This window comes from Nilaparvata lugens, chromosome 4, assembly GCF_014356525.2.
Source record: "Nilaparvata lugens isolate BPH chromosome 4, ASM1435652v1, whole genome shotgun sequence".
Lineage (NCBI taxonomy): Eukaryota > Metazoa > Arthropoda > Insecta > Hemiptera > Delphacidae > Nilaparvata > Nilaparvata lugens.
In genome coordinates, this window is record NC_052507.1 from 11,466,316 (window position 1) to 11,538,404 (window position 72,089).

The window sequence follows — 72,089 nt, forward strand, 5'->3', positions numbered from 1 at the left end:
GAAGATGTCTCAATTTCTTCGTTAGGTCTAGCATAATAAGGATCATGATGATGATAAGTCGAAATCACCTCGGAAACAAGATGGCTGCCAAAAATTTCAGGGTTTTGCTATATCGCTTCTATTTCAATAACCGTTCAAGATATTCAACAGTTTTTTTAGACGAAAATATTTTTAAAATCTTCCTCCCTAATTTTTGTACTATGAAATTCTCCATTGAAACGCATATTTTTTTAGTTATAACCTTCAAAAGCCCAAAAAAACGTTTCTTTAAATTTGTTGAAATTTCATTTCATTAAAACTTTTTTTCTGCAAGAGATACAGAGAAATTTTGAATCTATGAAATTTAGAGCGTTTTTCAACTTTAGAACGATATGTCTTCATGCACTGTTCGTCGAAAAATGAGTTCTCCAGCGCCCTCCAAAGAAACCCTGCATGATTTCTGGTGCGTTTTTCCATAAGCATGAGGTAGCAAGCTAAAACTATAAAATCGATTTTTCATGACTACTTTAAGATAGAGACTTGAAGTTGATCTCAATCTCTTCGTTACAACAAGACGAATAAGAATATTTATGATGGAAACAACGAAAATATTCGACATCATTGAAAAATACAAGATGGCGGTCATTATTGACAGAAGTTTCTATATCGCTTGTTACTCAGTTATTGTGAGAGATTACGGATTGGTTCTACCACCAAAGTGTTTAGAATTATTAGTTTGATCTGCTGCCAAACATTTTTTTCCATGTTGTTTAATGTAGTCATTGTTAGAATTTGTTATACTCAACTCATTTGTATGGTTATACTGTGTACAAATAAAATGATTTATTATTATTATTATCATTATAATTAACCAAACAATGATTTTCGAGGGAATCATCTCACTTCGACCACTCTTTCCATTATATATTCAACTTCAAGAACATGAAACATACATTTTTCGGAGTCAATATTTTACTTTCCACCCTGTAAATGTATTCGCAGTAGACAAACACTAGTATTATTGGCACAGTGTTATAGAATATTTCCAAAACTTCAAAATTACATCTGGTTAGAGGCTGTAAGTCCATATTTCATGACGCTGGAGCACCATCGGAAAAAGAGTAAAAAGTACTGTTTGCAGCGGAAAACACGCTTTTTCCACCAAATGCCAATCCCAAAAATTAGAAAACCGTGTAACTCATGACTCCTTGGAGGTATAGGCTTGGGAATGGTTTCAATCTGAGGAATCTGATTATAATGATGTGTAGAAAGAGAATATCCATGATGGAAATCTCAAAAATGTTTCATGTTCATGAAAAAACAAGATGGAGGCAAAAATATGTCGGTTCTCAAGAAATCGTCTGTAATTCTAATGATGTCGAGGATATCGGATCAATTCAGCCATCTGGAAGATCCAAAATAATCATTTTATGATATCCAAGAGATTTATCCAATTCCACCAACTTTTACTATGGTGAATATAACTTCAAACTCTTGAAATCAGATTTTTGGCTGCCATCTTGGATTTTTCTATGATGACAAACATTTTCGAGATTGTCATCATGGATAATCTATTTCCACGGATGATAGATAATAGATTATCCGTGGAAATAGATTATCCATGATGACAATCTCGAAAATGTTTGTCATTTGTAAAGTATCGAATTTGGGTAGATAAAGATCCCTAACCGAAATAGTAATAGGTCTGAAAATAAAGTAACTGGCTAATATCGCCAAATAGATAATAACTAAGATTAGATAGCATCAGCTTGTTCTGGCTAAACGGTACAAAAACCTAAAAAGGATTTGAAGGAATTTGTTGCTAATAAATAGATTATTATATAAAATATTTTGAAGATTGAGGTTAGGTACATGTATTCACGGATCGGTGACCTAGAGATCGATCAAATCGAGAAACGTAGAATCTGACCAAAATCCCTTGGCAGAGCTCTATTGCAATCAAACGGTATGCAATGTGAAAAAACACCTGATCACGTGGCTAATTATTAGGTAGCATGAAATTAATATTAATGTATAGAATATTAGCTAGCATGTAAAGAGCATAACAATAAACCAAATAAAAATAATTAAGTGTATTCAGGAAATAGGAGGTACCAGGCGCATGAATACCGAATAAAATTTGCATGCACCAATAGCAAAACGGCAGTTAATAGGCGGCAACTGTAGGCCAATTCAAAAATATTTCTATATATTTATATAAATGTACTGGATTTTGTGTTAAAACTTTGTATAGTCTATGTTATCGATATGGCTCGAAAGCAAAGAAATTATTAATTGTACAATCTAAGTAATATTTTGGTATTTTTTGTAAGATCTATTTGAACCTAAATGGCGGAGGACTAAGATATTCAAATTTTATGTTAATTTGAAAGTCGGAAATAAGATTGGTAAAATTGAGAAAGGAGAACCAGCACTCGCCAACCAAATGCCACCATGAGAGGACCCCAAATATTTTAGAGCGTAGTACCTTGCTAATAAATTTGTAAAAGTTAAAGTTAAATCACATTATTAAATTTCTTAAAGGACTTCGTGATGCTATTGTAAAGCAGAAGTCATTTTCATTTTTCAAATAAATTTATAACCCCTTGGAAGAGACGATTTCGGCTAACATATTCCCGGACCACATGGAGTTGGATCGACATCGGCGGCTTATAAGAAGATTTTCGACACGTGAGTGATAAATATTGAATTAGTGATGGGCGCCCTAGTGCTTCGAATTAATCTAATAATCAAAGCTAGCTCGCCGAAAGGGTTTTTATTATAAATTAAGAAATTAATAAGAGTAATACTTGCGCAAGTAAAATTAGTATTAAAGGTATTTTATTCAAAGAAAAAGATAGATCAATACATTTCAGAAAATTCTATTGAATCAAAGAAGTATAAAATCTAGGCTATTAAAACATATGCATATGATATTTAATTTTTGCAATATAATTTGCGATAGTTTGTTATAGCTCTAATTCACTAGATGAATGGCTCTACCTATTCCGTCAGGTGCCGAATCTTGCACCCTGAGATAAAAATATATATTCGATATAAAGAAATCTACTAAGTAATAGAGATTTTAATATATATATATATTTGGATTATTAGTGGCTAATTTATCAAGTTGATTTTAAAGAACATATTTTTAATTGAATTGTCCAAGTCGACAAGTATTAGCAAGCGCATATCGCAGCTACATGCAAAAGAATGCATATGATTTTAAGATAAAGGCACATGGTAATGATTCGTGCCATAAATCTAGAATATAAAGTTTAGCCTGTGATATTTTACTGATTTAAATTATTGTTCTATTTTTTTTATTATATTTTTTATCGCTCTTATATATTTTTTGCCTCGATCTATTTTTTTGCATTATTTGTTTAATATATGTATGAAATGTTTATGGTGTGCAATTTATTTTTATTCCTCAACACTATAGTATAAGTATCATATTTATATATATTTATTTTTATTGAATTACGAGAGTTATAGGAGAAGCCCATACCTAGGCCTATCAAGATTTTGAGACTGAATCCTATTGAAAACCACGACCTAAATATATGATTATATCAAATATCTCATGCTTTACCGACTGATGCCAAGCAGGAGGCTAATCGTTATTTAATTATAAAGAATAACGTGACATAAAACATGCCATACCAACGTGGGACTGATGATGAGAGCCGAGCTCATTGAATAATTATTTGAAATTAAGTCAATAACCATATTGAAAATTATAGATAACTTATACGAGTATTGAGGAAAACTGGCGAAGTAAAATTTGTATTACTTTTTGGGGAATCAATAGCTTTAAATAAAGAGAAATTATATGTTTTAAAGAAAATTTTATATTATTATTATTGTAAAAAAAAAAAAAAATATATATATTTTATAGAGAGAGCTATTATATTTTATGGGCCTAAACTGCTAGTCAGAAATCAATGAATAGTATTATTATATTATAAGAGCTTAAGTAATAAATAGGTTACCTGGCTTGTAATGTCCATAGGCCTATCCTCATTTGTGTCCTTATTAATGCCTTGTTTGCCAAAACTTTCACTTTTTTAACAAACACTTGACACTTAATCCATTTTTAAAATATGAGTCTCTTTTCGTCCACGCAAAGTAAGGTAGCAGACACACTGCAGACGGCGATAGTAGCGGAGATCGACGCTGAGGGGGGCGCGATGGAGTCCAATGCCCAGATCTCTTCAATCACCGCCAAGAATCCTGTGAACAGTAATAAACCGTTAAATGTCTCCCAAGAAGCAATAAGAAGGGTTATAGTAGAGGGGATGATCAAGTCATTTTCTAATAGTTTAGAAAAAACAATGACCATGGCAATGAAGGACTTGAAGGCGGAAATGAAGGAAATGCGGGAATCATTGAAGGATACATCGGTAAGAACGGGTAAGGAAACTGCGGACACAATATCAGCATCTACCGCTGAAAATCAAGAACTAATTACAACCGATTTAACAGCAAAAATAGATACTGTCACTTGTGAGTTAAACGAAAGAATAGATAACCTACCAGCACAAAACACTTCGCAAATTCATGAAATAGCTCACCCAAATTCTGATATAAATCAAAACATAGTACAACTTGAAAGTCAAATACATCAATTTCCGCACGAGAATATAGAGCCTATTCCCATAGCAACGTTTGATTCACTACACAGTTTCAATGAATTAGGCCGTTTTGACAATACAGACCGCTATCTCCAACCTAAAGAATTTATAGATCAGATAAAACTAGTTCAATCATTAACACCCACCTCTTGGAATTTTTGGCGTCTTCGTTTGACTAGTTTATTGATTGGCAAACCCCTGATGTTCTTTCGGAGTAGAGTCCATGAATTTACATCATTGGATGAGTTTGTAGCTGTCTTCCTGGAACAGTATTGGAGCAGAAGTAAACAGTTGGACGTGCTAGCGGACATTATATCATGCGATTTCAACCCTAACTTAGACGGTGCATGTACCACTTTCGTCACTGCCCTACAGTTTAAAAATTCTCAATTGAGCGAGCCCATTAATGAATCGGCATTAGCAAGTATTATTTTAAAGAAGCTACCGTATCAAGTTAGAATGGCACTCGCCACACAACCCATTACTGATTGCAAACAGCTGATAAATCATTTATATGGCATACAGTCTGTGATGGCAATATCAAACCACCGTTCAGACCAGAGATACGCACAAAATCAACATAACTCAAAAATCAATCAGTATAACAGCCAAAATTATGAACCGGTATCATATGATCGCTACCGATCTGCCCCTCAATTTAAACGCCGCTATGATCATAATCAAAATAATTGGAATAATAGAAGCTTTCAAAATCGTCAAACAAACCATTATCCACAGCAAACCTACAAAAGAAATTATTATGATGGCCGTGATCGATTAAACTCAAATAATAATTACACTCAGAATAATTATAATAGAAACTACAAACCGCCACCTCATCAAATAAGTACAAATTATACATTAGCGCATGCAACAGGATTAAATCAACAAAAAACACAAGATAACCCACCACCAGACACACAGGAGCCCATACAAGACAGCCTACCACAAAAAACCGCCGCCCACCATGCACCAAAAACCAGCCGCGAGCATCAATCCCTACTAAGCATCCTGTTCCCTACCGAAGATCCCTCACCGCCGGAGAACAGCAACAGCCACCAGGATCATGCTATAATCAAGGAGTTGGTGGATACAGAACAAATTAAAAATGTAACAGATCCGTGCACTGAACCTACAACCGCCTATCAATGGACACCACCGAAGCAGACAGAGGACCCCAAGATAGAGGATCAAGAGGACGACACCAGGGAGGACGGCATCCAGGACAAGAGGAGCGACCACCGTAAGGCCCCGAGACGGAAGCGCCCGAGGACACTCGACCGACATCAGTACCGAGAGGACAGACTACAGGACAGAAAGAGAAGCATGCACCGCAAGGCTCGGAGGCGGAAGAAGCGACGAAGGAGGAACCGCGCGCGCGCATACCGGCCGCATGCACGGTTCAAACGCCCGAAGAGGACACGGGACCGACACCGAGGAGGACAGGAGCGGACCGACGGCGTGCATCCGCGGCACATACGTTTCAAGAGGGCAAACCAGCTATGTGACCGGAAGAATAGGCCAAAGAAATATGACAAAAATGGAGTGATGAAATATGACTCATGCATGGGCAACAATAAAGTGGGCTACTTGTGGAGATTAATTAAGGATAAACGGTGTTTGAGAAGAATGGAAGCAATAAAAAGTAATATAAAGAAAGTGGAAGTACCTGGATATTATATGTTGAGAGATTATATTGTTAAAAAGTTGATAAATATTTTGATATGGTGTGTAATGTTTGTAATAATGGCTGTGATATGGATAAAATACTGTGTTGTGGATAAGATGAAAAATATTGTATTGTTGTTGTTAAATGAAACTACTATTGATGATTGGAAATTTAATATTATAAAAATGTTTATTGTCTCGAGCATAATGAGTTATAATGAACCGAAATCAAGAATATTAGATGAAAATAAGAGGAAGGATGAGTTAAGAGTACAGATTGATTGGAAAAAGAATGGATTAAAAGGAATTATCATAAATGAAGCTTGGAATTATTTAAAGGAATACACCAGATACAAGGGCTTTAAATTTGAGAAAGATAAATTAATAATAGGACAGCCTCAACAATTAACAACCGGACAGCAGATAACCCAACCGGCCTATAGTATAGCTACAAGCAGAAAGTCAAAAGATATGGGAAGACCACAACAATTCTACATGAAATATCATCGAATTTGAAATAAATACGATAAGCAATCAAGGAAAACACCACTATCAAGCCAATTACTGACCTTCCTTAATAAATTTAATCTTGGCATAGAACCGCATGGCAAAAATCCAGTGTTTTAATTCCTTCCAACCGTTAGAAGCCTGCAACAGGAAAAAGATTAATTTTTAATTATGTAATTAAATTAGTTACATCATATAAAAAAGGACACAAGCGGGGATAGTATGTTTAAAATTTGTTAATTACCTTTGAAAGGAAAAAAATGCAGCAGTTAGGTTAGTTAGGAAATTCGACAGCAAATTCTGATGTAACATGTAGCAGTATGAAATGTAGAACCAGTGACCAGCTGGGCAAAGCCAACTAAATCAAATATGTAACGTCTGTTAAACATATGTTTATGAAAAAGCATTGTAACCCGAAAAGTTATCTATTATTGTTATTTATTATATTTATTAATGTTAGTATATTTATTTATATGTTTTATATTTATTACCTTTAGTTATGCCACGTTTGTTACCTGAAAAAACCTAAAGTGAATGCAAGCTACCAAAAAACCAAAGAGCCATTAGCAAAAGAAAAGATTGTACCTGATGTATAGAAAATCATTTATATTAAGACCTAAGAAGTACTATAAGATATAAGCCCAGAAGTTTTGTAAATCGAAATTATTGTCTGAAAGGAATCAATTGTGAGAATCATGAAATGTGTGTAGTTAGGTTGGCGGCCCTGCGAGCGGCGAATTTAAAAATATTATGTTTTAAGTGTTGTCAGGAGGAGTGCGTTTAGAAGATTATATTTATGATATTTTATGTGTGTTGAGGAGGAGAATTTGTTATTGTATTTGATAGAGGTCTAAAGGAGATGCAGCAAATATGTCTGCGAACTGTGATAGAAGTATGAGAGTATAATTTATAAATAAAGTATAGTATATATCGATGTATTGAAGGGTGGGTTTTCATTAAAAACATTGTGATTCTCAAATATTTTGAATTCAAACCCAGGGGCGCGTGTAAAGTATCGAATTTGGGTAGATAAAGATCCCTAACCGAAATAGTAATAGGTCTGAAAATAAAGTAACTGGCTAATATCGCCAAATAGATAATAACTAAGATTAGATAGCATCAGCTTGTTCTGGCTAAACGGTACAAAAACCTAAAAAGGATTTGAAGGAATTTGTTGCTAATAAATAGATTATTATATAAAATATTTTGAAGATTGAGGTTAGGTACATGTATTCACGGATCGGTGACCTAGAGATCGATCAAATCGAGAAATGTAGAATCTGACCAAAACCCCTTGGCAGAGCTCTATTGCAATCAAACGGTATGCAATGTGAAAAAACACCTGATCACGTGGCTAATTATTAGGTAGCATGAAATTAATATTAATGTATAGAATATTAGCTAGCATGTAAAGAGCATAACCAATAAACCAAATAAAAATAATTAAGTGTATTCAGGAAATAGGAGGTACCAGGCGCATGAATACCGAATAAAATTTGCATGCACCAATAGCAAAACGGCAGTTAATAGGCGGCAACTGTAGGCCAATTCAAAAATATTTCTATATATTTATATAAATGTACTGGATTTTGTGTTAAAACTTTGTATAGTCTATGTTATCGATATGGCTCGAAAGCAAAGAAATTATTAATCGTACAATCTAAGTAATATTTTGGTATTTTTTGTAAGATCTATTTGAACCTAAATGGCGGAGGACTAAGATATTCAAATTTTATGTTAATTTGAAAGTCGGAAATAAGATTGGTAAAATTGAGAAAGGAGAACCAGCACTCGCCAACCAAATGCCACCATGAGAGGACCCCAATATTTTAGAGCGTAGTACCTTGCTAATAAATTTGTAAAAGTTAAAGTTAAATCACATTATTAAATTTCTTAAAGGACTTCGTGATGCTATTGTAAAGCAGAAGTCATTTTCATTTTTCAAATAAATTTATAACCCCTTGGAAGAGACGATTTCGGCTAACATATTCCCGGACCACATGGAGTTGGATCGACATCGGCGGCTTATAAGAAGATTTTCGACACGTGAGTGATAAATATTGAATTAGTGATGGGCGCCCTAGTGCTTCGAATTAATCTAATAATCAAAGCTAGCTCGCCGAAAGGGTTTTTATTATAAATTAAGAAATTAATAAGAGTAATACTTGCGCAAGTAAAATTAGTATTAAAGGTATTTTATTGAAAGAAAAAGATAGATCAATACATTTCAGAAAATTCTATTGAATCAAAGAAGTATAAAATCTAGGCTATTAAAACATATGCATATGATATTTAATTTTTGCAATATAATTTGCGATAGTTTGTTATAGCTCTAATTCACTAGATGAATGGCTCTACCTATTCCGTCAGGTGCCGAATCTTGCACCCTGAGATAAAAATATATATTCGATACAAAGAAATCTACTAAGTACTAGAGATTTTAATATATATATATATTTGGATTATTAGTGGCTAATTTATCAAGCTGATCTTAAAGCACATATTTTTTAATTGAATTGTCCAAGTCGACAAGTATTAGCAAGCGCATATCGCAGCTACATGCAAAAGAATGCATATGATTTTAAGATAAAGGCACATGGTAATGATTCGTGCCATAAATCTAGAATATAAAGTTTAGCCTGTGATATTTTACTGATTTAAATTATTGTTCTATTTTTTTTATTATATTTTTTATCGCTCTTTATATATTTTTTGCCTCGATCTATTTTTTTTGCATTATTTGTTTAATATATGTATGAAATGTTTATGGTGTGCAATTTATTTTTATTCCTCAACACTATAGTATAAGTATCATATTTATATATATATTTATTTTTATTGAATTACAAGAGTTATAGGAGAAGCCCATACCTAGGCCTATCAAGATTTTGAGACTGAATCCTATTAAAAAACCACGACCTAAATATATGATTATATCAAATATCTCATGCTTTACCGACTGATGCCAAGCAGGAGGCTAATCGTTATTTAATTATAAAGAATAACGTGACACATTATAGAAAAATCCAAGATGGCAGCCAAAAATCTGATTTCAAGAGTTTGAAGTTATATTCTGTAATCTATAGTCATAATCTGAATGATAATATACGACAGTAGGCTACATACTGACGGTTGTAGTATTTCAGAGCTCAGCTCAAAATACCCAGAGTTTTCCAGTCATTCCAAAAAACAACTCACAAAAAATGTTAAAATGCTTTGAGTTTCATTGAACAAGAATACCTGAATTGTTTTTCATGTAGCGTACATTGCATGCTCAATTGACCAACTAAAATGGTGCACAAGTGAGCTCTTTGCGAACCAGTGAGCTGACGCGACAGCCAGGGATGTGACACGTCAGTTCACTCCATCAGATTCACACATGAAAAAACCACATCACTCTGTGACAACGCGTTTTCTGACAGCTTTCCACAAAAATAGAAAACTTCAACTCTGGGTTTTCTACGATCAAAACTTGTTGGACGAGGAATGATCGAAGAGTTGCTTGAAGCAGAGATGACATAAATAATCTTTTCCTACAGTTACGTTGAAAAGTGGCCATTGCTGCACTGATTACAGAACGCAAAGAATCACTTTTCCGCTCTAGTGCGGGAAAAATTTTTCTGCACTCCAGATTTGCAACATGGCAACGCAAAATACTTAGTAGGTTATATGGAGCAACAGTGCAGCAAAATCAAAATGAAGTTGGTAACAGTGACTGGGCTGCTATAGTGAGCAGAGGTGCAACGAAGCACAACGCGCTAATTATTATTCATTATATATTATAACCAAGGACAACGAGGACTTTAGGATTTTAGGATTAAGGTTTTTATCAATAATAAAATTACACAGAAAAACATTTGATGGATTTCAGGCAATTTTACCCATAATTACCCACTTTTCATATTCAATGGTAACTGTAGGAAAAACTTAATGTGAAATACGTGCGCAAAGTTCCTCTGCTGCACTCAAGAAACCATTCCGCCCTCGTCTACGGCTCATGGGTGGACGTTTCTTTCGTTGCAGCAAACTGCCACTTTGCGCACTAGTTGCACAAATAACTATTGAACGAAATTCCAAATTGAATGCTGTAAATCACTCCTTAGACTTATGCAACTACAAATTAATATTGACAACAGGGTAAACAGCTAGATATCAATTTAATGAATGAGTGCTACTATTCATAAATTTGGATTTTGTTAATTAATTTATTTTTAGAATTGATTATGTTTCAATCCATTAGCTATTGAATAAATGCAATATCTCAGTAGTAGATATCTCTTCCATCTCTAGATTGAGGAACTAGTTGTATTCACTGTTCTTTAAACAATCCTCAGTAACCTAAGTAACTTGGTAACTGAATTGAGCAGCTACATATTTATAAAAGTGCGAATGGTGCCATGTGATTGGTAGACTAGTTGTTTGGATAAAGAATGTCTGTCATTGGTCAAGAAAAGACACGCCTGCAGTGGGAATTCTCAAGTCAATGAATGAAAATGGGTTACACTTCATTGCACAATGATCAGCAATGTGTTAAATTCACCTGAGAAAGGATCTTTCGGTTGTATTGTTTTTCCTTGATCATTTTTGTTCGGATTTTACCCATTATTCAAAACTGAATATTAAAAAATCCCTGGATAATGTAACAAAAATAAAAAATACTGAATAGTAATTATTTTACTGCAATAGAACTTTATTGATTGATTGATTCATACAATATGTACATTATTAAAATGATAGGGAGAGAAAAAAAAGGTAACCTTGTGTTATTCCTCTCCCAATTTTAGATAAGGTTACACACAATCCGAAATAGGTTGAGTCTTGTTGTTGTTAACTTCACAACATTTTTAGTCCTTTATTATTTCCACAAAGTAGATTTTTGAATTTAGATGCTTTAGATGAGTGTTGCTGAATGCGGTTGAGAACATAGTTTACAATCAAAATGATCAAGAACGATGAAAGTAATTTCTTGAAGTTGAAACTACCCAAACGGCAGTTTTTATATGTTGAGCAAACTTTCAGATTGATGACATACTAAAAGATATCAAGCAAGGGTGAAATGACATGGGACAGAAGCCCCTCTTAGAATTTCGGCCATCATCTAAATGCCCCCCCGAGAGCTTCACATAACTTTTTTATCACTTAACAGCCTTACTGTGCAAGTTTTCGGGGAGATTTTGTGGTCGTTTCTCATTTATATTGATCGCTGTTGTAATTTTTCAAAGCGCTAACGTCCCAATTTCTATTCTGGTGTCGTTCGACCAAAACGCTGCGTTTCTCTATAAATAGTAAGGAGGCTGTTATCAGAGACCTCTATGTCTGCAATATATTATATCGCGTAGATTCTTCATATCATGTTACCTCATATTTTGAATTTGTATAGAATATACTTATTCGGTTTGAATTGCTTTCTTTCAAGATTGGTTCTTACTTTTTTGCAGATTTGATGCCTAGTGATATCGTCTTCTTCTTTCAGCTTAATCGTTTGATTGGTTGGCAGCCTTCCATCTAAATCCTCCATTGCTACTCTCCTCCATTGTACATAGCTCATAACACTCTGATTTGAAATTCTAATTTGTCTCTAATTTGTCTTAAATACTGTAGCCGGGGCCTTTCACGACCCCTTTGTCCATCAACTGTACATTCCAGATGGGAGAACGAAGACAGCGAGCATGCAAAAGTTCTGTCAAGCTGTCAGAAGGGTAAATCAACGAGGTGCGAAGAGAGCGCGCTCTGAAATGACGCGCGCTCTTTTCGTACCTATACGATTCGAGTCTGATAAGTGTTGACAAGGGTTCAAAATTCAGGATGAGCATATATAGCTTGAAATTTAAGTCTCCACATTAGAACAAGCGTTAGTGAAGTTCTCACTTTTGAATTATTGAAGGCGTTTTCAGCCTGTTTTGTGATATATTAAGTGTTCAATTAATGTGATATATTAAGTGATATAAAATCAGAACAATTTTTTTTTCTTATGCACTTTCAATGTTATTTCTATATTCTGAAGGAATGAGACAATTTTGTAGTCTTCTAGGTTCGAGGAATTTGTATTTAAAATTTGAAGCCGACAAGAACTTTAGAGAGAATTGATCAATCAGCTTCAAATTTTAAACACAAATTCCTCGAACCTAGAAGACTACACAATTGACTCATTCCTTCAGAATATAGAAATAACATTGAAAGTGCATAAGAAAAAAATTGTTTTGATTTTATATCACACATACTTTCAGACAGACAGACTTTATGCGCCGACACATGATTTCAGCTGAATAATACACAACATTAATTTACTAATAGTTACTCGCGCTGTTTCAATTCACAGTCTTCTCTTATACTGTCCATCAGAGTAAATCCTGTCTGTAAGTCATGTCGCCGAGATATCGGTGTGAAAATGGCTAATGGCTGTTGGGATTGGTGTATTATGTGTATATTTATGTGTAAAAATATTCCACACATAGGCCTACCTAACAAATTTCATGAAAATCAATTGCCGCGTTTCGCCGTAAATGCGGAACATAAGATAAACATATAAACATACAGAAAAATGCAAAACCGTTGACTTGAATCTCATACCTCACTTCGCTCGGTCAAAATTTATATATTAACTCGATTCCGTTAACATCTGTCTGTTCACTAACACTTGATTATTCAATTTATTTAATAGTATCTTCAAATGTTGAGATCATTGAAATGGTTGAGATATCGATAAGGTTGATTTTTGTTGTAGGGGTTTATTGAAGAAAACTAGGAAATATATAGCAGCATGTATATTTATATATATATATATATTATCAGGGAGAACGAAGATCTGTCAAGCTGTTAGAAGGGTAAATCAGTGAGGTACGAAGAGAGCGCGCACTTAAATGGCGCGCGCTCTCTTCGTACTCTCACGAAAATGATTTATGACCAACCTTCAGCCAGGTAGGATGCGCGTCCTCTCCGTACTTTCTTCCAGGAATACTTGACGTGGATGCGTCGTGTCTTATCATGTGGCCAATCCAAGAATGTCGTCTGTCCCTGAGAAAATTCAGGAGAGATCTCTTTTCCACCGCCTTCTGGAATACCTCCTCATTGGTAACTCTGTCAGTCCATTCTATGTTGAACATTCGCCTCCAACACAACACTCCAAAAGAGTTTTGAAGATCATACAACATACTAAATACATATTTGTGTTGATAAACACATATCAAATAATTTACTGTAGTACTGGATAATCATCAGAAGTCTTGTTGATATGAGTCTAAAATTATCGTGTCAAACTTTTTCAACTTTTGAATGAGAGAAATTTGAACTGTCTCTTTTTGGGATTGTTGAATGGAACTGAGTGTTAATCAAGAATAAAACTTGACTTGATGTCCACATGAGTTTAATTTTAATGTGAAGACCAGAAATAGTTTTTTCAGAACTATTCTTGTACCGTATATAAAATGAGTGGTGGTGACAATGATATATTTTTTTAGAGTCGATTTTTTCCATATGGATATTTTTATCTATGAAAAGTTGTACTTACCATATTCTGGGATAAAATTCATCCGGGCCGGTTTCCGAGCACGCGATTAAGCTAAGGTGTAGACTTTGAACAGCTGGAGTCAGAAAATTGGATTTCCGAAACGGGGCGTAGTCGCAGTCCACGTTTAAATTAAATATCAAAAAATAGAAAATTGAACACAATAAAATAGTATAAGCTCCAGTCATTTTGAATTATTTTTGTTACTTATAATAATAATATAATAATAATAATAATAATAATAATAATAATAATAGTTGGCCTCCACATCACCCCTTACAGCCAACCCGTTCCACCACATGGCGCCAAGTGACTAGTGAGTATATGCTTAGGCAATTTGCGTGCAATAGAACGGCACAAGTGGCCTTTATTTATTGCAACTGTCATAAAAATGTGTTTTGGAACTCATAACTGCTGGATAGGTTCCTGGAAGGATCTTATTCTCCTTTTAAAAATTCTCGACACTTCAAAAAAATCGATTAGATTTGACAGTTTATTACCAATTGCAACGCATCTTTCTAATGGAGCAGTGCAGCTTCTAAGAATGGCATGAAATTGATGGTACTGTCTCAAGTTCCGCGCCGGTACAATGACACCAACTCCTCGGTCGCCAACTTCTATACGTCCATGTAGACAGTCATGCAAAAAAATCGCATCAAACTTCATTCTTCGCCATTCCAAAGATTCAATTTTTACCTCGTTGCAAAACTGTTTATAAGGAAGCTGCTCCAAATCCGGCATGAGCCTCTTCAACACCAGACGTACAAACCTTCTTTGCACAGATTCTATTTTCTTTGTTGTGCATATTCTGTCTCTATTCCAAACGATGGACGCGTACTCCAAGTGACATCGGACGATGGAACAAAAGAGTGTCTTCAATGTTTGAGGATTTTTGAAGTTTCTGCCAATCCACCTTATTACACCAAGCTGTCTTCTCGCTTTAGCTACTATATCATCAATATGTGCGTTAAAAAGTAGTTTACTGTCAAATATGACACCCAGATCCTTCACACAGGTCACACGTTGAATTTGTCTGTCAGCAATGTTATACTGAAATCTCAAGGTATTCGTTTTTCTTGAAAAGCTCATTACAAATGTTTTGCTTACGTTGATGGGCATGCCATTTTTCATGGACCAATTCAAAGCTTGATTAAGATTTCTCTGCAATGACATTGAGTCTTCTTTAGAGCTAATTTTCCTGAATATTTTCAGATCATCAGCATACATCAGCACATGACAATCAAGATTCTCTACAATGTCATTCATGAATATACTGAATAGTAACGGTCCAAGATTAGAGCCCTGAGGAACGCCAGATGTTGCTAGAAAGTTCTTAGAAGTAGCTCCTCTGAATCGGACTTGGAATGTTCTATTGGAGAGATATGATGTTATCCAGTTGACTAACAATTGATTGAAGCCGATGTTGGAGAGCTTCTTGAGTAGAATGGAGTGAGGCATCTTATCAAAAGCTTTTTCAAAATCCAAGTAGATTACATCAATCTGTTCCTGATTCTCTACACAAGGTCCAACTACAGAAAGAAAGTTTGACAGATTGGTTGCAGTGGATTTACCCGGCATGAATCCATGTTGACATTCTGAGATGGAGGTTTTTACATTCCTGAAGATCTGTCTGTGAACGACTCTTTCAATTATCTTTGCAAATGGGTTTAGAATGGAAATAGGTCTGAAATCTTGTATATTGTTGGATCTAGACTTCTTGGGGATTGGAACAACAATGGAGTGTTTCCAGACACTAGGGAATATTCCCATTAGAAAACTGTTCCTGATGATTGGTGTCAATACTGGAGCAATGACTCGGCTTATCCCTTTTATTATGAAGACAGGTATTCCATCTGGTCCTGAAGATGAATCATTCAAACAGTCAATCTCCCTAATAACAACTTCTTCATTGACATCAGGTATGCCAAATGATAGATTCCTATTGGTGTCATCATCCACATCTATTGGAGCAATGTTCATCTGATACAGTGAGGAGAAGTAATGACCGAAATGCTCACAAATTTCATCTGGTTGAGATATTATAGCATCATCAACGATAATGGAGGATGGACAATTGTTGGCTTCTGTTCGGTTCTGCCTCACATATCTCCAAAAGCTTCTTGGTTCAGCTTGCAAGTGAATTTCTGTGTTTTCTATCATAACTTGCCTGTCCCATTTCAGTTGACTCTTCACTTGAGAACGCAGGGTGGCGAATTTGACATAATCCCTGTTGAGGAGACTTCTCTTATATAACTTATGTGCTTTCTTCTTTGCCTTAATCAGCCTAATCAATCTGAAAGAGAACCACTTGGGATATGGTGACTCCTTAGGTGTTATTTTCGGGATGCAATTATCCATTGCTCTTTTGATCACACCAGACAGTATTTTAGCAGCCTCATCAGGGTTACTATAATTCATAACGGTACACCAACTGGTATCTTGGACTTCATTATACAGTCTATAGTAATCACCATTCTTGAAGTTGTAAACTGCACTGGTTGGAGCTGTAGGTACACTTGGAGAGACACCCCTTATCTTCACTGAAAAAGGGGGATGATAGACGTCAGGTGTTACAAATGGCATAGCTAAATGAGAAATATCAACATTCTTCAGGTTGCTCAACACTAGATCAAGGACTCTATCGTCATTACAACCTCTATTATATTGATCAAGACAGTTCTCATCAATAAATTGCAGTATGACTTCTGCTCTTCGCAGTGCCTGATAATGAGCATTAGGTACAAGGGAATAATCAATCCAATGAACAGCATCAGCGTTGAAATCACCCAAAATTACTAGATCCAAGGAGCTATTGATCAGCTTCTCACTCAGCTTCTCAAGGTATCTGCTGAAGGATTGTAAATCTGAAGAAGGAGAAATATAATGACAGGAAACTAAAAGATGGTGTCCTGGTAGTTTAATCTCAATCCATACAACCTCAGATAATAGTTCTAGGTCGAATCTTCTAAATGCAGGTAAAGACTTCTTCACAGCAAGCAAGTTTATTGAAGAGAACTAGAAAATATATAGTAGCATGTATATTCATATATATATATTATCAGGGAGAACGAAGATCTGTCAAGCTGTTAGAAGGGTAAATCAGTGAGGTACGAAGAGAGCGCGCACTTAAATGGCGCGCTCTCTTCGTACTCTCACGAAAATGATTTATGACCAACCTTCAGCTAGGTAGGATGCGCGTCCTCTCCGTACTTTCTTCCAGGAATACTTGACGTGGATGCGTCGTGTCTTATCATGTGGCCAATCCAAGAATGTCGTCTGTCCCTGAGAAAATTCAGGAGAGATCTCTTTTCCACCGCCTTCTGGAATACCTCCTCATTGGTAACTCTGTCAGTCCATTCTATGTTGAACATTCGCCTCCACACAACACTCCAAAAGAATTTTGAAGATCATACAACATACTAAATACATATTTGTGTTTATAAACACATATCAAATAATTTACTGTAGTACTAGATAATCATCAGAAGTCCTGTTGATATGAGTCTGAAATTATCGTGTCAAACTTTTTCAACTATTGAATGAGAGAAATTTGAACTGTCTCTTTTTGGGATTGTTGAATGGAACTGAGTGTGAATTAAGAATAAAACTGGACTTGTTGTCCACATGAGTTTAATTTTAATGTGAAGACCAGAAATGGTTTTTCAGAACTATTCTTGTATATATAAATTCTTGTATCTATTCTTGTATATATTTAAAATGAGTGGTGGTGAAATGATATATTTTTTTAGAGTCGATTTTTTCCATATGGATATTTTTATCTATGAAAAGTTGCACTTACCATATTCTGGGATACACAGTTTGAGGGCCGGTTTCCGAGCACGCGATTAAGCTAAGGTGTAGACTTTGAACAGCTGGAGTCAGAAAATTGGATTTCCGAAACGGGGCGTAGTCGCAGTCCACGTTTAAATTAAATATCAAAAAATAGAAAATTGAACACAATAAAATAGTATAAGTTCCAGTCATTTTGAATTATTTAGGAATATTTTATTTCGTCAGGGAAAAACGTTTCTAATTATAGAAATGAGAAAATAAAGATGCGACTACGCCCCGTTTCGGAAAGCCAATTTTCTGACTCCAGATGTTTAAAGTCTAGAACTTAGCTAAATCCCGAGCTCGGAAACCGGCCCTAGTGTTCTAGAGCTCGGCCTATTGTCCTCTCCCAATAATTGTGTATGATTTGTTTATTTATCAATGACAATGAATGAATGAATGAGAGTCAGGTTTTATTATATCTTCAAGGAGTGGATAAGAATCAGGTTTCATTCTACTTGCAAAGAGATAATAACAAATTTTATTATTCTGCCAATATAGTAATTGATCAATAATACTCGAATTATAATAACTAGTACTAATAATCGCTACCAGAGATCAATTTTAAGATTTTATCTGGAAGCTTAAAGTCTTTCAGATACATATTATCCAGAATCCACTTGAGGTGATAACGGACCTTGGCAGCCACATCCAACGCTTCTGCTTTGGCGACGATAGCGAATGCCGTTTCAAACGAGAAGACGCCGTATAAATAGTAGCGATGGTGCTTGGAACCTTTCCTCTTCAACATGAAACAGATTTCAGTATTTTACTGACATAGTGATCAATTGAGTACGGAATCAAATTATTTCAAATTGATTCAGTAATACAGAATTATTATGATTGTATAATAATTAATTATGTTAAATAATATCATGCATTGAATGAGGTTGTGTTGAGTCTCAATCAAGTTATCAAGTTGTGAGTTGTAATTCAGTAATAAGTCTGTAGTTGACCGAGCGAAGTGAGGTCTAACATTCAAGTCGACGATTTGGCATTTCTCTTAATGTTTGAATGTTTATATTTGCGCATTTACGGTGAAACGCGGTAATAGATTTTCATGAAATTTGAAAGGTATGTTCCTTTTTTAATTGCGCGTGGACGTATATACAAGGTTTTTGGAAATTTTGCATTTCAAGGATAATATAAAAGGAAAAATCTGGTGTGGCGCACTCACACAACTTTCCTTGCCGTTATGAAAATTGATCACCTGACACTAGTGTTCCCGCACATCCCAAGTCTACTATTCAAAGATTTGAGTCAGCTGGTGACAGGGTAATAACGCTGGAGACACACGAGGTCTGCTATCTCTTCATAGTGAATCATTCAATAGAATCAACAGTTGCCAACAGTTTGCAATTGGATAATCACACTTTCTCGAATTTCGAGCTTATTTTCAATTTTAGGTGAAAATATTACTGAACATTAATTGTAGAGATTCTCATGCTCAATCTATTTCATTCGAATTTTTTGTTTAAATTGTATCTGAAGCCTGATAATTGAGAATCCAAAATCAAATTTTGCATAGATGGGGCGGACCTCCTGAAATTTTTACAGATATGGGACTTGTGGTAGTTGATAGAGCTTATCAATGACTATTCTAGGTATAACTTTAATCAAAATCGTTGGAGCCGTTTTCGAGAAAATCGCGAAAAACCCTGTTTTTGACAACATTTTCGCCATTTCAGCCGCCATCTTGAATCGCATTTGATCGAAATTGTTCGTGTCTGATCCTTATATTGTAAGGACCTTACGTTCCAATTTCAAGTCATTCCGTTAATTGGGAGATGAGATATCGTGTACACAGACGCACATACACTCATACACACACACACACACACACACACACACACACACACACACACACACACACACACACACACACACACACACACACACACACACACATACAGAAGACCAATACCCAAACCCCACTTTTTTGGACTCAGGGGACCTTGAAACGTATAGAAATTTAGAAATTTGGGTACCTTAATTTTTTTCGGAAAACAATACTTTCCTTACCTATGGTAATAGGACAAGGAAAGTAAAAAGGAGCCTCCTTTACTCACACTCACTTTAGAACACATTCGCTAAAGATTTATTACTAATATTTTGTATTTATATTTCATATTCTTCACAACTTTACATTGTGACCAATCAAACAGTTTACCTAAAAGGTGAACGTCAGTAATTGACTTAGACAAGCCCCTCCTCCTCTGTGTTTGCTGTTTGGATCGCCATTTTGTAACGTTTGTATGATCCGCCAATTGGGGAGGGGCTTGTCTGAGCCAATAGCAGACGGTTACCTTGATAGATCACGGTTTTCACCGATAACAGTGCTGGGCCGTTAAAAAATATTGCTGCTTTTCTTCATCTTTAGTTACCTAATCAGAGATTAATATTGATAATGGAACCGAGATTATAATCCATCCAAACTTCTAATAAATCTGTAGTTTGACAATTATCCATTTGCAACACTATTATCAATCTCTGATAAACTGATAATCAAGTGATTTATTTAGCACTTAAATATCTAGTATCTTTCAGGAGAGAAAAAATAGAAGAAGAAGAAGAAGAAGAAGAAGAAGAAGAAGATGATGATGTTCTCATGATTAATAATCAATTTCTATAATAATTATTGAGATATAATATTTTGGTAGTTCATTGTGTTCCTTCATAGTCAACGATCGATTTAGCAACATTGTGGAGGTAGAAAGGATCTGCTTTGTCTAATAGCATTGGAAGATAGCGAACCAAAATGTCAATCAGGTGCTGACTCGTAACGTGAATATCACGAAAATATAATAATCAGATTGTAAGGTTGTGGTATTTCTCCATAATTAGGAAAAATTAAGTTCAGCTAAAAATGTGGAAGGTGTTACCAGGAAACCTGATTTTGTAATTTGAATTGATTTTGAACAAATATAGTGGTATCGACAACATCAACGTCTTATCATATAGGAAATATAACTGAAGGAGATATCCCATGGTATAGGGTGTTTATTTCCAAATGTTACTGTAACTCAAGCTGGTACCAAGTGTTTATTTTTGGTGATGGTATGTGACGCTGTTAGTCTCTCATACTGTGCCGTTCTTAAGGTGCGTACAGATATACGCGCCGCGAACATGAGCAATTCACTTTTAATCAGCTGATTGTATCTGTATTCTCACAGAAACGGTAAGATACAGATATAAAAAGCTTGACATCAGCTGATTAAAAGTGAATTGCTCATGTTCACGGCGCGTAAATCTGTACGAACCTTAACACTCTCACCCGGCTAAAACAGTAATAATAGACAGTAGTCGACAGTGATCGGCTTGAAAATCGGAACATAAACGATCTATACCATATCTTTTTATATTATATCTCCTTTATGGTCTTATTCTTGATTTAATTGTCATAACTATTGTTGTATAATAATTATAACATAGTAATTGTAAAACATAAAATTGTGAATGTAATATGATAATAATTTTTCCCTCAGCCCTGCATATCATATCTACCTTCTTTAACTCCCTTCACACTTTCCCCTTCAAGTTATACCTTACGTGCCTCTTACATAGGAAACCATAGTTAGCAAGGTATTCTCTCTCCATTTCTTCCAGCACACCACATCATTCTATCAATTTTGTATTTTTTAATGTGTTATTTTCATTATTACTGTAATTATTATTCAATTTTTCACGTTATGGCTTTTACTCATTGTTGTGTGTTGCGAATAAATTGAATTGAATTAGTATGAATTACCCTGAAGTTGACCATGACAGGACCGCCAGTGTCTGACTTATGACTGGTCTCGTTGAGAGTCTGAATGAGGAAGTAGGACTCGTCTGTCTCCTGTGATTTGAACGAGTCGGGCAGAAAGTCAGGCAGAGCTGACCAGGTGGAGGGAACTATGTCCAGATCACCGAACACCATCAGCTTATTGTTCTGTTGATAGTCTGCACACATCACAAGACATCAGTAACTTAAAAGTAACATCATAAACACCACCAGCAGATTGTTCTGTTGATCGTCTGCAGACATGAAAAACACATTAGTAACACCACCCGCAGATTGTTCTGTTGATAATCTGCACACATGACACAAACATTAGTAACTAACTCAAACTGTTTAAGGCAATATTATGTCAAGATCACCAACCGATTGCTCTGTTGATAATCTGCACACATCACAAACACATCAGTAAATGAATAAATAAATAAATAAATAAACCTTTTATTGCAACTTTTACAGTATTTACCTATTGGTACATAGTAAAAATAAAATAAAATTTTCATGGTTGCAAATCAGCTTCCGCTGAGGTTACTTCTTTGGTTGGCACCAAATGAAATATGAACATGATAGATAACATTCACTTTTGAAATTTAGTCTTTGTATAGCCAAACACCGCCGTACACCTTCTTCATCCTCTCCCATTCCGTCCTCTCCTGTGCTACCCTCTGCCATGTTGCTCCACCGCAGACTCTCCTAAATTCCTCGTCCCATCTGTTGGTTGGTCGTCCTCTGCTTCTCTTCAGTGTTCGTGGATACCAGTCTATTATCTTCTTTGTCCATCTGTTGTCTTTTGTTCTCGCTATATGTCCTGCCCAGTTCCATTTTCTTTCTACTATCAACCGTCCTATGTCCTCAACCATTGTCTCTTTGGATATCCATATTTTCGTCTTTTTATCTCTTTTAGTAACTCCCAACATGATCCTTAGCATTGCTCTCATACTAGTTCTCATTTTCCTGACAATTTTTCCTGTGAGAGTCCATGTTTCACAGCCATACAACATAACTGGGATTATACACATCTGAAGTAATTTTCGCTTATTTTCTATAATAACCGTGGAGCGGAAAAGGTGATTGAATCTTTTAAACATTGACCATCCCAACGCAATTCTTCTTGTGATTTCTCCCCATTGACCGTCTTTTCCAATTCTTTGCCCTAAATATATGAAGCTGTTGACATTTTCGATAATTCTTCCTTGGTTCAAATCAATTACTTCATCTGCTTGACAATTGAAACTCATAACCTTTGATTTTTCAAAATTTACTTTAAGGCCTATTTGTTTTGTTTCTTCCATCATCTCCTTTAACATATCCTTAACTTCACTTGCACTTCTTCCTATAAGAACAATATCATCGGCAAATTTCAAGCAGTTCAACCTCTCCCCATTGATATCTATGCCTCTATCTTGCCAGTCTAAATTTTTGAAGGTTGTTTCTAAAACGGCATTAAATATTTTTGCAGATGGAACATCACCTTGTCTTAATCCTCTTTTCACACGTATCTCTTTACTCTCTCCTCTTACTGAGCATTCTAATTTCATATTCTCATATATATATTTAAAAATTTGTAAATATTCATCTTCAACACCAAGTCCAGCTAACGTATTCATAATAGCATTGGTTGTTGCACTATCGAATGCTTTTTCAAAGTCGATGAATAGTAGGACCATTTGGAAATTGTATTCCCTCGCCTTTCGTATCAATTCCAGCAGTACTAAGATATTGTCTAGTGTAGAGAAATTTTTCTTGAATCCGGTCTGATCGTTCTGTGTTGCGGCATCTAAATTTCTTCCTATTCTGTATGTTATTATTGCAATGAAGACTTTGTAAATTGTACAGAGGAGACTTATTGGGCGATAGTTCTTTACTTCTTTTCTGTCTCCCTTTTTATACAGTAGTATTAGGTTAGCCTTCAACCATAAATCAGGAACTTTTCTATTTTTTAGACATATATTAAACAACTTAACTAGTATACTGGTTACAGCTCTTCCTCCCGCTTTTATTTCTTCATTTGTAACTCTGTCCGGTCCTCCCGCTTTTCCTTCTTTTAATTTGCTTATTACTCTCTCCACTTCACTTTCCAGGATTGGAAGGCTATTTTCTACTTGACCTGCATCCAGCTGTTACTCTCTCCTTCCACTGCACTCTGCTGATGTGTCTGTTTCAGGCCCCTGTATACTATATAATTTTTCATAGAAGTTACAGATTGTCCTGAGAATACCTTCCACTTGTCTCTCTTCCTCGCCAGTCTCATTTTTCATCGAGATCATTATATTGGTGCCTAGCTGTTGTCTTCTCAATGTTTGTTTAATACTTCCTCTTGATTTAATTGTGTCTTCTAATTCTTCAGTTTTCTTGAGCGCTGTCCATTCTTTCCATTTTCGCCTTATTAATTTAGAAATTTCAGTGAATTCAATTCTATCCCTATCAGACGTTTTCAGTCTTCTCCTTTTTGCCAAAAGTCTGATTATCTCTCTTGGAGTTGGACGTCTTCTGTTTCCTTCTCTGTCGTTCAAGGTATCACTTGTACTTTTAATAATAGCAGATAGTTTACTTGATATGTCTTCCATATCGGAGCATTCAGTATTCATTCCATGAGCTAGGTTTTCTTCCAATTTCTCTTCAAATGATTTCATTTTTAGTGCTTCTGAACTCAGTCTCGTGCGGACTTTTTTGTTGAATCTTCTTCTCTCTTCTATTTTTATAATCATCTTAATTGGTCTATGGTCACTTCCTATGTTAACATCATTCTCTACGTCCACATCTTCTACAATGAGTTTTTTGTCTGTTATGAAGAAGTCAATTGTGACAAGTAGTGGTAAGATCACAGCTGAGATACAAAATAGAATAATGGCAGGTAACAGGTCATTCTATGCAAGTATAAAGTTATTCAAGTCTCGACTACTATCAAGAGCTACAAAGGTGAAGTTGTATAAGGCATTAGTCAGGCCTGTAGTATGCTATGGCTCTGAGACTTGGGTACTTAATGCTGGTGACATGGAAAGGCTACGAATTTTTGAAAGAAAGGTGATAAGAAGGATCCTTGGCCCTGTGTGTGAAAATGGACACTGGAAACGGAGAAAAAATTGTGAAATTGAGCGTTTCTTGGGCAGTGAGGATATCGTCAGATTTATCAAGGCTGGCAGGATTAGATGGATAGGACATATGGTAAGGATGAATGATGAAAGAGTTGCAAAATGTATATGGAGGGAAAGGCTATACAATAGAAGAAGAAGAGGTAGGCCTAGGAGTAGATGGACGGATGATGTGGAGAATGATTTAAGGACGCTTGGAGTTCGTAACTGGAGAAGGCAGGCACAGGATCGGGAGAGATGGAGGGGCTATGTCTGGGAGGCCAAGGGTTGTAACGACCTGTAGCGCTGAGGAGTAAGTAAGTAAGTATGAAGAAGTCAATCTCATTTTTTGTTTCTCCATCCGGACTCATCCAAGTCCACTTTCTTGTTTCATTTTTCTGGAAGAAGGAGTTCATCAAATACACATCAGTAACTAGCTCAAACTGTTCAAGGCATTATCTCAAGATCATCGTCTACCAATCGATTGTTCTGTTGAAAGTCTGCACACATGAGAAAGACATCAGTAAGTATCACAAATTATTCAAGATATGTCAACATCACCAGCCGATTGTTCTGTTGATAGTCTGCACACTTGACAAACACATTAGTAACTAACAAGAAACATCAGTAACACAATCAGCTTATTGTTCTGCTGGTAGATCTTTACAAAATACTGGTTCGACAATAAAAATAACTAAAAATAATTATTATAGTCTATTATTATGACAACGAAAAGGAGTGACTCTGTTGAGCAATCTTTCTCACAGGTAGGCATATTAACAATACACTACAACAGTATACAGTAGTTTTATCACTTCTGGCGCAAGGTGGAAGGTCAAGGTCAAAGATATTGTCAAGGTCAAAGGTCAAGGCCAAGTTCAGGTCAAGGTCAAAGAACAAGGTCGAGGTCAAGGTAATGTCAAGGTCAAGGTCAAAGGTCAAGGTGGCCACTTTGAATATAAAAAAAATTTTTTTTCATTGTTGACCTTGATCTTGGACCTTTGACCTTGTACTTCACCTTTGACCTTGACGTTTCACCTTGCACCAGGAGTAACAAAAATATTATACTACTCATGGGCAACACATTTGTGATGTGATAATGTACATAAGAAAATCTACTGACTTTGAACAGAGAAGGAATCAATAACATGCATATAATACGCTATCAGGAAGAATTATTGTACAAGCATAATTTTGAATTATTTGAAAGGAAGACGATAGGAGAGTGATATTCCAATTTGCTTTCCAGTAATTTGAAATCCATTATTGATAAAAAACAATTTATAGCTATAATCTGAAGGAGTATCTAGTGGGATTGACTTTGTACTCCTTTCAGAAATTTGTTCATTGACCGTATTGAGTAGTTCGTTTGCATTGATTTTGTTTCTTCTGATGTGATCCGTTTATATTTATATAGACAATTATAATTAACAGAGAATTAATTGCTCCAGTTACCAGTATTACTCACTCCCCAGCCAGATACGCGAATACCGAATCTCCCATTGAATTCTCTCCTGAGTGTTTCACCATAGTCCACGCAAATAGGTCCAACATAACCTTGAACAATAGAAGAATAAAAGAAATATTTTTATGTCATGTACCATGATACTATTCCATTTAGTGAAACAGCAGACTCATCCGAATTTTGAAAGAAAACGTACAAGGTTTGCCTTGCAATTTTACATCCAATGCTATTTACATTCAGTGCCATTTGTGAAAAGGAATGAAGAATGGAGATAGAAAGACAAAAAACAAGGATAGTCGAAAGCATCTATTCTCTAGAACTAAAATCACTTTGTTTCTGATGAGAAGATAAACTTTACTTGAGTCTGTGCTTACATAGAATAAATGAAAGTCTATTAAAATTGAGAAAAAATAAAAATTCAAATGAATTAAAAGTTTTCAACTGGCGTATTATTTTTAATTATAGCATGAAACAATGTAAGAGTAGTACGACGTTGTTAAACATGTAAAACAATATGTGAAAAAATATGAAAGAGGATATGAGAGAGAGATATTAATTGTTACAAAGCTGTTTCCTATGATTTAAAATTAAATCAAACTTGAAAGATAAATAATTATTCAACAGTTCTGCATCAGTATTAATCAATTACAAAACAAAGAGAGAGAGAGACAGACAGATTCAGATTCAGATTCCTTTATTCATGTGTTTAACAAAACATAATTCAACTTACGTTCTAGCGTTAAAAATAAATACCAGTAGCGGTAAAATGACATGGTGAATCATATTAAACTAATGAGTTCTACAATAATATTGAGCAAGAAAAGTGATGAAAAATGCAAAAGTTAAGGTACTACTGTAATGTTTTCACATGAAACGGTGAAGTTTGGACCTTAAGAAGTCCATTCTCAGAGAGGGTATCAAGGATACCCTCCCCTTCAGCACTTAACCGTAAAAAAAGTTAAAAATTCAAACAAAATATTATGTCTAAGCGAAAGAAAAATTAAGACTAAAAATATCAATAAGTAAAAACCAAATCATAGAAACGATAAATTATTCAGAGTTAAATCAATTAACAGAGAAAAGTAAATAATAATAAGGATAAAAATAAAGAAAAAGTTAACTCCCAATAACTAGAAAATCGATATGATATAATAATTGGAATAAAGAGGGAGTGAAAGTTATTATTAGAAAAGAGTTTTGTTGATTTAAATCCAAAAATAATGTTAATAACAAAGGGAAATTATTGTACAAAAGAGATAAGTTTATGTAAATAACAAGATAATACGATTATGAAAGTTCATGAAGAAATAATAATAATTCTAATTAGGGAATTATGAAGGGGAAATTATAATACAAAAGAGAGGGTAAGGGATATAGAATGAGGTTGCTAAGATCTACTCGAGGAAGAGTTTGAATAAGAAACAATCTTATGCTAAATTTATGCACTAAGCTTATGCTAAACTTATGCAAATTTTTTTTCATGCTAAGTTTACATGAATGAAATAAAAAGAGAATACCCATCATTTTTACTTGGGAGTGGAGGAAAATAATTATAAAGGATAAGGATAGGGATTAAGGAAGGTTTAATTGAATGTCATGCTGCTTTAGGGATGGACAGTTTCAGCCAATTTTTCTAAAAGATAATGTCTCAATGTACGGGTGAAGCCCGCTCGTCTCTCTATGGACCTAATTTGATTTGGGAGTGCATTCCATGCACGAAAACCGCTAACAAGGAAGAATTTTGTATAAATAGTTGTTGTTCGATTATTTGGAATTCTTAAGAGTATTTTCACCTGTTCTAGTGTGGGAAGCATCAATTCTCCTACCTTCAGAGACAAATTTAAAATCGTTTTTGAAATAGATTGGTTCACCATATTTTGAAATGTCCCTAACAAGCTTGATTATACGAAGCATTCTCTGATCAGGTAACTTTAAAGTTGAACTGTCGATATGGGATTGAGTGATTCGTTCATGGCGTTGGAGAGAGTAAACAAACCTGAGGCAATAGTTTTGACATCGCTGAAGTGTATCGTTTAAGGTTACTTGCATATCATTGAGCACAGAATTACAATACATAAGATGTGGGAATATGAGCGATTTGACTAGTAAGAATCTAATTTTTCTAGGAAGAATATCTTGCATCTTCTTCAATGAATGCATGGCAGAGAATATAAATTTACAAGTCTTATTAATTTGATCAGACCAGTCAAGATTTTTGTTCATAATAATTCCAAGGTTTTTAACTGAATCACAGTAAGCTACTCCGACACCATCAACATTAATTTTGTTAAGTGAGTTTAAATCGATGTTGTTTACTAGTCTTGAATATCCAATTATTATGGGCTGAGTTTTTATAGGGTTGAGTTTTAGTCCGTTTTTATTTGTCCATTCTACTATTGAAATTATATCGTGATTCATTTTATTTACTGTTTCATTAATTTTGGTGATTGGGCAGCCTGCAAAAATTTGAAAGTATGGAAACTAGAAAATTTGATGACAGAGGGTAGGTCATTTGCATAAAGAGTGAAGAGTAGGGGGCCTAAGATAGAACCTTGAGGGACGCCATGGTTAAAATTTAACCAATTGTACCTATTATTTTTAACAGATACACATTGTTTTCTACCTGAGAGATAGGATTTGAACGGATTACAGAGAGAGAGAGAGACAGACAGAAAGAAGAAAAAGAAAGAGAAATGCTCTTCGCTGAGAACTCGAGGAAGAAGTTCAATTTGATTTGAAGTAACTCATCTACACTGATAACAGATAGGACTGTTTATTTGGTCAAACCAAAGCTTGATCAAACCTCATAACTGTAGTTACTGGTTTCGGATGTTACATTATTATCAATCCCTAATTAACTGAAGCTTGATTAGAGATTTACAGTATTATTTTTATTATTATTAATTTATTAAAAACACACAAAACAAGACAAAACTAAATTACAAAGAATTATGAAACAAATAAAACACAATAAAATGTTACAAATATAAAAAACCATGGACTTTGTGGTTGGGTGTGTTGGAGAAGAGAAAAAAAGAGAGGAAGATACCTAGCCAACTATGGTTTCCTATGTAATAGGCAGGCAAAGAAGAGAAGAGAAGTAATCAGGGAAAAAGGTAAAGAAGAAATGGGGGGAAGGAAGAAAACCTTTGTTAAACCTATTGAATTTATAGTAATGGGGGATCACAGTAATAATTATTGTATGCCGTAATCTATCAAGGTGAACGGTTGCCAACTGTATTTACTGTATTAATAGTAACGGCGGATCACAGTTATTATTGAATGCTGTAATCTAGCAAGCTGAACGCTGCCATTGACCTAGACAAGCCTACTCAAGAATATACACGTCTCCTAGTGGGAGGGGCTAGTCTCCTCCAATGCCAGACGTTCACCTTGAAAGGTCACGGCGTCCACTGATAACTGTGCTCGGCACTTACTATTTCTCTGCGTCGCATATTCCTCTAAGTCTGAAGTAATTTTGTATGGACTATAGTATTCTCATTTAGTATGAATGAATAGCTACTACGAAAATTGATTGATCCTAACTCATTAATCTTTTTCTGCATAGAGTGAAACATGGAAAATATAGACATGATTTGAAAATGTGTGAAAAACTATCAAGTAACTGTCTTATCCCTAGAGAAAAATCAGAAAATCTATACAAATTTCACAGTCATGCCCACTTACCATTAAAATTGATAGGCAGTCTTGTTATCAGCAAATTTCACAGTCATGCCCACTTACCATTAAAATTGATAGGCAGTCTTGTTCTCAGCAATGCAAGATTCTTGCCATTTTGAGCTGGAGCATTAGTGTGGAGAAAACTTATTTTGTCAATTTGGTAGAAGGTTGACTTGGGAGCACATCCCCACTCCTCACAGTCAGGATCTGTTGATAAGTCCCATTCGCCAGCCACTACGAAAACGCTAGAAAATGCATTTTCAACAAAGATTATAGTTTTTTTTATAGCACCTGGTTAAAGACTAATAAGCTATTCTATTTTGACATGAATTGATAAGAATATTGTATGTGATGGTGAACACCATTTGTTTTAAGTCTTCTATATTGGTCAAAGATTGAATAAAAGGTTATTTTTCACATAAAAGAATACAGTATTCTGCTTTTGCACTTCCATTTGAACACTTTAGCACTAAACTAGAGTCTGTGAGATATCACTTTTAACATGGCTCTTTCTCGAAGACGGAGAGGTCCTATGCTCTATCCTCCCCTAATCACTCCTACTATCTAGCAGCAATCTAAAGGTGCGTACATATATACGCGCCTTCAACCCGCTCCCCGCACGCTCCGCCCTCATTCCGCAATCGCTCCGCCCTCATTCTGCAATCGCTCCGCCCTCATTCCGCAATCGCTCCGCACTCGCACCGATCATGAACGTTACGGGAGATGTTAGCTCTTCTCGCATTCCACTCTTGCTCCCCGGTCGATCATCAATCGATCTGCTCAAATGATGTTCGATAGCGGAGCAGAGCGAAAGTCTGTACGCACCTTAAGGCCTCTTTCACACGATAGGAGACGTGCAACTTGAACACTGAACAGTGTTCACGTTTTTTTGTCGAAGTACATTGAGTCCAATCGTGTCTTTCACATGGTAATCCCGAGCCAGGAACCTCCTTTTGTCACGTCTTTTCCCCTCGAGGCAAGCAGAAACCCGTTTGGATTGAGATACTAGCGGACAAATCGCCGCTATCACATGGTGATTCTATGTCTCTCCGGTCATCACTTTTTCTAAAAATCTATTTCGGATTTGGATTCAGCGACCCCAAATTCTTTAAGGCGTAAGTCCCGTTCTCGAAAATATCCGAAAAAAGGAAGTTATGGCTGTTTTTAATAAAGCTTTCTATTATCATATACGGTAAAAACGAACAGGTACTGTACTATAAGTACGTATGTACTGTAGCTATCATAATACAACTTACACTGTATTCGTGTAGGAAATTTATCTTGATTTTTGAAAATACCCAAAAATAAGAAAGTAAGATAACTTTGAAAAACCAACGTTTTCCTGCCGATTGACAAAACAGATTAAAGATTATTCTAAGACATATTATGTCTTGAACTAAAAACGTGTAACAGATACCCAGATCACTATTCAAGCTATCAAGCTTTTCATAAATTTATTTGTCTCCCCATGCCAGTAGGTTTGCGCCCAACGTTTACACTTTTCTGTAAATAATTATTGGGTTATGATAGAACACATTATCGTATTGATCTTCTAAATCCAGTTACATGCACATCGATTCCCGTAAAATTGATTTTTACCGTTCCTATGAATTCTACCAGGTTCAGCGCAATTTGTCAAATATCATTATGTTTGATTCAACAGAACTCATAAGTACGGCAAAAAATCGAACAACAAAAGTTTTTGTCTACGGTGTACGACATAGAAAGCAATAGCTCCTGATTGGTCCATATTTCTACGACTGAGGATTCAGCTCAGCGACTAAAATCGACAAGCCATGATTATGTTAATCACTACTCATATAATAATACAAAGTATAGAATTGCTTTTTACTATGATACAATAAAAATAAAACGAGATTCCGGGGTCAAAAGCATCAAAGTCGCCAGGCTGGTCTGGACTATTCATGACTTTCTCAGTATGCATTATCCACCCAGCAGTTCTAATACAAACACAGACATCAGTTTCGTTTTAGTTGGAATGGAATGGCATTTTTCATTCTTTCAGTTCCTATTATTACCATAGATCGATTCAGATCACCACATTGTTTATACTCTATATTCATAATAGATTTTTCTGATTGTTGCAAATAAATATTTACTGTTATTTTGGAGTTATATTCAACTATTTGAACCTGATAAATTAGATTGTTGAATGACAATTGAAATTCAGTGAAGTTTACTTGTCCTTTTCCTCGTATTTTATTGGGTGATGAGTGGAGATGATTTATGAGTTCATATTTGAATTCATCTTTTCAAATTTTAATTTTTTTCTAACTTTTAAAAATTTAAAATGTTCATGTTTTAACTTTTTAGGTGTTTGAAAACTTCTTAAAACCTTTGCCTGTCTCTTCGTGAGGCAGGAGTATTGTTATCTTTGTACGTTTACTATATAATCATATGATAATGGAAAGCTATATTAAAAACAGCCATAACTCCCTTGTTTTCGGGTATTTTTGGAAATGGGACTCACGCTTGAAAGAATTTGAGGTCGCTGAATCCAAATCGAAATCAGAATTCTTCTATTTATATTTTTAAAGAAGTTAGACTTTGAGAAAAAGTGATGTCATACTTTGAGCAAACGTCGGCGTAATTGTTAGATCCGTCTGCTTATTTGTAAGATCCCCATGTGAAAGCACTCGTTTACTTGTAGATATGGTTGCATTTATCATGATGTGTTTCATACGAGGTTTAAACGAACAGCTGACATTTCTCCGTTTGAACCAATGTACCTAGAATACAATGTATTCGTCATAAGCAACAATGTGAAGTATTGTGACTAAACGTGTCTTATCATGTCTTGTCTTGTCTTGACTAACTGGTGTGCACCTAGTCTAACACTAAGGTCTGACTGTTAGTCCCCTTATAAAGGTACTCTGTTTAAACCAAGGAACCTAGAATACAATGTAGAATACAATGTATTCGTCATAAGCAACAATGTGAAGTGATACAATGTATTCTAGGTACCTTGGTTTGAACCGAGTACCTTCATAAGGGGACTAACAGTCAGACTAGGCGCACACCAGTTAGTTAAGGAAAGACAAGACATGATCAGACAAGTTTAGTCACAATACTTCACATTGTTGCTCATGACGCAACTCACACTCATTGCAATATTAGACATGTGAATAAGTTGCATAAGCAATTATGTGAAATATTGTGACTAAACGTGTCTGATCATGTCTTGTCTTTTCTTAGTTAGCTAACTGGTGTGCGCCTAGCCTCAGTCAACCCCTTGTTCAATCATATGAGTGTCATTCTTTCAAGTAATATAATCAGAAGCTGTATATTTATAAGCTAAAATAAATTTATTAAATTCATAAGTGAGAGAATCTTAGAATTGAGGTTGAATACTCACGAATTGAGACTGATTTCCTCATTTCCATAACCAGCAAAACAGCTTGACGCAGTTAGAATGAATCTTCTAGCAATGATTGTTCCCATACATTTGTGACTTTCCTGTACATCTAGACCGGATTAATGCTTTCATTATGATTCAATGAAATTCAAAAACCTATGCAATTTCAAACCCTGTGAGAACTGACATTTTGCGGGCCAGTTTGAATCTTGATAAGAATTTTGTTCCATTATTCCATATTCTCATTCATCATACATCTTGTATATCAACCTAACATGATAAATGTCAGTAATCTGTCAGTATAGCTACAGATATTGGTTTGATTCTTATTCAAAAAGATTATTCACAAATTTATTCATGAAGAGATTTTACTTACTCTGTGGATTATTTTCCCAATGATTGTTATATAGACATCAAAGACATCATTAGATAACAACCTAATATGATAGAGGCCAGTAATCAGTCAGTATTGCTACAGATATTGGTTTGATTCTTATTCGAAAAGAGTATTCACAAATTATGAAGTTATTTTTCTTTATTTTGTAGATTATTTTTTCAATGATTGTTATGTAGACATCATAGATATTATTAGCCTAGATGTCTAGTTTATCAACCTAATATGATTGCTACAGATATTGGTTTGATTCTTATCCAAATTTGTGTATTCACAAATTGTGAAGATATTTTTCCTATTGTGTAGATTATTTCTTCAATGATTGTTATATAGACATCGTATACATTATTAGATGTCTAGTTTATCAACCTGATATGATAGAGGTCAGTAATCAGTCAGTATTGTCACAGATATTGGTTTAATTCAAAGAGATTATTCACAAATTATGAAGAGATTTATCTTATTCTGTAGATTATTTTTTCAATGATCGTTAAGCATTGCTTACCAAACAAATTTCAATATTAATTTGAGTTATTATTGGACACATTGTTTCATTCAGATTCAACAGAGTTAGAATTCAATAAAAAGAAGATTTCAACTCACCAGGATAGTGTAAAGATATCAGTACAACCCAAGGAAATTCTCCGAGTCTTGCCTCTCGTTTGTTCCTTGGTATCTGGACGATGAAAGGACGTAGCTCATCGCCTGGATTAGTGCCACATTCGGCTTCGTTTAATTGTTTATAGTTCGCATGTAGCGTGGGATCGAAGTCACCTAAGTTTCAATAGCAATAACATTCAACATGACGATTCACAATTCATCTACCATTATGCTTCAAAAAAGTAAATTCGTATGGCTTTTGTTGGTGGGAGGTCCCACCGCCTGAATATATAGTCGTCAATGGGCCTTACGACTGTCATACCGACATTTTAACGTGTCCATCCGATAACACGGGAGTGATCTGGTTTAAAAACTTTTGGTATTGAGAGGGTTTGAACCCGGGATCTCTATGCTGCTACGCAAGCACTCTATCCACTAGACCACGGATCACTTCATTGATTAAATTCATTGGTAATTCGGTGATAACTCCAAATCTTCACGAAGGAGAAAGCAATGATCTCCAATGTGAAAAGGAGTCACAATTACATAATTTTTGACCTGGTTGCACAAAATTCTGTCAACAGTTGATTTCAACAGTGTTTGAATTACGGTTGAATGCCAAGAGAAAAAACAATCGGAGAAGCGGAAGACGTCTCTAATTAGCACTTGGTCACGGTTGAGATTCAACATACTATTCTTTTGTGCAAACGGGCCATAATCTTTTAATTGTGACTTCTTTTCACATTGAAGTTTCTTGAAGATTTCTTCTCCATGGAGATTTGGAGTTATCACTGAATTATCAATGAATTCGATTAAGTTTAATGGAAGAATTCATTCAACGTACCTCAAGATTGACAATCAATTTCCAAGTAACACTGTACAAACCCTCGTTTTCCCAGTAAACTTGAAGTTACAATGTATGAACCCTCGTTATGCCAGTAAACATGAAGTAACATAATGTATGAACTCTTGCTCTTCCACTTCCAGTAAAGTAACAATGTATAAACTCTCGTTTTGCCAGTAAAATTGTGTACAACTGTTTCAGATGGAATTAGAAATCACATACTTGACAACTTCTAGTCGGTTAATTCATCAGAAATGTTCTTCAACATATAATCATGAAAAATTAAGTTGACTAAACAGTGATTTAATAAGGATTTCCCTAGAGGTTTGGAAGAGTCAGATGAAATACAGATACCTACAGATGAAATCAAGATATATGCTCCAATATTCTTCCACTGAGATGAATAAAATTGTGAAATTATCATTCATATTATCTTTACAAATTATTCTTGCAGCAGAAGTTGGATGACATTTCTATAGCCATGAATGTGATGAATTCAATAGGACTACTCCTAAAAATAATGAAAACTTGAATCTTGAATCTTGAATCCTATTGATACAGATAGCATACTGATATGATACGAGTAACTGCTATTTACTTTCATAATAATTTCAAACTCATCAAACGTTGACTCACCTTCCACTAAATTAATGTACAATATGACAGCGGCAAGGTGAATAAGGATCTTCATTTGGCCCTGCAAATTAAAGTAGAAAATAAGTCGTGAACCAGAATTTATTTCCTTTAAGCCTAATTTATCATCATTATCCTCCACTTCACTTGAAGGCTTATCCCAAAAATTGTATTATATATTACGGCAACTCTCTGAATAGACTTGAGAGATGTTAATTCATGAATGAAAATCGAACAATGAATGTCACTCTGGTCACTCAATTCAGAAATGAGATTTGAACAATGAGTGTTACTTAAATCCCAGTTGAGTGAAGAGTCATAATATTATCACAAATGAATTTTAAAAACTCAAGTTATTCAGGCAGGGTGATTATGCCAGATTCTCAACTCCACAAAAAAAATTGTCTTTTATAATAATTCCAGGACGGTTTTAACATTTTTTGCATCTCAGCTATGTTGAATTCATTCACTTCTAATTTTGCTTAGAGTTGAACTGTGTAATCAATCTTGGACCAACACTGGAAATTATAGAATAAATATTGAAATTGAAATTGAAATTGAAATTGAAATTATCTCTTTTCTTCTTCTTAGGAAGTACAAGAAATACAAAACTTGAAGAAGGTTCCTCACATGGGCAAAACCTATGTAACCAGCAGTATTAATCAGCTCTGCTCCAAGTAGAAAAGTGTAACTACGATATAACTTATTTTCTTGAATTGGCTCATGATAATATGCTGACTTTTACGTTGAAATTTCATGAATCAATGACTAGCTCTCCATTTTCATTTCAATTCATGATGTTCATTTATTCAATTTCAAGTGGATTGATAATAGCAGTACGTAATAGAATCTAAAATTTATGAATTTGATGCTTCTCAAATCCTATCAGCTGTTGTAATCGCAACAAAATCGCTGCTCTTTTATTGATGAGCTTGGAATGTACAGAATCATAAGTTGCTCAGCGTTTATTGGCTGTTGTCAAGACAACAAAATCACTGCTCTTCTATTGATGAGCTGGGAATGTACAGAATCACAAGTTGCTCAACTCCTATTGGATGTTGTTGCCATGGCAACTAAATCGCAGCTTTTCCATTGGGTAGCTTGTCATAGGCAGAATAATTATCATCACTCAAATCTTATTAGCTGTTGATATGATGTCGAAAAATCAGAACCTTGATGATGATGATATCGAGAGTTTTGATATTTTGCAATAACGATCGTTTTCAATATATTTAGGTTTCCAATAGAGATATATACAGTTATGGATGTTATTTATTCTCATTTCTGAATATTTCTCATTCTTTGTTACCGGACGTTAATTTCATCTTAACATCTAGATTACTGGTAGACCATTGCAACTTTTTTTGTCAACTCCAAAATATTTCATGTACGGTAACCATTATATCAGTATGTTGGAATTCTTTTAAGTTCTACAATACCATAGCCAACTCAATACAAGGCCCCGGCCCACGAAATTGCAACGTCGCAGTGTAGGCCTAGAGTCTAACACATGATTGGTGAAAAAGATTTTTGAAAATACCAGTTGATCTTTTTTGCCAATCATGTAGTAGATTCTAGGGCTACACTGCGACGTTGCAATATCGTAGGCCGGGGCCTACATGTATTGGAGGTACCAAATAGATTGATACAGGAAGATAAATATGAGAAAAGAATAATTACCTAAAGTATCTGGATCACCTCTGTCAAAAATAATTTTGAATTGAGGTGTCTCGAAAAGGAAATTATTAGTCAACCTGGAACTCATTTCTGGATTATTACATAAGACAACAAGATTCATAAGATTTTATGGCCATTGACGGATTAGCAATGCAAATGAGCGTACCAAGATTGATGAACATCATCAGTTCGATATAAGTGATGCGACTCTTGCAACATTAACTGATAATAGTTTTCAATAGTCAAGAAAGCTCCTCTGTGATTCTTCGAATGAAAATTGTAATTGAATGCCACGTCCATTTTGTATGGAAATAAGAGAATCATATCTTTCTATTCAGGCCTGTTCCATAATAATTTGAAATTCTGTGATACGGAAACGGCTGATAGTATTATTATAAGCACGGACTTTTTTATTACTCTTCTCCTATGTCTAGTGTCTAGTTTGAGCAGATGAAACTGTGAGCTGACTGTTTCACCTGTTAATCGAAGTACTGAAAATCCTACATAATATTGAGGTATTGTCAATTCAAATCTAAAAATTATATATCGATAAAAGTGTAGTCTTAATTAAGAATATAACATGTTAATGAGATATATCAATAATTGGAATGCCAGATACCAGTTTCGGTTGTTGAAACGATGTCAATATAGTAGACTAAGACATGAATACGAAGAGGCTGAATATAGTAGTAGAATTATGTAGAGTAGAGTAGTTTATATAGTAATAGAATACTATGTAGTGATGAGCAAGCAATATGATTGGTATATGAATGACTCATCAATGTCTGCTATTGGTTCACATAAGATACTCCCACAATGATAGTTCATACGTTAGTATCATTCAGTTCATGGTGAAACCATAGAGAAATAGAGAAACCATAGAGAAAACATAGATATCCCATGGTATAGGGCGTTTATGTCGCAACTTTTACTGTTATCTCAAGCCGATTACTGTCGATTATTGTCAATTTTTACTGTTTTGCCCGGGTGAGATTGTATGAACGGCACTATATGAGAGACTGCCAGCGTCACACAGCTTTATGGTAAAGAACTACGTGGACTATCGGCTTGAGATAACAGAGAAAGTTACGACATAAACACCCTATACCACGGGATATCTACTTTTGCTATTGTTTCTCTATGGTAAAACATACTAGCTCATGGTTCATGCAACATACATTTTGTACCCACGCAATGGTACAAAAATGTTCAAATTGGTTTCATTTCAATAGTACAATATTTACAATCCTAGAGAAAAAACCCTTAAGAAATCCTATAGAAGACTGAATAATATTGCAGACTAGGTAATGTTAATGGAACACACTATTCTCTCATAAAACAATTTCAAAGTACATAGTATGAAATTTTACGTGATTTATAATTTCAAATGGAGCTCGCTCTTTCTACTTTTAATGCGAGAATGATGTTCAATCAAAGGTTTCATTCAATTTTCAAATTTTAGTATAATATTATTCAATTTAAGCTATTGTTATCATTTATTTTCCGATGGAAGAGCCCAATTACATCCTAGGGTTGTGTCTGGATATTGGAGAAGATGATGATAAGAGATGGAAGAAACTTAAAATGAGTTCCGAGCAACCAGGAATCCATTCCCAAACTTATAAAGAATATTCAGTTGAGCTAGTTGGCTCTTATCCATGAGTTTAGGAGGAGCATGTCTCTTATCTCATCTGAGTGAATAGATGATATCGATCAAATCAACCACTTTATTGTACTTCCAATTCCACTATGACTTCAAGTAAAAATTAAATAAAAATACCTTCTATTTTGTAGAATAGAAGGATTTCACACTGGAAATAAATGTGGCTTGAATGAATTGAGTGGAACTGACAACATCTCTTTCATTTCACCTTGATATGATTTTTATCGTGAGACTTAATGATATTATTCATCATGTCTCTACAAGGCATGAAATAGGAAAACCTATTTTCATGAAAAATAGCTCTCTTTTGTATAGAGAGGATGATCAATCCCCTTGTTTTAAAGCAGCTTCAATGAGAATATTATTGAGACACATTGAAAGGGAAATCATGTAGTGTTCAGGTAAAACCACAGGATACAGCATATTAGGGAGTTTTCTCTGGTAAAACGTTCAAGTTAAGCGCAAGCCCAAAATAGAGATGGTTGTCCGTGTTCAATTATTTTTATGTTAGATTGTCACTTAGTGAGCTGAAAACAACAAACTGTGTTCACTACAAGTGAAATGGAACATCTCTCAAAATTAAAAACAGCTTCATCAGGATTAGACTATAGTGAGATCCACATTACAAATTCAGTAGAGATTATAGGATGGCATTGATGTCACTCTTCCTTTCCATCAGCTTCGTGGTTTAGTGGAATAGTGGACATTACTGTCCAAACTTCGCCACGTCATCAAATAAAGAAGTCATTCTATTTTATTCTTCCTCATAATTGAATAACTTAGCTATGATTCACGTTAACATGCGATAAGACTGACCTTATATCACAGATATAAACAATATATCTTGTTAACAATGATCAATATTGTATTTTGTATATAACAATGATCTAAAGCATGTTTAATTAGTCAAGAAAATGATTATATTCTCTCATGTTTCGATAAAAAATTTGCGAATGATTGAGATGAGATATGTTTGTAGTTAATCATATATTCACATAGTCTGCAAAAAATTTTGACAACGGTGCGGAGTTGAAAATATTTTCTGCCTTTGTGAGGTGTTGAGTTAGAAAAGTTTTTCAACTTTTCAAAATTAGGACTTGTTAGCAGATTTGTGAAAGCTTTCTGCTTTGTTCAATGATAGGCAATGAATAGAATAGAATAGATGTTTATTTCATCAAGACAATTGTAAAATACAATAGTTACACTTTCTACCAATTGAAAGACAATAGAAAGTACCAATAGACAATAATGACAAGAAAATAATTACAATATTCTTGATATAGCAATACTATAATGGAAGTCTCTATAAACAGTAAATTACAGAAAATAGTTACTTCATAGCCCGTTTGTTGACTATCGTACAATAGTACAAACAAAAACTTGTAATAATAAGTAAAATTCTAGCATTACTATTAATAAATTATCATTACGATTTGAAAATATTCGAAAACTGAATGAATCATTTCAGGCACAATACTATTATACTATGGGCACGTTAAGTGTCAGTCCCGGCTGAAGTATGACAGTCGTAAGGCCCTTATGTATATTCAGGCAAGGAGGAACCTTCCCACCATCAAAAGACATACGAATTTACTTTTTATCTTTATTAAAATTTACGAATCATCGACATAAAAAAACTGTCAAATCTCTCTTAACTCACTCATCCAAGAATGGGATTGAGATGAGATTTTGATCAGTTTCTCTATCACTTCATACGTCCACCAACAGTAATCGAAAATATATCAATAATTATCACTTGTTTCAGAGCTGCTTTTTATGTTGATTGCTCATTGTTCTTCGATATAAAGAAAAAACCAATCAAGGTTCTTTGTCATTTTTGAACTTTGCAAAGAGATACAGAGAAGCTGAAATTGTGAGTACATCTACTAACAAATAATTTATACAAATACAAAAACATTATTATAAGTAGGCTAACACTTATAAAAAATCGCTCTACTCTAATAGAAAAATTAAGGTTTTAGTACTGATCTTGAGTTACCTAAAGAAATGTTGAAAATTCATTTCATGTGAGATTGTATGTCATGATATACTGATTCTCTGACTACTGTTCAGATATTCATGTTGAAATTCAATTCATATCTTGATTTTTATTGGTTTTGATTTCCAACAAAGATTCAAGATAACTACAAAAATTAGTTTTGAGTTTTGAATTGGAATGTAAGAATAGAATGAGAATTCTTCTTGTAAAGGACTACCAACTATAATAATAATAAAATATACTTTTTATTCATGATTTGTTAATCTTGAGTACCTACTGTAATCAGTGGATCAACTAGAATATAATTTATATCCATTATTCTTTATTTGTTGATCTCGAGTGCCTACTGTAATCAGTGGATCACTGGCATTAAAAAGGAATGATGACATCATCACACCATTGTTCCAATGTAGAACAGATGAAGTTATTTTTCGTTCAAGCATCTATTCAGTATCACCCAGAACATTAATTTCATTGGAAAGAACATTAATTTATTGATGTTGATATCAATGAATTATCAAATAATAATTATTTCAATTGAGATTGAGCAAGATGATTAATGTTACTGGAAATCGGATAAAATAATAAAATACTGAATAATTGAAAAGCTTAGTGAGAAATGAATAATCTCTTATCATCAATTTCCAGAGAAAAATGAAGTTTCGCACCTACCTTTGTGCTGTAGGCCTACTTTCCATCACGTTTGTGGAAGGTAAATCAGATATATTATCAAAAATTCACATTCTATGATGATCATTATAATGTGTACCAAACACTCTTCTCTAACTGAATTCAAACATTGAAATCCAGAATGTATAGATAATAGGCTCTATTATCTTCCTCAACAATATTATACTCTTTGTTTCATGTATATTTTACAACTTTTGAGGATTTTAATGGAGCATAATTTTTTCATAGTAAGTTATTCTTATACGGTATCCAAACTAAAACTTTCTTAGTATGGATTCCTAATACAGTATAGCCTATATCAGTGAAAACTTATAGACTGTTTCATTCTATGCCTATATAATATAATACAACCTATAGCCTATAAATAGTTGTAGATTGCAAACACATTGCATCATGATTGTTGATTGTCAAATCAGTTGATATCAATATTCTCATTTGACAAACTAGTTATCCAATCCTTATTGTAGATCTGCAGACAAATGTAGTTATTAATTGATAAACCATAAAAATATCGATTATTTTTTGACAACCAATCCTGACCAATATATTCAGATACAGTAAACTTGTATATTTTTATTTCACAAACTTTTTATCAACTGCTTGATCAGTACTTAACTCTGATTATTGATTGAATAATATTGATGTTCCTTCAAAATATTTCGCTGATTGACATATCATAGAGACAAGATAGCATACGAAGATATCTCATGGTATAGGTCATTTATGTTCTCAATTTCAAGCCAATATCCTGTTAACTCTAGCCGACTCATGTCTATTATTATTGCTTTGTTGGGGTGAGAGTGTAAGAGCGGCACATTATGAGAGACTACCAGCTTCACCAAAAGAGCTGCTAGGACTATCGGCTCGAGTTGACAGTGAAATTTGCGAAATAAACGCCCTATACCAAGGGATATCTCCTCATGCTATTTTCCCTGTATGATAATATCCTGACCAATCATTCAAGATTCAGTTGATGTGGATATTTTCATTCGACAAACTGCTTGATCATTGGAGTCAACTGAAATTAATAATTCAATTTATGTACTTCTGACTGATTTTCTATTGTATTGATGTACCTTTTAATTTTTGATTCTTGATTGAAATTGATGTAATTCAGACTCATTTTCTATAAAATTATGTACCTTTGTTTGATTCTTGATTGAATCGATGTACTTCAAATAAATTTTCTTTTTAATTGAAGTACCTTTGTTCGATTATTGATTGAATTGATGTACTTCGGATCGATTCTTGATGGAATTAATTTTCCTTTGAACATTGATTGACAGCATTTCTTCTTCCCGACCCCACGACTCACAAGAATTGGAACCTAGTAAATCATGACAATTGCGGTATTCAAAACAACCATATCGAGCAGAGACAATTATTGATCAGCTTTGTGCGAGATGCCAACATCGGAGAACATCCCTGGGTCGTCTCTGTTTACATTCAGAACCCCGGTAAGTTGGCAATGAAAACAATGTGTTGTATTGTTTTTCCATGAAAAACAATATGTTGAAATATATTAACATGAAAATACTTCACTTCATCAGTATTGATAAAATCATTTAATTAGAATTCATGAAAGATCAAGTCAATTGGAGTTTTATTCCATTAACGGCCGTTTGCACAGTCGAAGCTCAAACTGAAATCGATCAGTTGTTTGCTTAAACTCAAAATAAACTACCTACATTATAAAGAATGAGACTTGATATGGATTCAAACCAGTTTGAAATGTAATTTAGTTTAAACTGACAGCATTAAATTCATTACAGTTTTCATTCAATACTTGTTCAATCTCAAACATAATATGTGCTACAGATTTACAATCATAATCATGATAATGTAATAATATGGAGCATCGTTATGGGTTTTTTCAAATTTTTCAAGATTTCAGTTTGTCAAGTTTATTATTAGACAGTACAGGTTACCGTACCTGCAAGTATGGAATAATATTTTGCATATTATAATCACTTCTATCCAATGATGAAAGGATAAAATAGAAAGATACTCATGGAAGATTTATCTATTCCGTCAGCGGTTGGCGATGTTATTAACCACACGAATTGCATGGGCGCAATCATCACAGATCGTCACGTGTTGTCTGCCTCCAGCTGTTTCAACAAGTTTGGATCCCAAGAGGTTCCATATCATTCGTGAGTTACAAACTATTCTTGTATCCCAATCACATTAAGTTACATCGTAAAGAAACAATAGCGTAAGCGTAAACTACTTATTAGCTTAATAAGTTATATTGTAATAATTAACTTTTTAGCGTAATAATAATACAGTATTATAATAATATAACCCCTGATATTATTAATTATGTCAATCAAATCACATCAATTATGATGTGGGGGTAGGAGACCCCTTGTAAACTAATAGCATAAACTTATGCTATTGTTTCTCTATGTTTACATTAAGTCGTATTTAGACACACTAAAGTCATATAAGGTGTATTAAGTCACATTCATATTCAATTCATGGATCATGCAACCTACGGAACAGAAATGTCTTCAAGTATTGCAGTAGTGGAGGAGGTGGTATTGCATTGAATAGCTATTTTTCAATAGATAGAGAAATGGCAAAAATTTGAAATTTAAAAGTACTCTTTCAACATGTTCTCCTCGATTTAAAGTACATGCAAGTATCCCTAAACAAGGAAATGAACATCAAGGGATGTCAAATATGATCTTAGAACTTCCTATTATGTTGTCAAAAAAATGATGTTCTGATGGATATACAAATAAGAATAGATAGATATCCTCTATATTGAGCGAGCAATTTCTGTATCTGGTTATTTATTTATATTTATATCTGGATATTCATGTTCAACGGATCTCGAGAACGGCTCTAACGATTTTCACGAAATTTGGAGCATAGTAGGTTTATGATAGAAAAAATTCGATTGCACTGGGTTTCATACCTGGGAAAACTCGCTGAAGGACATGAAAAGGATAATTCATCCGTAGAAAAACAGATGATAATTTCGTCGTCTGTCGATTTGTGTGTGAAGATGTGTGTGCCTGTGTGGGAGATCAGCTGTGTAATCAATTAGCTTACCATATCTCGAGAGAAATCTAGAAATTTTAACTGACTCGATCAATATAATCTGATTTGTTTACATGAGATGTTAAGCTGCGTACACATATACGTGCTTCCAACCCGCACCGAGCACGCTCCTCCCTCGTACCGTAACTGTTACTGTAACCGTACTGTTAACAGTAGACCTCACGCAGTATTCTCATCCATAAGTACCTGATTGAAACTATAGACCTTATGGAAATACAGCAATAGACTGGCTTCTCCGCACATCTGTGTTATCACTTGTCAGCTGATTTATGATGAATAATTCTATAGTCTGATTTTTACTCCAATATTGGGGTATGAAGGAGGCTCCTTTTTCCTTTTATATTATCCTTGAAATGCAAAATGTCCAAAAACCTTGTATATACGTCGATGCGCAATTAAAAAAGGAACATAACTGTCAAATTTCATGAAAATCTATTACCGCGTTTCGTCGTAAATGCGCAACATATAAACATTTAAACATTAAGAGAAATGCCAAACCGTCGACTTGAATCTTAGACCTCACTTTGCTTGGTCAATTAGAACTTTTATGTTTTCAAATATTTGGACTGAAAATTTGACCTGAATTCAAGTGTATGGAACATAACCTACTTTTTGGAATATTGTTAATGTATAAAGCAAAATCCGTGGAAGAAACCGTTTTGGGTTGTGCCTGTTAGTGCTTCCCCAATCATTTTAAAGAATTGAGTTCTGTTTATCATTAAATAAATAACAAGCGAAGCTCGTTGCCCCGATATTACATACATTAAATGCAATATATGCACTATACAAGAATGGAAACGATTTAATATTGTCGAAACCAATGATTTGATAAAACAATTTGAAATATCAGCTGTTTCGGTTGCTGGCAGCTGTACAATTATTAGTATTCCTAATGAACAGGAAGCTCGAATTTTGAGCAGCAAGATTGTGAGGACGAGGTTCTGCGATTGGCCATCAGCTGTTGACCAATGACGGCTGAGCTCCACTGTCATTGGTCGAGGCTAGACACGCTCAAGTATTCCAAATATGGTCATCAAAACCGTTGAAGCTTTCTCTGCTTGAATCTTTTTTCGCTCCATTATGTTTCCACCCATAACATAGAAGCATGAAATTGCAAAGTTTGATTGAATTATCTCGAAGTTTCGATTAAAAAAGCGACGATATATCGAAAACAACCTATGATCCAGGCTTGTATGATTTTCTTGTTGTGTTCTAGGGTAAGAGTGAGGGTTGGAGAATTGGACAAGGGTACCAATCCGGATTGTTCCAGCGACAACCATTGTGCTCCAAAGTATAATGAGTACGAAATAGCCAAAGTGACATACCACTCTGGCAACGGGTATGCCGAGGATGGCATGAATATAGCGCTGCTCACAACTGACCGTCAAATGGAGTTCAACGGTGAGTTGAACAAAAATCGAACAAGAATCGAACAAAAATTGAAAAAAATCTGACGATGATATCATGATAATCATGCTTCTCATGTTTACACTTTCTTGACTGAAGACTACTTCTATCCTGATTTCAAATTATGATCATACAATATCTTCCTATGTCGATTTATTCTTAATCTAACAAAAATAGAAAAATCTGACGATGATATTATGATAATCATGTTTCTCATGTTTACACATTGTTGACTGAAGACTACTTCTATCATAAGAAGCCCTAATTTCAAATTATGATTATACAATTTCTTCTTTAGTTTTCAAATTGTTGACTGCAGGCTACTTTCATCGGATGAAGCCCTGTCTCTGATAAAGATCATGCCATTGCTTCTTATGAGAGAGTATGCACTCTATACACATTGGTGACATGGTGACTGTAGACTACTTCTGTCAAAGTTAGCCCTGATTTTGAAAAATATAATACAATTGCTTTTTATGAGACTTCTCACATTCTTGACTACATACTTCTTCTATAGCTCTATTTTTCTAATTTATATCATACCATTGCTTCTTATGAGAGCGTTTACAAATTGTTGACTGCAGAATACTTCTTTCAAATGAAGTCCTAATTTCTGATAAAAATGGTACCAATTCTTCTCATGAGAGATATCACACAGATTGGTGACTGCAGAATCCTTCTATCAAAAGCCCTACTTTTTAATGAAGATAATACTATTGCTTCTTATGAGAGAGTTTACACATTTCAGCCTGCAGATTACTTTCATCAAATGTGGCCCTGCTTTTTAATGAAGACCATAATCATTGTTCTTCATGAGCATGTATTATTCTGGTGACTGCAAACCATTTCTATCAAATGAAGCCCTACTTTCTATTGATGATCATACCACTATTCTGTAAGAGAGAGCTTGATCATTGGTGACTGCATATTATTACCATAGAGAAACAATAGCATAAGTAGATATCCCATGGTATTGGGCGTTTATGTCGCAACTTTTACTATTATCTCAAGCAGATTACTGTTAATTATTGTCGAATTTTACTATTTTGTTGGGGTGAGAGTGTATGAACGGCATAATATGAGAGACTACCAGTGTCACACAGCTTCAAGGGAAAGAATTACATGAACTATGTGCTTGAGATAACAGTAAGAGTTGACATGAACGCCCTACCATGGGATATCCACTTATGCTATCGTTTCTCTATGATATTACTTTCATTAGAATGAAGCCCTGATCTCTGATGAAGATCATGCCATTGCTTCTTATGAGAGAGTATGCACTCTATACACATTGGTGACATGGTGACTGTAGACTACTTCTGTCAAAGTTAGCCCTGATTTTGAAAAATATAATACAATTGCTTTTTATGAGACTTCTCACATTCTTGACTACATACTTCTTCTATAGCTCTATTTTTCTAATTTATATCATACCATTGCTTCTTATGAGAGCGTTTACAAATTGTTGACTGCAGAATACTTCTTTCAAATGAAGTCCTACTTTCTAATAAAAATAGAACCAATTCTTCTCATGAGAGATATCACACAGATTGGTGACTGCAGAATCCTTCTATCAAAAGCCCTACTTTTTTTTAATGAAGATACTATTGCTTCTTATGAGAGAGTTTACACATTTCAGCCTGCAGATTACTTTCATCAAATGTGGCCCTGCTTTTTAATGAAGACCATAATCATTGTTCTTCATGAGCATGTATTATTCTGGTGACTGCAAACCACTTCTATCAAATGAAGCCCTACTTTCTAATGAGGATCATACCACTATTCTGTAAGAGAGAGCTTGATCATTGGTGACTGCATATTATTACCATAGAGAAACAATAGCATAAGTAGATATCCCATGGTATTGGGCGTTTATGTCGCAACTTTTACTATTATCTCAAGCAGATTACTGTTAATTATTGTCGAATTTTACTATTTTGTTGGGGTGAGAGTGTATGAACGGCATAATATGAGAGACTACCAGTGTCACACAGCTTCAAGGGAAAGAATTACATGAACTATGTGCTTGAGATAACAGTAAGAGTTGACATGAACGCCCTACCATGGGATATCCACTTATGCTATTGTTTCTCTATGATATTACTTTCATCAAAATGAAGCCCTGATTCTTGATTAAGATCATACCATTGTTCTAAAAGGGAGATTCCACATATTGGTGACTGAAGATAACACTCATGAAATGAAGCCCTGCTTTCTAATGAAGATGATAACATTTTCATGAGAGATTACACACATTTGTTACTGTAGACTACTTTTATCAAATGGAGGCCTGATTCCTAATTTCTAATGAATATCATATAATTGCTCCCTATGAAAGAGTTGGTGACTGCAGACTAGAATGTTGAGGCAACTAACGAAAACTCCAATTTCCAATTTCGCCTTGTTTATCAACAAATTAGGGTTTGTGAACACAGAGTTATGTGGCGCCGCTTTGTTTGGAGCACGGTGATCTGATGGAAACCGACTATGGAGGACAACTCGGCATCAAACTGAGTGGTTGGGGCAAAAATAATGATTGTGAGTTATACCATAGAGAAACGAAAACTATATCTTCCCTTATCTTTGCTAATACCAAATCAGAATCTTCCTAACATCATTTTCAAGAGAGTAACACGAAATTGAATCATCGCAAAGCTGTCAGTTGTCGTCTGTGAACATTTAATCAAGAACATGTTGAATAATTATTAATATCGGGGCACCGAGCTTCGCTCGTTATTTTTATTTATTGATAAACAGAACAAAATTCTCTAAAATGATCGTGTTTATATTTCAAAGCTGGCTATACGCCAACTTATGAATTTCGGGGATGCGATATTTTGATTTTTCACTTACTCACTTTTTTACTATCCACAGCTGATCAGCCAAGGATGAATAATCCTATTAATGTCGTTCAGCGAGTTTTCTCAAGGATGATACCTAGTGCAATCGAATCTTTATATCATAAACCTACTATGTTCCAAATTTCGTGAAAATCTTTAGAGCCGTTTTCGAGATCCGTTAAACATAAATAACCAGATATAAAAATAACCAGATATATAAAAAATATACAGAAATTGCTCGCTTAATATAATAGGATAATTTTCCTCATGTATTCTTCAACCTCAGTAATAAGTGAGTTGATGATCATTCATGAAGAAACTCGTGAAGTATCACGAGTGAAGAATAATTATTATTCTCCAGAATAGGCTTCTAAAACTTATAATATTATGTATGAATGTGAGTTGAAAATTTGTTGAGTAGAATGAATTTACATTATCTCTGAAGCTGAATATAATTTGACTATCATATTATAATATTTTCTATTATTTTATGATATCTTAGGATGAACAGTTGTGATGAATCTCCACCTCACATGTGTGGTATAAGCATGGGCTGGCTACTAACTAACGTTCCAAATGTCTAATACGTCTTTACAGTCGTAAACCTGTGGCTTTATTACCAGACTTTAAATCTCAGGTAGAGAAATTTGAGAATTTGGGTGATTCAGGTTTTTAAACCTGTGACTGTAGGCGGGAGACTGCAGTATACAGCAGGGGCGAGGCGTGACTTTTTGGTTCAGTCATCTCCAGGAAATTCAGTTGAAAGTTTGAATGAAAGCTGCACCCCCTCCCCTACTTTAAAGATAATGTTTTATTTTGGACGTTTATTTATCGAGAGAGATGACATCTAGTACAAGATAAGCTTTCTATTCAAAATCCTAGAGTTTGAATGTCTAGAACTTGGCTAAATCTCAAGCTCGGGAACTGGCCCTCAAATTAAAAAAAATTAAATAAAATTCTTTATTCTTCATAAATTCATACAACAAGTACACCATCAATAATGACAGGGAGAGAAAAATAAGGTAACCTTGTGCTATTCCACTCCCAAATTTAGATAAGATTACACATAGTCCGAAATAGGTCAAGTCTTGTAGTTGTTCACTTCACTAAAAAAATTTCAGTTCTAAATTATTTTCACAAAGTAGATTTTCAAATTTAGATGCTTCAGAACCAAACATAGGAGAAATAATAATAATTATCATCAATAACAAATTGCAACATAATAATTATCGTACTGTTTGCAACACTGACGCGGAACAGTGGAATCGCAGAAAATAGCGATGTCTTTGACAGTTTACTCCACCATCGTTTACGGGGAGAGGGAGAGTGATGATGCAGAAGAGTGGTGGTAACCAATGCTAAATAGCATTACTGGAATCGCATATTTTTGAGAATCACATTGAACGGATGGAACTGATGATGCAGTAGTCTACTTCATTCAAGCTTGGCGCGCTCGCAAAAAACATTTCTCTTTTGGTTTCCTCACTTTTTTTTGTATTTATTTTAAATATTTCCAATTTAATAATATACACATTACATATCAATTTCTGTCCAGTCATCGGCGAATCCAGAGATGACCGGACGCCTCGCCTCTGGTATACAGAGTATCCCACTGGATATTTTGCTAAAAAGATATAAATTAAAACTCAGGGGAGAATTTATATATTTTTTTATTTTTCCAAGAATATTACATGATTTCATCAATGGAGAGAAGAGATGAAGTTTATATACCATGTGTCAAAACAAGGAACAAATTTTCCATTTAAAAAAAAATCTCTTTGAATATCCAAAATCAACATAATCAAAAAGAAACTATTCAAATAATTCACAATTTTTAATTAACTTTAAAATTTTGTTGTTCAAGGAATAACAACTTACATTCTAACACCAGCTGTTATATTTAAATATACCAGCATGAACTGTGAAAATCCAAACACAGCTGTGTTTGAGAAGAAAATACCAATTAGAACCGTACAAATCAAAACCTGACATGTATGAAAGCCTCATTCGTTTTCGGTAACGAACCGAACCGAACCGAAAACGAACCGAACCGAATGAAACCGAATGCGTGTGAAGCTAGCCTAAGAATAAGACCATGATTGATATCTTTCTAGTTACCGACGTTTTTCCAAAAATATTGAAAAAGTGATGTATCTCGAATCTACAGTCGATAGAAGAAAGTTTTACTGAACATTTTTTGTTGCAAATCTCATGTAGATTCTATGGTTCGCTAGTGTTACACCTTTCGTGGAACACCATGCATACTGCAGTTTTTCGTCCACAGACCTGCGTTGTTGCCGAAGGTCTTCGACCCCACTGAAACTTATTAGACATGTCAAACGTTACGTTAGTGACCAGCCTAAGGAAGACAATAAATTCGTGTTCATGATACTAGGCTATATTGAAATGAGAAACTCATATTATGAATTCTCAATGCCACAGCCAATGTTGAGGAGAAAAAGCTGAAGCAGGCTCGAGTCCTGGTGTTAACCGAGGAGGAGAACACGCAGGTGTTCAACCAACTGCGGGGCTCGTTCCTACGACGGGCGAACCGCGAGTCCAGTTTCTGTGTGGGACAGACAGGCGGCGAGTCACGACACGACACCGACATCGGAGGGCCTTTCATGATGGAGAGGGCTGTGGGTTCGGACAGGGCTCGGATGTATCTGGTGGGCATTCTCTCTTTTTCGACCGACCGTGTAAACCTGCCTCAACATGGTGTTCCCGATGTCTACGTCAAGGTCAAGTTTTTCTGGCCGTGGATCCTCGACCAGATCGATCCTGATTTGTTGCCCACTGACCTTCCTCACACCTCTTGAATAACCTGAAATATCACTGTTGAATATTGCGGTTGAATATCACTGTTGAATATACTGTCAAATAATACTGTTTAATATCACTGCTCAATATCACTGTTTAATATCACTGTTGAATATGACTATTGAATATCACTGTTGGGGCCGTTTGCACAGTCAAAGCTGAAACTCGATTCAATCAGCTGATGGCTTGAATCAAAATGAAACACATTATAACAAATTAGACTTGATACGGATTTAATCCAGTTCAAAATGAAATTTAGTTTAAACTGTCACTGTGTAAACGGCCCAAAGTATCATAATAACGCAAACTATTACAGTTTTTAAATATCACTGATAGTATCATAATAACGTGAAATATTACTGTTGGATATTACTGTTGAATATTACTGTAGAATATTGCTGTTGAATATCACTGTTTGATAGTTTGTAAAGTATTACTGCATTAAACTTTTTCAGGTATCACTGTTTTAAAAGTTTGTGAGAAGAGCAATTTTGGTCTGAGCTTGCTGCTTTCTCACCGTAATAACTACAATTATAATGTCCCGGTTGCACAAAGGCCGGTTGAATTTTTGAAAAGGCTTGGAGAAGGCTTTTTTGAACGGTCGGCTCCTCTGATTGGTTCTCTTGGAATTTGATCACGATTAAAATTCAACCGGCTCTTGTGCAACCGTCACAAGAAGAGCAGTTTTGGGCTAAGCCTGCAGTAATATTTATAAAAGCCAATGAAGCTTAATATTTTATAAAGAAGCTATAATATAGCCTTAAGCTGTAATATTTATAAAGCCAGTGATATTTTTAAGCCAACAGTAATATTTATAAAATTTGAAAGAAGAGCAGTTTTGGGCTAAGCCTGGTGCTCTCTCTCTCTCGGTGATAACTACATCATGATTTGTGGTTGCATAAATAATGAATGGAGAAACTCACCCTAATAAATAGTAATTCTGTTCTATCACAATTATTTAATAGAATGTGATTGAAATCAACGTATGGACGTCATTATTTTGATGATAAAGTTTAATTGTGGATTGAAAATTATTGCTTTTAGTTCATTGCTATTGAATAGTAAAATGTGATACATTTTTCTGTAATATTTTGATTTTGTATTCTGCTGCTTTTCAATGTAGCCTATAATTATTTGATGTATACCGATGTGAACAATAAAACATAATTTGATTTGATTTAAATTCGTTTAGCCTGTTATGCTTTCTCATATAAGTAATATTATACTTACTCCATACTTATTATGTTTTGTGATTGTATAAATGAATGGATAAATTGAATAAAAACACAAATATGTTGTCAAATTCTACACTGTTTTATTCAGTACACGACCAAGAAACGCCCAAAATAAGCGTTTTCTCAGCTTTTCTGCGTTTCCTCACCTTTTTCAATAATTTATGGAAATTTATTAGAAAAATCCAGTACACAGGTTTAGCTGAGGTGGAAGAATTTTGTTCGCCAAAGATACGCCAATATAGTAACAGGTGTTTTTCGAGAACAAATTGACGTAATACGTTCAAATTCGGTACAGAGGTCCCGCTGAGGTCTACATGCAGGCGAGTGAAGCGAGCACGCTGATCTCATTTTTGGACAATCCAGTCGGGGGTCCAGAATTCGGTACAGAGGTTCCGCTGAGGTCTACATGCAGGCGAGCGAAGAGAGCCCGCTGATCTCATTTTTGGACGATCCAGTCGGGGGTCCAGGGGGCGGAGCCCCCTGGCTAGACGGATATGGGAGCGAAGCGAGCCTGACGGCTAGTATCTTATAAATGTGCCGCCAGATTTGAAACTAAAAATGGCCACTCGATAATGATTATTGGTGTACTGACCTCTAGAGCAATATAGAATAATTATCCTATATTTTTCGCGATTATTTGGATTTGAGAATTTCAATCAATTTCTCGATTCGCTCATATTCATATTACAATTATTGGAACTCCAAGATAAATTATAATTTCAAATGTTTCGGAACTGTGTTCTATGTTGATTGCTCATTGTTTTGTTGAAGTCATGGGAAAAATTCAATTCTATTTGTCAGTGATTTACAGCGTTGACAAGAGCTGCATTTAATTTAGTGAAAGTACGGATAACAATGTTTATTCTGAAGTGCTTCGTTCTTTTGAATACATTTTGAGGAAATCTTATACTCTCTTGAGGAATGATATAGTAACAGATATTGTATGGAGAAAATAGATTGTTTGTGATATACATAGGAAATTATGTATATAATGGGCCATTCCCCATGTCATTGTTATTCACAGTTATTATTCTGGAATTAGTTGATCAAAGATTTACAATTTATCAGAATACTTTCTATAAGTGTGTGGAATGTTACAGTTGATCATATATCAATATCGAACAATTAATATGAATATATCCTTCTAGTCGTGACCCTGGGTCCCAGGGACCCAGGAATTTTTTGTTTTGGTTATAATTTTGCTTTCGTTCGCTTTACTGTCTATTGTGACCCATGTAAATTCATGTCAGTAGACACTTAAACTTGATGTGGAGTGTTAGTGCTCTGTGACTCGTTGTTTTCGTGAAATGAGTCTTCTGTGTCCCAGGGACCCAAGGGTCATGACAAACATAGTTTTTTTCATTTTGCTCAAATGTACATTTTTATTCAATAGTGATTTGATTCAAGCAGTAAATATGTACATTTTGAACAGAGACTTCAAAGAATGTGCAAATTGACTTTTAGATCTCTATTTCGATGGTATTAGTGATGCTTAAAATAAATTCATAGTTCAAGATGGAAATACTGACCTAAGTAGGATGATAGTGAAGCCAATGAGATTCATGTGACCCCAGGGATACTAAACTTCCCCTAAAAGTGAACTTTATATATTTTCCATGTTTCTAGTAGTGGTTCATGTAGGTTTTTGGGATTTATAATAGTATTCATCACTGAAATTTCATAAGTTTTGCAAAGATTGTGCAACATGAACTTGAGGGTATGGTAAAAACTACCCTAAGACGACCCTCCTATTTTTTTCCCAGCTCTTTAGTAGTATTGCATGTAAGATCCATCATAGTAATCGTCACTATAATTTTTCGTTCACTTTATATAAAATAATAACCAAACGTTACTTTTCACTACCCTGAAAATGCAAGTTTTTTTACCCTTGGACATATTAGAATCATAGAATTCCATTATATCTTAAAATATATTGAAATATTCAATATGAAAGAAATAATGAGTCACTGGAACCCAGGGTCACGACTAACGTTAGAAAAAAATAGGGTCACGACTAGAAGGTTAACAATACTAGCATATTGAGAGCTCCCAAATTTTGATAATTAGTATTGGATTAGTATTAAATTTGAATAATCTATTGACCGTTTTTACACTCAGCGTACAGATTGTCGGCCGACACTAAAAATATTGTCATTTGATTGACTAGCTCTCGCCAATAGCAGATCTTCAGCCAATCAGAGAACAATTTTGAGTGTCAGCCGACAATTGGTAGGTATGAGTGAAAACGGTCCTTATGAAATTATTCTCATAGTAGTTTTTGAACAGAAAATTCTTTCTGAATTGGGAAAAGCTATGAATTAGCATATGATCAAATGTTCCTCCTACCAATTCAATCAACATGCGAAAGTGATGTATAATATATCCTTGTTTTATATAATATTGTTATGTTCACATATTCCAGAAGAACTTTTCTGTATGAAGATACTTGTGAGTGGGGAGGAATTCCATTTTATAATAAACATTTTCATGAGAAATGAAGGTTATCATTGAACTTTAGGCTGTTCTTTTCATCCATTTGGTAGGATGTGGTGAGTAGAGATACTGTAATTGAAATCCAAGTGATCATTTGCATTTTATAATACAATAATTAGTATTAGAGGTCCTCGAAAATCTGTAAATCTTTTTCTCAGTTTGTAGTATTGCACTTACTGAATTGATGAGAGAAAATCAAACAGAAGACGTTTTGGGCGATTGTCTGTTTTCCTTGCTGATAATTTTCATCTCCAAGTTCTCAACAGGCCCGTGAGAGGTTGCTAGTCCTCCATCGGGCGCCTCCCCAGGTGGCGGATAGGGGAATGCCTCCCAGATATGGGAGGTACCGGTGAAATTAAATAGCCGGGGTGGACCAAAACTAGCAAGCCGGTCAACGGCCTTGAAGGCGGATGAGGAGAAATCCCAACGGCAGAGAGGGCGGAAGAACCTAGGGAGTTAACCCAAATTAAATCCAGGGTAGGTTACGCTCTGAAAGCTGTAGTGGAAGCAAGTACCTAGGAGATGGCAACTCTAAAAAAAGGACCCTGGTCCTCCAGGTTGGGGGTTGGGCGTAGGGCCAACAACCCTTCCCCGGAAAAACTCACACTCGTTGCGAAACCCACAACAAAGCCTCGGATAGGACAGGATTTTCGGATTAATAACAGGAATACAGACCCAACTTTGAATAATGATTTACGGAATAAGCGATCTAAGATCAGGAGAGATATGGATTGGAAAGTGGCAACGTTGAATGTTAGAACAATGTTGGCGCCTGGTAAGATGAAAGAGATAACATTGGGAATTTCAAAATTCAATTTGGATATAGTTGCTTTGCAGGAAATAAGGTGGCAAGGTAGAGGACAGATCGATAAAAAAGACTTCTCTTTGCTGTATAGTGGTACAGTAGATAGGACTGGATACGGGGGTACAGGCTTCTTCATTACGGCTGAAATGAGAAAAAAATTACTAAATTTTGAGCCAATATCGGAAAGAATGTTTATAATCAGACTGAAGGGAAGATTTAGAAATGTAACGTCGAGCTCTGTCATTGGCCGAGCATTCCCATTTGACGTATCTAGTCTCGGATAGTAACAGAGCTCAACGTTTTTTGAGTCAACAGCTATTGGCCGATCGTAGGGCTTCACAAACACTGTAACTCTGCTGCTAAATGCTTGAACTTTCAGTTTATTGGAGATTGATAAAAGTGTGACAGCTGAAACTAGTATCTAAAATTGTTCCAATGGATAGTGGAGAATGTGATAATGTGTTAGCTACTGATTCAAAATAGAAAAGATTATTACTATACTGAATAGAAAGACTAAATGATATTGTATTGTAGATGATATCTTTAAAAATTGTGAGAGCTGAACTCAAATGAACATTTATTGAATATTCATTTACTTATTCAATCATTTATTCATTCCATCATTCAGAATTACACAACTTACAGAAAAGTAAAAGTAATAGAAAAGTAAATATTCATTGTCACGTTTGACATAGTCTGAATGTATAATTATATATGAGTAGCCGGCAGATTTTGAAGCGAATGTGTTGGCTCAGATTCAATGTATGGTCTGAAACTATCTAGCCTCCTCAATCAAAAAAGTGGTATTCATAATGTCGAGTCGTCTGCATGCAATATCTACCACTAGATGTAGTGGTATACATAAGTATAGTGATCCTGGCAAAAACATTAGAGAGTTGTAGAATATAACTTACAACTTGAGATTGGCTTATTCTATCACATCCACCACAAGATAACCTTCACTACTGTGCAACACATAAACTTGATACTTTCTAAAAATTGATTGTTGATCAACAGGATATCCTGACCCTACATCTCACAAGAATTGGTATTTGCTGAATCAAAATGACTGTGGTTATCCGGTGGCTCACAGACAATTATCCACCTCTAATGTCCGATACGCAGATGGCCAATTTCCATGGGTAGTTCTCATCCATATCAAGGACCCAGGTAAATTGAACAGTCTATGAGAATTATTGATATCTTATTCAATTTTTCAAATCCTTCAGGAATCACAAACGACTGTTGAGATTAGGTCTATCCTATTTTTTGGGATTGTGACCTTAGTTGTATTTTTTTGATCAAATAGGGGTTAGACGGATGGATTGTGAATCAATAGATGGCTTTCGAATATACTCAGCAGGAAATTATTACTCAAATTGATTGTATGACATGTGTGCATCCGGTTTCAACATCCTCCAATTATTGTCAATTTGTTCAATTCTTCGATAATAATTGTTATTTAATTGCACACCTGTTTTTGAAGCTGGATGATGAGTGAGTGGATTGAATAGATAAATAATTTATTTATAAATGTATTTATCTTCTCAGAATTAAATTGTGACTTTGGACATATTAAATGCATGGGCTCGATCATCACTGATCGACACATTCTAACAGCTTCCAGTTGTTTCTACAGATATGGTACTGATGAAATTCCAGCGAGAGCGTGAGTTTTAAATTTTCTCCACTAATTTGAATAATATTTTCTGGATATTTGAAGGTTCACAGGTTGTTCAGTACCTATACTAGCACTCTGAGCAAAATAACTAATTATTATTCACAGTAGCACTGTTTATTTATGGGATCGAGTATAGTTAGAATATAGATCGAGTCTAATTTTTGTTTCACAGTTTTTCCAGTGTTTAATATATCCAACCATATCTTATTGCCAAATGACAAGATTGGATAACACCTGGAGCTTGTTTGACACATGGAAATAGCCTATGATATCTAATTACATATCATCAGTCTTTGATTGATGATGATTGATTGATTGACTGATTGATTTGCTGCCTTTATTGAAAAAAAAAATGATGGATAGATCATTAGATTTCATTTGGATCGATCGATGGATTTGATCTTCAGACTATGCCTAACCTAGTATAAATTAATTTTTCATTACCTTAAACTAGTTGATAATGCACGTTCATACTCCAGTACTCAAGCCTGTACTCCAGTACTCAAAAACGATTCCCAGCTAGCCTCTTAATATTTAATATCTGGGCACCGAGCTTCGCTCGTTATTTATCTATAAACTATTGATAAACAGAACACAATTCTTCAAAATGATTGGGGAAGAACTAACAGGCACAGCCCAAAACTGTTTTTCCCCGGAACTTTGATTTATACACTATAAATAGTCCAGAGAGTATGTTATGTTCCATATACTTGAATTCAGGTTCAATTTTCATTCCAAACATTTCAAAACAAAAAAGTACTAATTTAGATTATTTACAAACCAAATTGGATAACAAAATAACATTCACTCATCACTTAAAATTGTCAAATAATGAATAACTTTGAACATTATGATATAGGCCCACTCTAGTTTAGAATGATTATCATGTTATGTCAACAAATCAGATTATTTTGATGAAGTCGATTAAAATTTCTCGCTGATTGATTACATAGCTGGAAATAATTCTGTCTCTCTCACAAACACGCATCTTCTATTTCGACAGACGACGAAATTATCATCTGTTTTTCCAAGGATGAATAATTGTTATCCTTTTCATGTCCTTCAGCGATTTTTATCCCAGGGATGAGACCTAGTGCAATCGAATTTTTATATCATAAATCTACTATGTTCCAAATTTCGTGAAAATCGGTAGAGCCGTTTTCGAAATCCGTTGAACATAAACAACCAGATATGAAGATAACCAGATATAAACATATAGAAATTGTAACGTCCTTTTGGGGTTACATATGCCCAGCTGGCAGTCTGTCGGTAGAGCATGAGATATTTGAATATTTTTGATATCTTTACACCTGCTGAAATAAATAAATACAATATGGTCCTTACCAGCTCTTCGAAGAGCTTATACCAAATTCTGCTATCAATTACTGCAAACTGCTGCTGCTTTTTCAATCGGCAATCTTCACTGCTGGATTGACAGGCTCCGCAATTATAGATGTTAAAGAGGTTGTGATACTGCTTTGACTTAATGCTATGACCCTGTATTTCAGTTAATTTGATTTCAATGAATATGTTGAACCATTTGAAAAAATCTTGAGAACGTTTTATTTCTGTGTATTATTTTCGTTTTATTTAGTGATCGATACTGTATATCGCTGATTATCGAACTTATTCGAAGAAGAATACAGTTGGTTGATAATTCTATTAATTTGCCAGTAATGATAATAAAAAATACTAGTACAAGATTGGTCATGCATGAAGACAGGATTAAAAATGAAAAGAACACCATTCAATCAATAAATATAAAATTACAATAAAATCAACGAGCAAAAAATAATATATGAAACAATAAATGTAAACACAATATGAGAAAATACACAAGAAGAATATCACAGATCGATCAATTAAAACTCTTGTTCTGCTTAATAGCATCAATTAATAAATTTCGTGATTTTTATATCAGCATACATTTTACAGATTCCTATAGCTCAATTATTCAAATCGCTTCTGCTTATCAAATTAGAATTTTATAATTCAATATTCCAATAATATTAGATACTTTAAATATAAAATCTCAGGGTATACGTTCGGCTGTCAGTGGAATTTGGATGAATAATTTATCTTGTGAACTTTGAGCTTGTATAGTTCTTATTATGCTAATAATACTGATATTTAAATACATTAACTGAGCATATTTAATAATTTCAAATAATGATATATAATTTAACATTTAGTTCTCATCTGTATTTCAATTAGGACCTTTCCCTTATTAATACTACTTGCGCAATAATGTTTAAATCAAGCTTGATTTTTAAGTAAAACCTTCGACGAGCTAGCTTTATGAAATTTCTATTAATTCATAGCACTGAGGATCCTCTCAATAAATTATATTCCAATAACTTACGTGCGAAGATTTTTCACAAGTTTTTAAGGTGTAGCATGGTTTCGCCTCGTGTGTCCTATGCTTTTCTGGTAGGCTGCTGTCGTCCTCTCCAATGGAGATATTTTAAATTAATAACTCATGTCATAGAGCGACTTCACCGAGTTAGGTTTACTACTTATTAAAAGTTCTTGATACTTAAACTTCGGCAACAAATAAAATTTAATTTTTATAAGGGAATCAGTCTATTGCTCTCGTATTGATAGGCGTCTTGGTCGGTCTCTGGCAAGCAAATGGGCAGTTGGTCTTCCTCTATTCTCTTTCTACGATACTTCCGACTCTGGATTTGCATAAAATTTAATTATCTTTTCCTATTGGTGAATTTCAAATAATCTGCGATGACGCAATTTGATACTATCAAACAGTCCATAGTACGAGAGTATATTACTATATTAAAACTAAATATTTCTATACTTAAGTTTTATTCCATTCTAATGATATTGTTTCATGCATTCCACAACAATTACATATCTTTATAATTTCAATAAAGAACACGTGGAGATTTTGAATTAAATATTTTTTCAGCGCCGAGCAAATACTGTGCTTTGATTGGTGAACAGTCGACTCGGCTCGAGTGTACAGAATGTATCAATGCGCGTAGGAAAATGAGAACTTACTTCCTTTTTATTTTTTATTATGTTTTTGTGTTTTTTATATGCTCACATATATCAATAAACGATTATATTTACTTTTCAAACATTCATATCCTTTATTTTGCATGCTATAAGTTACAAAACCCTCTTGTTCTCTTCTTAATGAATGCTATTTCGATGCAATTAGTTTGCTAGCGAGTATCTGATTAAATTGTAGACGTTCAGCTTGATCATTCAGTCTTTCTATTCAGTATAGTAATAATCTTTTCCTACAGATACCCTGAAAAGTGACCATTTGTGCACTGATTGCAGGCTGCAAAGAATCACTTTTCCGCACTAGTGCGCAAAGTGAGTACTTTGCGTACTCCAGATTTGCAGCATGACAACGCAAAATAGTTAGTAGGTTATATGGAGCACCAGTGCAGCAAAATCAAAATTAAGTTGGTAACAGTGAGTGGGCTGCTATAGTGAGCAGAGGTGCAACGAAGCACAACGCGCTAATTATTAAGTAGATATTATAACCAAGGACAACGACAGCACAGTGCCACCACAGCACACACCACACAGCTGCCCCCCGCCATTCAAACACTACTACATTATTCAGGCAATTTTACCCATAATTACCCACTTTTCATGTTCAATGGTAACTGTAGGAAAAATTTAATGTGAAATACGTGCGCAAAGTTCGTTTGCTGCACTCAAGAAACCATTCCGCCCTCGCCTACGGCTCGGGCGTAAACGTTTCTTTCGATGCAGCAAACTGTCACTTTGCGCACTAGTTGTACAAATAACTATTACCATTTTTATTCAGTAGCTAACACATTATCACATTCTCCACTATCCATTGGAGCAATATTTTAGATACTAGTCTCAGCTGTCACACTTTTATCAATCTCTAATAAACTGAAAGTTCAAGCATTTAGCAGCAGAGTTACAGTGTTTGTAAAGCCCTACGATCGGCCAATAGCTGTTGACCAAGAAACGTTGAGCTCTGTTACTATCCGAGACTAGACACGTCAATTAATAAGAATGCTCGGCCAATGACAGAGCTCGACGTTATTGGCGACAGAAACGTATGGCTTTAAGTAGGGCTAAATATTCTGCTATGCAATGTTCAAACTTCCAGTTTACAAGAGATTGATGAGGGTGTAGTAGCCAGATCTAGTATCTCATAAGGATTCAAAGAATGAGTTGTCTTGACAATATCAAGTCGTTTCTATTCAATCACTCATTTATGAAAGATTTCGAGTGAGAGATTTGTTCCGTTTGGTAAACCATTATCAATATCTGGTGAACTGCGAACATGAAAATTGAATATGTATGAGATGAATGAATTGTTTGAAGATAAATGATTGATCAAATTATTTAATTATTGAGAACTTGGAGATGAAAATTATCAGCAAGGAAAACAGACAATCGCCCAAAACGTCTTCTGTTTGATTTTCTCTCATCAATTCAGTAAGTGCAATACTACAAACTGAGAAAAAGATTTACAGATTTTCGTGGACCTCTAATACTAATTATTGTATTATAAAATGCAAATGATCACTTGGATTCCAATTACAGTATCTCTACTCACCACATCCTACCAAATGGATGAAAAGAACAGCCTAAAGTTCAATGATAACCTTCATTTCTCATGAAAATGTTTATTATAAAATGGAATTCCTCCCCACTCACAAGTATCTTCATACAGAAAAGTTCTTCTGGAATATGTGAACATAACAATATTATATAAAACAAGGATATATTATACATCACTTTCGCATGTTGATTGAATTGGTAGGAGGAACATTTGATCATATGCTAATTCATAGCTTTTCCCAATTCAGAAAGAATTTTCTGTTCAAAAACTACTATGAGAATAATTCCATAAGGACCGTTTTCACTCATACCTACCAATTGTCGGCTGACACTCAAAATTATTGTTCTCTGATTGGCTGAAGATCTGCTATTGGCGAGAGCTAGTCAATCAAATGACAATATTTTTAGTGTCGGCCGACAATCTGTACGCTGAGTGTAAAAACGGTCAATAGATCATTCAAATTTAATACTAATCCAATACTAATTATCAAAATTTGGGAGCTCTCAATTTGCTAGTATTGTTAACCTTCTAGTCGTGACCCTATTTTTACTTTCCTTGTCCTATTACCATAGGTAAGGAAAGTATTGCTTTCCAAAAAAAAATTAAGGTACCCCAATTTCAAGTTTTCTATACGTTTCAAGGTCCCCTGAGTCCAAAAACATGATTTTTGGGTATTGGTCTGTGTGTGTGTATGTGTGTGTGTGTATGTGTGTGTGTGTGTGTGTGTATGTGTGTGTGTGTATGTCTGTGAACACGATAACTCCATTCCTAATTGACCGATTGACTTGAAATTTTAAACTTAAGGTCCTTATACCATGAGGACCCGACAATAAGTTCAATAAATTCAATAAAATTCAATTCAAGATGGCGGAAAAAATAGCGGATAATCACTAAAAAACCATGTTTTTACGGTTTTCTCGGAAACGGCTTTAACGATTTACTTCAAATTCATACCATGGATAGCTATTTATTAGCCCTATCAACTGACATGAGTCTCATTTCTGGGAAAATTTCAGGAGCTCCGTAATATTATTGAGAAAAATGGCGGATAATCACTAAAAAACCATGTTTTTCACGGTTTTCTCGAAAACGGCTCGAACGATTTTCTTAAAATTTATACCATGGATAGCTATTCATAAGCCCTATCAATTGACATGAGTCATATTTCTGGGAAAATTTCAGGAGCTCCGTAATATTATTGAGAAAAATGGCAGATAATCACTAAAAAACCATGTTTTTTACGGTTTTCTCGGAAACGGCTTTAACGATTTACTTCAAATTTATACCATGGATAGCTATTTATTAGCCCTATCAACTGACATAAGTCTCATTTCTGGGAAAATTTCAGGAGCTCTGTAATATTATTGAGAAAAATGGCGGATAATCACTAAAAAAACATGTGTTTCACGATTTTCTCAAAAATGACTTGACCGATTTTTTTCAAATTCATACCCTGTATAGTTATTTATCGGCTCTATCAACTGGAATGAGTCTCCTTTCTGAGAAACTAATGGGGGGTCCACCCCATCCTTGAGAAATGGACTTTGTTGCCTCCAACTCGTTCATGAGGTAGGTAGGTAGAGCAGTTCATAAGAAGAACATAATTATAGTCGAGATATTTCATCTGTAGAACAGCTGTTTTGACGACTTTTGAAAAATATCGAATTTCACAATTTACACAAAGGAAAAAGTACTCTGAAAACAACTATACACATATACAGAAGTCTGATCGTAGTTTCAAATATGTTGCCGCCAATCGTCATTTTGTTATTCCCCTAAATCATTCTCGTTTAAGAATGAGGCTTATAGTTCAATGAGCAAGGAAAGTTGTGCGAGTGTACCACACCAGATTTTTTTTCTAACGTTAGTCGTGACCCTGGGTTCCAGTGACTCATTTCTTTCATATTGCATATTGCAATATAATATTTTAAGATATAATGGCATTCTATGATTCTAATATGTCCAAGGGTAAAAAACTTGCATTTTTAGGGTAGTGAAAAGTAACGTTTGGTTATTATTTTATATGAAGTGAACAAAAAATTATAGTGACGATTACTATGATGGATCTTACATGCAATACTACTAAAGAGCTGGGAAAAAAATAGGAAGGTCGCTCTTAGGGTAGTTTTTACCATACCCTCAAGTTCATGTTGCACAATCTTTGCAAAACTTATGAAATTACAGTGATGAATACTATTATAAATCCCAAAACCTACATGAACCACTACTAGAAACATGGAAAATATATAAAGTTCACTTTTAGGGGAGGTTTAGTATCCCTGGGGTCACATGAATCTCATTGGCTTCACTATCATCCTACTTAGGGTCAGTATTCTCATCTTGAACTATGAATTTATTTTAAGCATCACTAATACCATTGAAATAGAGATCTAAAAGTCAATTTGCACATTCTTTGAAGTCTCTGTTCAAAATGTACATATTTACTGCTTGAATCGAATCACTATTGAATAAAAATGTACATTTGAGCAAAATGAAAAAAGCTACGTTAGTCGTGACCCTTGGGTCCCTGGGACACAGAAGACTCATTTCACGAAAACAACGAGTCACAGAGCACTAACACTCCTCATCAAGTTTAAGTGTCTACTGACATGAATTTACATGGGTCACAATAGACAGTAAAACGAACGATAGCAAAATTATAACTAAAACAAAAAATTCCTGGGTCCCTGGGACCCAGGGTCACGACTAGAAGGATATATTCATATTAATTGTTCGATATTGATATATGATCAACTGTAACATTCCACACACTTATAGAAAGTATTCTGATAAATTGTAAATCTTTGATCAACTAATTCCAGAATAATAACTGTGAATAACAATGACATGGGGAATGGCCCATTCTGAGTAATCTAATTTCGTATGTATATCACAAACAATCTATTTTCTCCATACAATATCTGTTACTATATCATTCCTCAAGAGAGTATAAGATTTCCTCAAAATGTATTCAAAAGAACGAAGCACTTCAGAATAAACATTGTTATCCGTACTTTCACTAAATTAAATGCAGCTCTTGTCAACGCTGTAAATCACTGGGAAATAGAATTGAATTTTCCCCATGACTTCAACAAAATAATGAGCAATCAACATAGAACACAGTTCCGAAACATTTGAAATTATAATTTATCTTGGAGTTCCAATAATTGTAATATGAGTATGAGCGAATCGAGAAATTGATTGAGATTCTCAAATCCAAATAATCGCGAAAAATATAGGATAATTATTATTCTATATTGCTCTAGAGGTCAGTACACCAATGATCATTATCGAGTGGCCATTTTTAGTTTCAAATCTGGCGGCACATTTGTAAGATACTAGCCGTCAGGCTCGCTCCGCTCCCATATCCGTCTAGCCAGGGGGCTCCGCCCCCTGGACCCCCGACTGGATCATCCAAAAATGAGATCAGCGGGCTCTCTTCGCTCGCCTGCATGTAGACCTCAGCGGAACCTCTGTACCGAATTCTGGACCCCCGACTGGATTGTCCAAAAATGAGATCAGCGGGCTCGCTTCACTCGCCTGCATGTAGACCTCAGCGGAACCTCTGTACTGAATTTGAACGTATTACGTCAATTTGATCTCGAAAAACACCTGTTACTATATTGGCGTATCTTTGGCGAACAAAATTCTTCCACCTCAGCTAAACCTGTGTACTGGATTTTTTTAATAAATTTCCATCAATTATTGAAAAAGGTGAGGAAACGCAGAAAAGCTGAGAAAACGCTTATTTTGGGCGTATCTTGGTCGTGTACTGAATAAAACAGTGTAGAATTTGACAACATATTTGTGTTTTTATTCAATTTATCTATTCATTTATACAATCACAAAACATAATAAGTATGGAGTAAGTATAATATTACTTATATGAGAAAGCATAACAGGCTAAACGTATTTAAATCAAATCAAATTAAGTTTTATTGTTCACATCGGTATACATCAAATAATTATAGGCTACATTGAAAAGCAGCAGAATACAAAATCAAAACATTACAGAAAAATGTATCACATTTTACTATTCAATAGCAATGAACTAAAAGCAATAATATTATCAATCCACAATTAAACTTTATCACCAAAATAATGACGTCCATACGTTGATTTCAATCACATTCTATTAAATAATTGTGATAGAACAGAATTACTTTTTATTGGGGTGAGTTTCTCCATTCATTATTTATGCAACCACAAATCATGATGTAGTTATCACCGAGAGAGAGCACCAGGCTTAGCCCAAAACTGCTCTTCTTTCAAATTTTATAAATATTACTGTTTGCTTGAAAATATCACTGGCTTTATAAATATTACAGCTTAAGGCCATAGCTAATGCTATATTATAGCTTCTTTATAAAATATTAAGCTTCATTGGCTTTTATAAATATTACTGCAGGCTTAGCCCAAAACTGCTCTTCTTGTGACGGTTGCACAAGAGCCGGTTGAATTTTAATCGTGATCAAATTCCAAGAGAACCAATCAGAGGAGCCGACCGTCCAAAAAAGCCTTCTCCAAGCCTTTTCAAAAATTCAACCGGCCTTTGTGCAACCGGGACATTATAATTGTAGTTATTACGGTGAGAGAGCAGCAAGCTCAGACCAAAATTGCTCTTCTCACAAACTTTTAAAACAGTGATACCTGAAAAAGTTTAATACAGTAATACTTTACAAACTTTCAAACAGTGATATTCAACAGTAATATTCAACAGCAATATTCTATAGTGATATTCAACAGTAATATCCAACAGTAATATTCAACAGTAATATTTCACGTTATTATGATACTATCAGTGATATTTAAAAACTGTAATAGTTTACGTTATTATGATACTTAGGGCCGTTTACACAGTGACAGTTTAAACTAAATTTCATTTTAAACTGGATTAAATCCGTATCAAGTCTAATTTGTTATAATGTGTTTCATTTTGATTCAAGCCATCAGCTGATTGAATCGAGTTTCAGCTTTGACTGTGCAAACGGCCCCAACAGTGATATTCAATAGTCATATTCAACAGTGATATTGAACAGTGATATTGAACAGTGATATTAAACAGTAATATTTGACAGTATATTCAACAGTGATATTCAACCGTAATATTCAACAGCAATATTCAACAGTGATATTTCAGGTTATTCAAGAGGTGTGAGGAAGATCAGTGGGCAACAAATCAGGATCGATCTGGTCGAGGATCCACTGCAGGAAATACTTGACCTTGATGTAGACATCGGGAACACCATGTTGAGGCAGGTATACAGAGTCGGTCGAAAAAGAGAGAATGCCCACCAGATACATCCGAGCAAGGTCCGAACCCACAGCCCTCTCAATCATGAAAGGCCCTCCGATGTCGGTGTCGTGTCGTGACTCGCCGCCTGTCTGTCCCACACAGAAACTGGACTCGCGGTTCGCCTGTCGTCCGAACGAGCGGGGCAGTTGGTCGTAGACCTGCGTGTTCTCCTCCTCGGTTAACACCAGGACTCGAGCCTGCTTCAGCTTTTTCTCCTCAACACCGGCTGTGGCATTGAGAATTATTCATAATATGAGTTTCTTATTTCAATATAGCCTAGTATCATGAACACGAATTTATTGTCTTCCTTAGGCTGGTCACTAACGTAACGTTTGACATGTCTAATAAGTTTCAGTGGGGTCGAAGACCTTCGGCAACAACGCAGGTCTGTGGACGAAAAACTGCAGTATGCATGGTGTTCCACGAAAGGTGTAACACCAGCGAACCATAGAATCTACATGAGATTTGCAACAAAAAATGTTCAGTAAAACTTTCTTCTATCGACTGCAGTTTCGAGATACATCATTTTTTCAATATTTTTGGAAAAACGTCGGTAACTAGAAATATATCAATCGAAGGCTAGCTTCACACGCATTCGGTTTCATTCGGTTTGGTTCGTTTTCGGTTCGGTTCGGTTCATTACCGAAAGCGAATGAGGCTTTCATACATGTCAGGTTTTGATTCGTACGGTTCTAATTAGGTATTTTCTTCTCAAACACAGCTGTGTTTGGATTTTCACAGTTCATGCTGGTATATTTAAATATAACAGCTGGTGTTAAAATGTGAGTTGTTATTTCTTGAACAACAAAATTTTAAAGTTAATTAAAAATTGTGAATTATTTGAATAGTTTCTTTTTGATTATGTTGATTTCGGATGTTCAAAGAGATTACTTTTTGAATTGAAAATTTGTTCCTTGTTTTGACACATGGTATATAAACTTCATCTCTTCTCTTCATTGATGAAATCATGTAATATTCTTGGAAAAAAATAAAATAAAATAAAAATTCTCCCCTGAGTTTTAATTTATATCTTTCATATTTTTTAGCAAACTACTCATTGAGAAAAAAATGTTCCTGTGATCTAACAGAAATGAATTGACCATATGATGTTTACTTGGAAAATTTTGAAACAGATAATCAAGATATCAGGTTAAAAGAAAAACAAAAAAGGCAAGCGTGTGTAAAAGACTTTGTTTCTCCCTGTTCCCCTAGCAACGAATCGGTGCTATGCGGTTGCTATTCGGTACCGAATTCAAACTGAATCATCGTTTCACACATCGGAATTTGCCAAGAACGAACTGAAAACGAAACGAACCGAACCGAACCGAAAGTGTGTGAAAGTATCTTCTCGCTAGCAACGAATTGAATCCTGATGGAATTTCTTAGAGTCGAGTGGGCGTTCGGTTCTATGCGTTTCTATTCGGTACCGAATTCTAACCAAATTACCGTTTCACACTTATCGGAATTTGCAGAAAACGAAATGAACCGAATGAGTGTGAAACTAGCCTTTGGATAAGGGTGAGAAGAGGAAGAAATGTCCAATAATATTCATTCAATTTGTTCTTTGTTTGACGTTTTTGGACTTTTTATGAAGTTGAAAAAGATTAATTCGTCGAGTTCAAAAATAAATTTTAATCAGTTTGAACGCTCATAAGAAGCTCAGAAACCTCAAACAAAGAATCCAATTACATTAATCTCATTGGGAATTTATTTTTGTTCCCAACCATTCCCTGGGAATTAGATTTTCACTGACAGTTTTCTAGTTTTTGACGTTTTTAATAAATATCGAAAAATCGATATATCTCGAAGACTGAGGTCGATATGACATAATTTTATTGGTCATTTTTTGTTGCAAATTCCATGTTACACCTTCAGTGAGACACTTTGTAGACTGCAGTCTCTCGGCTACAGTCACAGGTTTAAAAACCTGAATCACCCAAATTCCCGAATTTCTCTACCTGAGATTCGAGCCTGGTAATAAAGCCACAGGTTTACGACTGTAAAGACTTATTAGACATTTGGAACGTTGGTTAGTGGCCAGCTTATGCTTATACCACACATGTGAGGTGGAGATTCATCACAACTATTCATCCTAAGGTATCAAAATATATTAGAAAATATTATAGACAGATTATATTCAGCTTCAGAGATAATGTAAATTCATTCCACTCAACAAATTTCCAACTCACATTCATACATAATATTATAAGTTTTGGAAGCCTATTCTGGAGAATAATTCTCATACTTCACGAGTTTCTTCATGAATGATCATCATCTCGATTATCACTGAGGTTAACGAATACATAGGAAAAATTAAAATAATTATTCAACATGTTCACGATTAAAAGTTCACAGACGACAACTGACAGCTTTGCAATAATTCAATTTCGTGTTACTCTCTTGAAAATGATGTTAAGAAGATTCTGATTTGGTATTACCAAAGATAAGGGAAGATATAGTTTTTGTTTCTCTATAACTTACAATCAGTATTCTTGCCCCAACCACTCAGTTTGATGCCGAGTTGTCCTCCATAGTCGGCTTCCATCAGATCACCGTGCTCCAAACAAATCGGCGCCACATAATCTATAATAATTGAGAAGGAAAATCAAGTGGAGAAACTTGAAAAGTAATCATAAATTCATCTTTTTCTATTTATAAGATTCATCCAATGAATGATGTACAGGACAGTAATTATGTGAAAGAAATAAATAATCATATTGAAAAAACTCTATCAACAAAATCTGATATCAGAGCTTTCAGATTGCACCTCTGATCAATTTCAGGGCCTCTCACATGACTCTATATAATTGTAATATAATTGCAATAATTGTAACTGGGAGTTTCTCTAGCCTTACAGAAAAATATTACCATTGGTTCTCAGCAGAAAGTTTACCCATTGGCAGACTACAAAAGTGAGAGCGCTTGAGTAAGAGAAAATTCGATAATGGTCATATTCCTCTGTTGAGTTGAACAGTTAGGGTGTGAGCACACAGAGAGCGATTAGGCGTTCCGAGTTCTGCGTTCTTGAGAACATAATTAATCGAAAATGAAGTTGATTGGATATCAGGCTAAGTAAGTGACACTTATCCTCTGCCTGACACCTTTGCCCTCTGTCTGACAGTAGCCTACCTTGTTTTTCTCAATTTTTCTTCAATTAAAAAATCATACTAGAACGTTTGTAGTTTTCTATTGAAAGAACGAGGAGTGCAGAAATCGGAATGGCTGACCGCTCTCTGTGTTCACAAACCCTAATTTGTTGATAAACAAGGCGAAATTGGATATTGGAGTTTTCGTTAGTTGCCTCAACATTCTAGTCTGCAGTCACCAACTCTTTCATAGGGAGCAATTATATGATATTCATTAGAAATTAGGAATCAGGCCTCCATTTGATAAAAGTAGTCTACAGTAACAAATGTGTGTAATCTCTCATAAAAATGTTATCATCTTCATTAGAAAGCAGGGCTTCATTTCATGAGTGTTATCTTCAGTCACCAATATGTGGAATCTCCCTTTTAGAACAATGGTATGATCTTAATCAGGAATCAGGGCTTCATTTTGATGAAAGTAATATCATAGAGAAACAATAGCATAAGTGGATATCCCATGGTAGGGCGTTCATGTCAACTCTTACTGTTATCTCAAGCACATAGTTCATGTAATTCTTTCCCTTGAAGCTGTGTGACACTGGTAGTCTCTCATATTATGCCGTTCATACACTCTCACCCCAACAAAATAGTAAAATTCGACAATAATTAACAGTAATCTGCTTGAGATAATAGTAAAACTTGTGACATAAACGCCCAATACCATGGGATATCTACTTATGCTATTGTTTCTCTATGGTAATAATATGCAGTCACCAATGATCAA

The 72,089-nt window shown here is 34.8% G+C and overlaps 4 protein-coding genes and 1 long non-coding RNA gene across 6 annotated transcripts in view; 2 read left to right on the forward strand and 3 right to left on the reverse strand.

The window, feature by feature from the left end:
• Positions 1-18,595: 18,595 nt before the first annotated feature.
• Positions 18,596-37,832, reverse strand: LOC111061486 (melanization protease 1-like). Its single transcript, XM_039426658.1, has 8 exons — positions 37,649-37,832; positions 35,972-36,032; positions 34,495-34,665; positions 33,498-33,606; positions 30,185-30,366; positions 26,431-26,532; positions 21,875-22,068; positions 18,596-18,868 (listed from the first exon to the last, which is right to left on the reverse strand). Exons 2-8 carry the CDS (start codon positions 36,024-36,026, stop codon positions 18,665-18,667), a joined length of 1,017 nt encoding a protein of 338 aa, XP_039282592.1. The 5' UTR covers positions 36,027-36,032; positions 37,649-37,832; the 3' UTR covers positions 18,596-18,664.
• Positions 23,535-25,389, reverse strand: LOC120350991. Its single transcript, XM_039426667.1, has 2 exons — positions 25,311-25,389; positions 23,535-24,699 (listed from the first exon to the last, which is right to left on the reverse strand). Exons 1-2 carry the CDS (start codon positions 25,344-25,346, stop codon positions 24,025-24,027), a joined length of 711 nt encoding a protein of 236 aa, XP_039282601.1. The 5' UTR covers positions 25,347-25,389; the 3' UTR covers positions 23,535-24,024.
• A 33-nt stretch (positions 37,833-37,865) lies between the features above and the next one.
• On the forward strand, positions 37,866-53,436 carry LOC111061485 (spaetzle-processing enzyme-like). Of its 2 annotated transcripts, XM_039426671.1 has the most exons (9): positions 37,911-38,160; positions 41,074-41,181; positions 41,956-42,019; positions 42,734-42,738; positions 43,280-43,454; positions 44,033-44,150; positions 46,283-46,466; positions 48,909-49,011; positions 51,756-53,436. In XM_039426671.1, the coding sequence occupies exons 3-9, from the start codon at positions 41,962-41,964 to the stop codon at positions 52,130-52,132; spliced, it is 1,020 nt and encodes a 339-aa protein (XP_039282605.1). In that variant the 5' UTR covers positions 37,911-38,160; positions 41,074-41,181; positions 41,956-41,961; the 3' UTR covers positions 52,133-53,436. The 2 variants fall into 2 exon arrangements, with proteins under 2 accessions (XP_039282606.1, XP_039282605.1); XM_039426672.1 differs by lacking the exon at positions 42,734-42,738 and having other exon boundaries at positions 37,866-38,160; positions 43,284-43,454.
• Positions 53,437-53,844: 408 nt separating this feature from the next.
• On the forward strand, positions 53,845-58,335 carry LOC120350995. The gene is made up of 4 exons (XR_005571151.1): positions 53,845-54,309; positions 55,791-55,917; positions 57,684-57,836; positions 58,218-58,335. It is a non-coding gene; the product is annotated as an uncharacterized LOC120350995 (long non-coding RNA).
• An 8,339-nt stretch (positions 58,336-66,674) lies between these two features.
• Positions 66,675-72,089, reverse strand: part of LOC111043284 (proclotting enzyme) — an 11,690-nt gene continuing 6,275 nt past the window's right edge. The window contains exons 6-7 of the mRNA XM_039426673.1: positions 70,701-70,802; positions 66,675-68,445 (exon numbers count right to left, since the gene is read on the reverse strand). Coding sequence (XP_039282607.1) covers positions 68,069-68,445; positions 70,701-70,802 — 479 coding nt within the window. The 3' untranslated portion in view covers positions 66,675-68,068. The remainder of the gene's footprint in view (positions 68,446-70,700; positions 70,803-72,089) is intronic.

Coding starts and splice junctions, on each gene's coding strand:
- LOC120350991 (XM_039426667.1), bottom strand. CDS start 25,346: ATGAGTCCGGATGGAGAAACAAAAAATGAGATTGAC. Junction 24,700..25,310: donor AAACAAAAAATGAGATTGAC/TTCTTCATACTT, acceptor GTCACAATTGAC/TTCTTCATAACAGACAAAAA.
- LOC111061485 (XM_039426671.1), top strand. CDS start 41,962: ATGAAGTTTCGCACCTACCTTTGTGCTGTAGGCCTACTTTCCATCACG. Junction 43,455..44,032: donor TGTTTACATTCAGAACCCCG/GTAAGTTGGCAA, acceptor CTATTCCGTCAG/CGGTTGGCGATGTTATTAAC. Junction 46,467..48,908: donor ACCGTCAAATGGAGTTCAAC/GGTGAGTTGAAC, acceptor TTGTGAACACAG/AGTTATGTGGCGCCGCTTTG.
- LOC111061486 (XM_039426658.1), bottom strand. CDS start 36,026: ATGAAGATCCTTATTCACCTTGCCGCTGTCATATTGTACATTAATTTA. Junction 30,367..33,497: donor GAGGAAATCAGTCTCAATTC/GTGAGTATTCAA, acceptor TGCATTTTCTAG/CGTTTTCGTAGTGGCTGGCG. Junction 22,069..26,430: donor CTGGGGAGTGAGTAATACTG/GTAACTGGAGCA, acceptor TGATGTGTGCAG/ACTATCAACAGAACAATAAG.